The sequence below is a fragment of the Diadema antillarum genome, unplaced genomic scaffold (assembly GCF_040938485.1).
Source record: "Diadema antillarum isolate AM-2024a unplaced genomic scaffold, OU_Dant_1.0 scf00000112, whole genome shotgun sequence".
In the NCBI taxonomy this organism is placed as follows: domain Eukaryota; kingdom Metazoa; phylum Echinodermata; class Echinoidea; order Diadematoida; family Diadematidae; genus Diadema; species Diadema antillarum.
The window spans coordinates 2,515,114-2,582,499 of record NW_027271001.1 but is presented as its reverse complement, the minus strand read 5'-3'; the positions used below and the strand labels follow the sequence as shown (position 1 = coordinate 2,582,499).

Sequence of the window (67,386 nt, the reverse complement as noted above, 5' to 3'; positions counted from 1 at the left end):
CCTGTACAATCGCTTTGTCCATGCACATTAAATACATCAATATTTCGAAGCTGCTCATACCTTTGGAGTTCTTCACACTGAGTTCAATGTGCGGACTACAACAAAACAAAAACAAATAGAGCTTTTCTTCAATACTTGAAATTTTAAATGACATTTTAAACATTTCTTCATCAGATAAAGTAATATCATTTTTTCCCTTTTACATACGCCAACAGCAATTTAAATATCAGACAAGCAATTGTCAATGCAAATGACATGAGATCTGAGAGTTAAGGGGTCAAAACATGAAATTCTCTAATTACGTGAAATATTTGCCAATAAATATTCATTTTTTTTTAAAATCCTGATGAGGGCATACCAATTCACTATGGACCAAAAGCATGCAGAATTTCCTTGACATTAATAGTGATGACGCAAGAGATACAATCAATGTACTATCACAATGCTCTGAATGTGCTTTCTTCTACACGCACGCACAACTCACTCAAATGACCAGGATCAGTACAAGCTGGAGCCGTCCCATGAAAGCCAAACCAATATCACCATCCAGGTTTTATCAGATTACTGTACTTCATGTCATTGCAGAGACACTCTACAGATAGGCAATAAATACAAAAATGTTAGGTTTTTTTGGGCCAACATGCTCCAACTGATAGAACAGATCCTCTACACCAACTCATTTTCTTGTGTTCTGTATTCTTGTTCCAACTACTAGTAATTTCCTTCTTTATACCTACAATTACACACCTCTATTCTTCAGCACACCAGATGCCTGTGGACAAACAAACCCATCATTAGAAAAGAAAAATGAAAATGCAGAGGGAATTACTGATAACACCTGACAATGGAAATCAGACTTGGAAAAAATAGGCAAGACAATTTTTGATGACATAGATTAAGTCATATTAACCCATTGTATACTCGGTCAGGTGTCGATGGGAAATATGTGTTATAGCAAAATCAGCCAGTCCTAAACGGGTTAACATGACAAAGAGTGTATATACTTTTTGACACATCCAACGCTAATACATGTACATATCTTTGGATTTGGGGGGGGGGGTATAGAGGGAGTATTACACGTACACAGATCAATTTCATATGCAGTCATAGGTTCTACTTTGGTGATAGTTTGTTATTACTGTGTACAGTTCATCAATGTAAGTTCATTCATATCTTGTTCTAATTACTTGAGTGTTTATGTAATTTGCCCAACAGAAATGAAAATGTGAACAGAAGAGGGTGATATGGCTGCCAAGGGAACGGCAAAAAAGGTAGCTACAGTCACTGCTACACTATGCCTATTTTAATGTGCTGTATCAAATTTCTGTATTCTCAAGTAGCAGTGACTGCATTTCTAATTATCTGATCATGCATGGGTCAACTGAACCCCACCCCCACAAAACAACAACAACAACAAAGACCCTGTGTGCCAGTTCATGTCTACTATAGGCACACGGGAACAGTTATGAGCAGCCCCTGCTAATGCTAATTAGCAGGGGCTGCTAATTGCTAATGCTAATGTACAGGGAATTACCTAATTCATAAAACTTCATCACGTTTCTTAAATTATATGAAAAAGATTGAAGAAAATGCGAGAAACATAATTTCTGATGATTCAACAATGACTACTTACAGTCATCAAATATATGAAGATACTAACTGAGCACATTACATTCATACTTCACAGACCAAGTTCCAACAGATTGAATGAAATGCTCTTTGTAACTACTGAATATTTGGACTTTGACTTCAACCCCACCCCCATATACTCTTATCACTCATGTTTGGTTACACATGGTACATCTTGTTCTCATCACTGCTGTAATGACACATCCCACTACACAGACAACCTCATGGTCAACCAACAGGCAACCTACAGGCAACAAAATACCACACTGCCTCTGCTGTCACTATGCAGCAAGAGGCATCAAAATCCTTTTTGTGTCTGTATCAGCGCATAACAAATCAAACTTCTGGCATGGTCTTGCAAGCAAAAACACTTTGAGGTACATTGTAACCACAGAACATTCTGCAAGTCTTGTCAACATTGGCAGTCAAACTGCTGACACTTGACAGAATGTAGTCAGCTTATGAATGATGTGGTGCATTTTGAAATAGTCAAGAACAAACAAATAATGTTCCTACAATACAAATATTCAAACACATTCCAAGTTTCTCCTTACCAGATTTCAAACTTCAATCACTACTCTTGGTCATAGTCTCATACATGCAAGAACTATCAGTACACAAAATGTGTGTCACTGGACTTTATCAGGACTATCTACTTTCAGTTTAAAGTGTGCAGTGTGTCAGTATAGAAGAGAAGCACTTGGTGTGCTCATGATGAATGTAATTAGATCTGCACTTTAAAGGAATGAGAGAAATTAAAGGTCTACAGAGCACTTGAAGTATCCATTATTTATCACAAGACATTTCTATTCAAGTTGTGGTGATCTGGGGGTCAAACACATTTCATCTGTCATGAAATACATTTCCTGTGATGCTCTACTCATTCAAATTAACAATTTCCTTTCCTTTCTATTTCTCCATCAAACTCTCAATACACTACACTATCTTTCTCTAAATTTCACATTCCTTTTCATTTTTCCCCCCAGCAAGCAAAAGCTATCGCATACATACAAACTTTTTCCTGTTATTTACCAACACCAAAAGGGAGCGAGTAATACACACCAAATGCTGGTATTTCTACCAATCCAAACAGCCATCTTCCACAAAATGTATGCTACCATGACCACTTCAGAGTATGACAGTAATTACATGTCTGTACTCCCTTGGGTTGTTGCAAGCTACATCTTATCAAGTGCATTCTTCTCAATACTTGATATTCTATACGGGAAATCACTGAACAGTGTGTCTTATTCATGATGGAAGTTTGCCCCATGTACCTCAATGTACATGAACCATGGAACATCAATTCATGTCCCACAATATTTGCATTAGGCTTGGAGCATTACAAGACATGCACATCATGAAGTAAGATTTTATATGATCTGCAAAATATGCAGTAAATAAATGAATACAAAAATACCTTGTGGCTTTTGAACAATCATCACATCATTATACTGAAGATCGCTTCATCCACCTTTCATCAGTACATCACAAAAGTTACAGAATGAAAGTTCTTTTCAGCGAACTGATAGAACGAAAGAGAGATGGGTTGGATTCATTTATGCATAATCTAATATATTTGTTGCCTGAAGTTCATCACAAAAGAAATAAGGAGAGAAAAATAGACAGGAAATTAATTAACGTCTCATAGCTTCACATGTACAGCAAGTACTACCTTTTTCCTACGTCACTGACGTCTGTCTGTGAATGATTAACGATTGATGATTACATACCATGCTGAATAATATATTTAACTTTTTCAAGACACTTTAGCATGTCCAGGCAGAGCAATCAGTTTGGAATTACACACTAATCCCCCAGATAGGAGGAATATTGTGAGGAAATTATTGTGTAGATCCAACACTTATACAAGGCGTATTGAATTTCACAATTGGCGACAGGATCTAAGCGTTTCTTTTTTGCTTTGGTTACTGGAAGACATATTAAGCAGTCTGAGAACAGAGAACAATGAATGAAAGAAGAGAGAATAGGAGAAAGAAGATACGCAAGGTCATCAGTTTCCCTGTTACTGGTAATTTGCTAGAGTCCAATGATTTGATAATGCTCTGATTAATAGGGCACACTGCCATCCAAACATTAAGATTTGCATATAATACTGGGAAGAATTAAGATGTGGTCCATCAGCATAGTTATCTACAAGATTATTATAATCAGAGCAGACTTTGGGGGATTATCTCTTTTTCGTTATTGCTGCGCTCAAAGATGTATCAATAGATATATATAATTGCTCATTGAGTATGGCAATGCTTAGAAATTTTCTTGTTTTATTTGAAAGGCTTTAGTCCCATCCCCATTTGTTGTATAGGTTTGATCGGTTGTTTCAAGTTATATGACTGGACTCATAAGTAAGGTGTGAACAGCCTTTGTAAGAGTAGACACAGATCAAGGATGACAAGTATGAATGCATGCACTGTTTTTTTATTTAGCTGTCCTGTAAAGTCAAACACAATAATGTATACATGGGATGAAGAGGCCTACAATTTAGGCAATTGGGACTACTTAAAAAGAAGAAAAAAAAAAAGAAAAATCACATTCATTTTAGCCCACTGTTGTTCAAATACTTTGTCTGTTCTGGTTACAGAAGTTTCAAAAGCCTCTTTAATCACTGCTACATTTACATCTGATTCTCAAGTTGGCAATACATTTTCAAAAACTCAAAATTTCTTGTCTCTCTTTCAAATTGACAGCTTTGTTTAACTTTCTCAGATTTGATGCATTCAACCACTTCCATCTTATCCTTCTGCAATATGAGATACACACAAAAAAATTCAGGGTTACCAGTTTAATAAGCACAAGATGATAACATATGCAGAAATCTTCCCCCAGTACTTGCTGGGTCCACTGGTAGGGGGTCCAGATGATACCCCTTCGCGGAGTCAAATGCACCGCAATGGCAAAAATAATATTAGAGGTCCATTGTACAAATTTAGGGACTCTGAGAATGGCACTACAGTAAGCACACATGAAACAAGATGGAATTGCATTCCCTGTCAAACATAATCCCAACATCCTCCTCCTTGGTTTTCTACTTTCCTTTCTTGTACATTCCTACTTTGTACTTAAATCTTGTTTACAATGTTTGTCCTCGTTCTTTTTCCTTCATTCATTCTTTTTTTCTTTTACTTCTGTCAACATATTCCTTAAATTACTTATAGACATACATATCAAAATCAATCATTCTTTCTCTCACTGAAAGCTTTGCTTTCTACGACCTCACGACCATATTGCTGTCTCCTGAGGTCTAATAGTGACCTTGCATAGTCCACACACCTCATACAGCCCATTTTCTACACGAATACTCTCATCCATGCACACTACAAAAATATGCTGTTCTTTGAAACAAAGATGAAATGTTACGAGACATTATAGGATAAAGGAAGCCATGAAAAGGTGCAGCCTGTGAAGATAAATTATTCGTAGTGACACCAGCCACCAAGACTCCCGTCTCGTTTCTCAAACACACGCCATTTCGTAAGTCAATCGCATCCTGAACAAGTATTGTGCCCAGCCTCTCTGAATACCCAAGCGCACATTTTGAAAATAAATAGCATTCGCTGCTGGCATTCTACAGCAAAGTTTCATGTTTAGGCAGACTACGTACTGTGCTTGTCATTCTTCTACCTCCCGCCTCTTCTCCGAGTTTAAAGACCAGGTAGCATAGGGATTAATGGAAGGGGCCAAGATTCATTCGCTGCAAACCAGAGTACGTTAAAAAACCACAAACAGCACCAGTCAGCGAATATAAGCATTGAAGCATATGCTCATCGGTAATGGTTGACTAAAGTCAAGATTCTTCGACTGTGTGTACTTATACTCCAATTCCACAGAGATTCTTTTCATCGGTCACTCGTTGGAAGTAAAGTTTGTTGCTTCCGGCCACCAACCGAAGTGTATCGGATCGCAGTCTGATGAATCTGACTTGTGTTGGTCGACTATCAGGTCAGTGTCAGACATGTCGCGGGTGATCCTCATTGGACGATCTAGCCCCATCAGATCATTGCCCAACATGTCTGACACTGACCTGATAGTCGACCAACACAAGTCCAATTCTTCAGACTGTTATCCAATACACTTCACTTGGTGGCTGGAAGCAAATAACTTTGCTTCCGAGTGACAGATGAGAAAAATCTCTGTTGAATGGAGGTATTAGATAGAGATCAACTGTGAACAATTTGTTATGGTGATTCTCCAATATATCCAAGCTGGGCCAGTCTTACCACTCCATGATATTCCCACACTACAGCGTCTTTAAGACCTGCTTAGTGATTCGCTGTTTACAAACAGCATACAACATTTTTTTTTTCTCCTCTCTCTCAATTTGGCAAATCGCTGATGATCCATTTTAAATATTAAGTCTTTTAGCATACCACATTCCTGTACAATTGCATATGGCAGACTTGAAACATTATGAGTGGGCAATTCACGTCTTCATTACACAGTGGCGTTAATGCTTACATCAGCACACAGATTACACTGTAGGCACACATGAACTGAAGTGTAGTGAAGCCATGTACATGCCAAGGTTTGCCATTTTCAGCTATTCCAATAAGAAAAGGAAAATGGTGACACTCTTCTCGTAATCCTATTCAGACGTGGAAGTCAGCTTTTTAACAACAACAAGACAAAAAAAAAAAACAACAACCCAAAGACAAACAAACAGAGAAATAAAAATCCTGCTTATATTGTCTGAAACCTTTTTGTGTGTTGCTGTTGTTCATCTTCTTGTGACATGTGTGGCGTTGCGGCTTTAACATTTTAACATTTAAAAAATGCAAACAAGCTGAACAGTTTACTGTTCTTCAGATTGTTTGCCCTAATTCTTTTTCTAACTTTATCCATATCAAAAAAAGAGATTAATACTACATATAAATTACAACTTTGTGAGATTGCATTTAATGCATGTGACATATATGGCCTGCAAGACTTACAGAAATAAACAACTATTAAAGCTTAGCCTTCTCGGGACTACTCCTCTTAAAAATACGAGAAAAAAAAAGAAGCACTGAACATTTTAGTCAGGTCATCATTAATACTGGCCATACACAACGTACTCACTAAGACATACAGATATACAAACACATATTTAGGATGTGAACCATTCACAAATTTGCAGACTGCAAAACATGCTCTACAATCTAGCTAGACCACTGCGGTATATCAGATGATTTGTACGCTTTCCCATTCAGAAGATTTATTTCTACTGTGCTTGGATGCCACTTTGTGGCGGGGGTGGGAAGGGGGGGGGGGGGATCAGGGTGAGATGGAGCATCAATTCTGAGAGGGCAAGCAGGAAGCAACTACTCAGTTATGAGGTCATGAATGAAGCGACTATCTCTTTTTCCATGACAGAACATGGCCCTCTTTCCACTGCATAAAGTTAGACCAGAAGCTGGGTTATGAGCCTGCATTTCATAAAGCCAAGTTGAGTATGGAATGCCATTTGTGAGTATAGTGGAGCATGTTTGGAGAGTGACAAGATGTTTTTTGGCGGAATCATCATACAGCATTTTGGACTTACGATACAGTCAAGTTTCTGGAGCAAGAATTCCCATTACGCTGATTTCTTTATACAATGAGCTGCAAAAATACACAGTGAATTTTGTGACATCACAGATCACATGGCATTTCACATTATAAAGTCACCCAAAACCCAGCATCCCATCTACTTTCACAGGCATAAAAAAAAAGGGCCTATGCACTCCTCTCGCAGTGGTTATGTGGAGTTCTCCGAGATTCCCATGGACTGACTGGAGGGGCTGCTTGTGCTTGTGGCGAGGGCGGCAGCAGCTGCCGAATTCTTCTTGCTGGAGGGCATGAGGTACACGTCTTTAGCCAGTGCCAAGACGTCGGCACGGTCCTCCTTACGGTACATCAGACAGCGGCGGATGAAATCCTGTATTCGGGATGATGATGAAACCACAGGAAAAGAGTTCATTTATTTTTGTTCAACATGTATCTGTTTTTGTTTGGGGGGGGGGGGGAGGATACTACTTAACGGACATTTAACCAATAGTGATATTCTTAGCAAATCTGAGCAACAAATGGCTGTGTGAGTGTGAGTATGCAACAGTTATTCAGAAGTAATGGCAGAACGGTAATTCATTGATATAATGGTATTTTACTTCAAATATGCTCGATTAACCCATTTCATAAAAACTTATCCATTCCTACCACATCACTTCCTCCTTTTGTTCAGATCACATTCCCCCTCCCCCCCCCTCCAAAAAAAAAAAGACCAATTCATTTTTAATGCACGATCTATGTTATGGCAAAGAGAGAGAGTACTACAACAAAAAAAGAACACCAGAAAGTTAATAATTTTTGTTTTTCATTTGGGTGGGCGGTAAGGATTTTTCTCGCCTTGAGGTATCTAACATGATTTTTGACCGACTACTGGAATTATTCTGTGTATCACTTTAGGTTCAAAATAATCTGACAACATTCTCAAGTACATGGTAATACTAACCTTGGCTTCTTGGCTGACCGTAGGCTTGGGACTAAACTGGACTTGAGTGGCCCTCAAGATTGTATTCTGCTCTAAGATGGACGCTTGTGACAGGTTGTGACCAAATGGCTGCAAAGTTCACAGACAAACATAAGTAACATTGTTAGTATTGGACACGATTCCTGAAAAAACATATTACTTTGTACCAGGTACACTGTATGTCTCCTTTTCATATCAATTCATATTGAAGGGATTTTCCTTCAGTGTGAAGGAAAAAAATGCAAACTGATCTCTAACTTTTAAAATTTTTATTCAGTGACTGACACACTTCCTATGAAAGAAAGAAGAGAAGTTACATGGAGACTAGGCATTTATGGAATATGGAAATTTATAAAGTAATAAAATGACATAATTGCTGTATAATGCATTTGCACCAAGTGGTGTAAGAAAATAATCATAATCACTTTAAAGGTGTATGTGGCACAAATTGTTAAAATGAGCTCTAAATGATCAGTTAATGTCACTGATTGTTTTAGAGCACATGCAAGATACTGTCCAACTGAGGTAATGTGTATGGCATTCCACATCGATAACACTGAAATTTTCACGAATTGCCACTTGCATTCAATGCATATAGTGTGGACAAGAACTTTCACATGCATTTTCATTTCGCAAATTTTGGCTCTTTCGAAATTAAAATGCACATGAACATTTCTCATTTTACAGTAACCCTTTCTGTGCCAGGTACTCTGGACAGTGTATACAATGCTATGGGGGTTTCTTTGCCAATAAACACACAGAGCACACAAAGAGTTAAATGGAATGTACTGTTACCTTCTTGCCATATAAACACTGGTAGAAGATGATTCCTACTGACCACACATCCACCTTGGAAGAGATTTTGGGTGGCTCCTTCCCCACCACAAAACATTCTGGTGGTAGGTACCTATGAGGCATGGAGAGAAAGACATGTTGTGTCAGAGTAGGGATAAAAATCCATGGCCATATCAGTTAGAGGTCCTTCTATCTAGCCACTGGTTCACATGCTTAACCCATTGAGGGGATAGGCTGATTTTGCCATGACATGCATTTCTCACAGACACCTGCCTGAGTATACTTGGGACTCGTCTTCAAAGGGTTAAAATACAAGGTACAGCAATTCCTTTCATTATTCTCACAAATTGCTCAAAAAAGTGCAAATTGGTGCATAAATTCACATGGAATTTCACACACATCTGATGCACCCTTTTCATCTGATATTCAAGTGACCAGAAATGAGGATCATTTTTACTAGCACAGACTATCATAGCCTAGTCATATATAGTTTCTTTTCGCAAAAGCTGATTGAGATACATGACAAATGACACTATAGACAAAGATATGCAAAAAACTGCAACTCACAACATATTATTACAGGAATGAAAACCACACACATTGTAAATACAAACATGCAAAGTGAAATTTATGTAGACATGTTACCAGTTCCAAACATCAGGATTGAAGAAGAGTGAAAGAGAGAGAGAAAAAAACCAAGGGAACTAAATTAAACTGAACAATGTTATTGACATAGCAGCCTCACCATAAAAATGCAAGAGGGGGCTCCCCATAAAGAATTCATGAGCAGGAGCCTCATATATTTCAGAAATCGAGTAGTGTAATCCCATTACAATACCGTTTGCTTAACAGTTTACCTGTGTAGAATCTATGCATGCCTTCTTCTTTTGCTCTGCTTCCTTGATCTCCAAATCATGCATTCTTATAGTGAGGCTGCTATGTCATAATCCTTGTTCATTGCAGTTTGTTATAAATTTTGAAAACATTCTTATTCCTCATCCCAATCACTATAAGTTCTGGAACTCTGTACTTAGGATAACTAATTCATAGTTGTTCAAATGTAAAAGTCTGAAAATCATCCGGAGGTCTCCTTTAACTCCTGATAAGGTCTGTGAGCTGCCTGAACTCACCAGTATGTTCCAGCTCCCTGGGAGGTCAGGTCCATACCGCCCTCTTGTGAGTTGAAATGCTCCTCATCCATGACCTTTGACAGTCCAAAGTCAGTAATCTTCATGGCACCACAGGTTGAGCCGTGACATAGAAGAATGTTACCTAATAGAGGACAAAAGCATTTCTATTAGCCTATCTATTCAGGTCTATTTATTTCTGTTGTCTATAAAGGGTACCCATTTCACCAGAATAAAGCTTGTCTTCCATGAGGCCATGTCAAACATAAAAAAAAGTACAGACACAATACCTAATTTGTGATAAGTACACACAGCAGGAAATCAGATGATTAACTTTTTTTTTTTTAAAGAAGGAAAATAATTTAAGTCTACTCGTGTATCATATAAGAAATAGCGAATACCCAAACAACAAAACTGACACATTCAGCTTAGGGTTGGTTTTACAGTTAATGCATTCTAAGGCAGCCCTCTGCATACAATCTGTAAACCAATGATGAATCAAACATACCAGGCTTAAGGTCGTAGTGGATGATGGGCGGCTTTCGCTCGTTGAGGTATTTGAGGGCACTGACCACCTGCATGATGATACAGCGTGCCTCTCGCTCTGGCATTAACTTGTGTTGCTTCAGATGGAAATCCAAGTCATTGCCAGGACAGAACTCCAGCACAGTGCAGAACCTTTACAACAGTGAAGCATTGACAGTCGCATCATTATAAAAACAGCATAGGCAGGGCTCGACAGTACTTTTTTTTTCTTTGGTGGCCTGCCTAAGCCACTAGAATCTTTGCATTTGCAAATGCTTGATGGCCTGAAGTAGAAATACATTGAACGAAATAAAAGGAAATGTAAAAATCCACTTTGAATCTTAGTGGCCTAATCTTAGTGGCCATCAAAGGATAATGTTTTTTTAAGTTTGGTGGTCCGACATCAATCTTAAGTGGCCCCGAGCCACAGATAATGTCAGATCCTGGTAGGGTTACATGCCTTGTAAACATTATCAACCTTTAAGTTGTGGTTGGCATGGTGATTCTATCAGATTTCCAAAACATTGTTATGTACAGATGGCCAAATCCAAAGTACAAAAACTGATAAGATTTTAAATGGAAGCCTCCTCCTTCAAAAAAAAAAAAAAGAAAAAAAAAAAGGAATAAAGCTTTGCACTTTATAGGTCACATAGAATCAATCTTCAAAGAATTACGGCAAAACTGGGGGCTTTCCATAATCACGAAAACAAAAAACCATATTACTAGACAGGTGTGCAGTTCAATTTAGAAAAGAGTGGAAGTGTCTAAATATTTCCACATCCTCTGAGAAGATTGGCATGATCTTATCTACATGATAGAAGAGGTACAAAGGTTACAGGGCTTGCATTTCTTCTGCATTTTTATCTGCTCTTCATTTCCTCTCTCCTTGGGTTTCCACAATAACACAACCAGTGCAACTTCCTGTGCTAAAATTCCACTCATTTTCTCATGGGGTGATTTGATTCTGCCTGTCATTTGAGTACTTACATCTCTCACCATACTTTGGGAGACTTTTTATTCTAAAATTAAATTTCCATGAAGTGCATAATACACAGTTTTTCCCCAAACTGGCCAGTTTGCTGTCATGTATTCAAATACAGATATTCTTTCTCTGACAATCAATGAGTCATTCTCTATATTTGTGACCCGCTACAACAAACGGATCCTAAAGTCGCTGACGGCTGTGAGCCGAGAAAATCGAGTTTGAAGTCAGATCATCAAATTCGGTGAAAACAATCTGATTTCTGTTTTTGGCATAATTTTGTAGTCTAATGTATCGTTTATCATCTGCCAAAATTTTAAAGCTAAATGATTAAAGGAAAGGCAAGAAATTAGCGTTTTTCTGGCCTATAATTTACTGACTTTCCACTGAACAGAACGTGTCCGAAGATTTGGATTTAGCTCCGCATACAGACTCCGCCCCTAGCAACGTAGGAGTGATCTTATTGGTCAGTGAGGGGCATTGTGGTTACTGATTGGTCGTGCGTAGACCGCCAGCGCTAAGCTTGAATGAACATCGCAGAGGTTGCTAGGAGCATACATGTATCTTCTATTGTCAAGCAGTGAAAACTGTCTTGCCTTCCCTTGATCATGATAGCGTCGGAAGGAAAACTTCAAAGGCGGTTTTCTCGTAACGCTGATTTCCTCAACCACTCGAAATGCGCTAATAAAATCATCGATATCTCTGTAATCGAGTATTTTTATGACTCGTGCTATATATGAAATTAAAGTGGAAGAGTAAAGGAATAATGTCATGTCATTTTAAGAAAATTGTCTTCCCGACTTTTGGATCCTTTTGTTGTAGCTGGTCACATTTACCCTCACATTCATATCAATACATGAAATCTGCTTTGCTTGCATTAGTTGTTGCCATGTCCTGCACAGCCATGGGCAAGTTCTTTGTATTCTTTTGTTATAAAGGTATGTACAAAATTGTGTACTAGAATCGTCACAATCAGAGAAGTAAAAATGTTCTATCTCCACAGACTTTGAATTTTGTTCATGTTCTTCTTGCTCTCAAGTGACAACGCATGACACACAACATTATCTTCAAGAGAGTTTAAGAGAAACTCTTTGTAGAGGACTACTTACGAATTGGAATCAATCTCGAACACATCGTATAGTTTGACTATCCGCATGTGGTCCAGACTCTTGTGAATCTCATACTCCCTCAAGGCATGTCTGATGGCAGGAAAAATTGTGAAGATTAGATTATAGAAGTATTGATACAAGAACAATATCACAGTGTCATACATCTTTCTGCTTGGCTTACACAAGTCACTGGACTATTCATTTTCCAAGACATTGAGAAAACCATAATATAAACAGTAATTCTGTCATTAGTAATGACAAAATTGTTCTCTACATTCTCCTAAATTAACATGTTTTTGTATCAATAAGTATCTGGAAGCGAGCCCCATAATGGCCAATGACACTGCCACTGATATCAATTCAACAAAATATGCCACTCAAAAATAGTATGGCCTTCTAGCAATGACAAATAGAACATATCATTGATGAAATATTAAATTTCTACATAAATACATCCAAATATTAATAGTCATACATAGGCACATGATTTAGAAATGTCTAGATGCTACGTCCACATTATTTTCAGGAAAAAAAAGTTCAATGGTGCCAATTTCATTCAATCCCAACCAGATTGAGCTTGGTGGAACGTTCCAATTCAACATGGAACCCGTTCCAAGGCAGAAAATGGAGAACATTTCCATGAAGTAGAGATAGTGTAGACAGTATGAAGACACAAAACCACATTTATCTGCCATCCTCAACTCTCCTGGTGCCATCAATGTCAGAAGAACTGCAGTGAATGTTGAAAGGCAATGAATAACAATAAGGAGCTTTTGCAAAACAATGCAGTGAGCAGTGCGGTGCAGGAAGCAACCAACCTTGAAGGTGCAGTGCCCTTCAGTGTGTTGTGCCTTACAACCCATTTCATAAATGCATGATGCAGCAGCTCAGCCGAGTTGCAACTTTCCCAGTAGTGAATGTGCATATTACATCATCAATAGTATCGTTTCTTCAGCTGGGTAGGTGATTCTAGAATGATGCCATTATGACCTATTATACAACGCCCAGGTAGATCCTTGTAATTTGATTGGAGGATTGTTGGTGACATGATATTCAATAAGTACTCCATTCAACGCGCCGTGCAATTTTGGTTCTATTTTTGCGTGCAACTTGGTTCGATTTTTTCGTTCTATTCCACGGTTCGAGAAATTGTACGGTATACTGCATGTACTGCGTGTTGCATATTGCAGCTAGCGCGGTGAACGTATGCGGTACATCCCATGCGCGTATGTAGGCCTACTTACGTAGTGCTAGCTAGTGTACGTGTATGAGCGCTAGCTGTTACCTGTATCTAGACTGATTACACAAGCCAGAAAGAGAATCGCAGTGGATCCACATGTAAGTATGGCTATATTTTTCATATAGACTTCTAGGCCTACTTAACCTACCCAACAATCCTCCAACCAAACAGAGATCTACTTGGACGTTGTATAAAACAAATAGTGTATGGTCTTTACACGTGCAATGGAAAGAGATTTCGCACTCGGTGAAAGATGAGGCGCACTATTCAACTCGGCTTCGCCTCGTTGAATAGAGCGCCTCTATCTTTCACCTCGTGCGAAATCTCGTACCATTGCACTCGTGACCATTCACTATTTGTATACTACCATTATAAATTTAAAAGGACGTACGACTTCAAGCTTGGAACCATGCTAATGGCAGAAATTTGCACCTGACCATGCACAATTTAACATCCACTTCATAATTGTGACAGCTCCCCCTATTGACAAGTGATGGATGCGACACTGACAGAATGGTGAAAGAAAAAAGTTGATGAAAGCGACACCTTAAATCCATGCCTACATTACGAAGAGTGCCATTTCAGACACAGATCACTTTGCTCACTCACTTGATGTAGTTTGCCTTCTTGTCCTCCTTCCACTCTTTACTCAGCTGGTGAATCTTGCAAGCCACATCTCGATGCTCTCGGAGGTCGTAACCCTGGAAGGGGGAGGGGGGAGTGAAGGGGTCACTAAAGGGAACAGCTGTGTGTATACCTTTTCCAGTTCAAACATCAGCCAAATCCAATTTGTCAAAAACAAAATGACACGTACTGCATCATAATGGTTATTTTGCATTTGTCATAAAATACAGAAATGAACAAATTAGCTGAAAACAAAATGGTATTATCGTTTTCATGATAAATCTAACATTGATAAAAATTTCTTCAAGACATCACTTCTTTTTCATTAAATTACCATGTTAACTGGTCCATCAACTGCACTAGCTGCTACTGGGAAGACTTGTGAAAACGGGGGGAGCTACATGTATTTGTGAATGGTAAACACAAAATTTGTGCTTATAATGAAAGTCTATCTTTTATTTGTTTGAGATATTCCAACTAGAATGTTTTGGTAGCAGGAGTGCAAAAGGTAGTAATCTATGATGGTATATCAAACACTAAGGAGTATATCAGTGTTGCATGGAAAATAAAATACATCTAAACCATACAGGCTTGCATCATCAATTCACTTTCCAATTCTCTTCGGGCTTCCAAGCACAGAGCGGCAGTTGTGCTGATAACTTTCGGTAATTTGCTTATACGAATTACAACCACATCTATTTGAATAAAGAAAAACAAGACCTTGAGATAAGTTAGAGGTACAATGCACCACAAGCACCAACATATTTCTTAATTCATTGATTCATTTTTTTTTTTCAAAATCAATAGGCTAAAACTCTGGGGTGCAGTCAGTACACTGCTGTGATTCATATACTTGCAAATAAGACAAATGGATATCTAATAACTCCCAGCACATGAAATAATTAGCATGCACTTCTAAATTGTTCTGGATAAATATATGTACTTTTTACTGATGAAAAACTGAATGAACATAATTCGCTTTTCTGCGATGCAGACAGCCAGGCAGGTCTCACCTTGTAGACCTCGCTGAAGCCCCCTTTGCCCAGGAGCCGAAGTAATAGGTAGCGGTCGTTGAGCACGCGGTGGTCCCGAAACGCCGACTGGTCCTCATTGTGGATGCGCTTGAGTTCTCGTATGTGAAGGTTGCGCTCCCTCTCTAGCTTTTCTAGCTCCGCTTGGAGGTCTGCCTCCTCCTGAACACATTACACAACATGATGAACATTAGAGAGAAAACATAGTTCTCACATGCCTGCAGAACTGTCAATTTTTGCTCTACAATGGGTACACTGATGCATAAGAAATGTCAGACAGAATGCCACAGTAACACAATTTCAGTTGGGTAGCGATGAGAATGGAAAATATTAACAAAAAAGGTTCGCCAGAAGTACTACAGTCTCTGAGTATACACCATCGTGGCTGCTATGTAAATGTTTATTATCGATTATCAATTATTGATTATAATCTATCAATCGGGCTACAGCTGCATCCACCAATCTTTTGCGGTAGAGCAAATCATAGGCACATGTTGGAAAATATGATTGCCAGGGTACGATCGATCTTCACATAATGTTCCACCTGCCCACAATGCTGAATGGGGAGGGCTCTTCTGCAATAAAAGTCCTATGTAGGCCTATGCAATGTATAATTTTTTTTAACCTCAAACACTCCTAAACAACTCATCATCCTGGCAAATCATGTCAGCCAGGTAAGTTTCTTGGCAGACCTTTTCAATGTATTGCAAGCAACTTCCAAATGGTGGAAAATAGATTTTGAGCCCTTCTGAGAACTATGTTTTGGCTTTAATGCCAAGGCAGGCTGTGATGAAATTGAGTCATAGCAGTAGACTACCATGGAGATTTGGTTGCATGCAATTTTTGAAATCCTAGGTGAGTTTATCAATGTCACATACTTTTGTAACTGTCTGAAAGACTGGCTCTGATTCCTTGATTGCAAAGTAATGTAAATGTCAAACAATGTGTACCACATTACTACTAACATCAACATCAAGTATACTGAACAATGTATTACAAACATGCATATGTTCAACCAACAAAAAATTCTATATAAACCATCCAAACATGACAACAACAACAAAAAAAATAGTGCAGAGGATTAATATCAATATCTGCATCAGCATATACTTTTTTTTTCATATAAAATATGTTACAATATTTTCTAATAGTGGCAAGATGATGTGTTCTTTATGTTACTCACACCTACTGTTTGCAGGCATGTTTTGGGCTCATGACTGACTCAAAGCTTCTCCATTGTTTTACTGCATCATCCAGTATAATTTTGTATTATCTGATTAAACTTCCTACAGTTCACCAAGTATTGACAAATGCAAGTCCTATGTGTGGTCTAACCTTCTTCAACGCCGACTGCCTCAGTTTCAGAATCTCATCCCGCTCGTAGAACTCCACATGGTTCATGAATTCCGGCAGGGGCTTGGCAAAGGCCTCGTCGGGGCCGTTCTGCTTCGGGCGTGACTTGCCGCCGGGGTGGGGGCTGTTTGGTGGTTTGCGCTTCATCAGTGACTTCTTCTGTTGGTCTAGCTCTTCCCTCTCCTTGGCGATACCCTCTTGCCTTCTGGCAGTTGGACAGCCATGAACAATGAGAAACGAGACGATACCTTTAGTCTTTTAATTCTACTTGGGCACATCTCTTTGATGTATCTTTAGGGAGCACAGGCTTAGTTGTAAATACAGTAAAACTTGCCTCAGCGGCCACCTGTCTGTAGTGGCGACCTACTGTATAGGCCTCCCCCCTAGAAAAGCTATATGAAAGACCCTGTCTATATCAGCCACTTTTATTTTGTCTCCCCTGGGTGGCCGTTACAGACAGGTTTAGCTGTACCTGAACTAAAACTTGTGATGGCCTTTTCTCAGTGCTGGCAAGATTAGATTTGGTCTAAACATTTAAACAATAAAACCCAGAACTGTTATGTTTCACAGTGGACAAATTCTGAAGTAATAACACAGGTATACATTCATAAAAGCATATGAAATCAAGTCAGAGTAGAAAGAAATTGTATGTTTGAAGATAGCTTATTTTTGGCAAGAAGAAACTGTAATGGATTAGAGAACAAGAAATGTTATGCTACTGCCACGAAATGTAACGTGGCTGGAACTGCTAACATAAATGTGATACAGGGAACAGTGTCACAAAAGACTACAGTAGCTTGAAGAGTACACACAAGTGGGGCTTCCAACATCCACTATACATGTGTACTTGCTGTAAAAAGTCAGAACACTCATCTGAAGCGGGTATTTATATCATAAAAAACAATAAACCCCTAGAATTTCCAATGATATACCATCACGGTAAATTTGAATGAAATACTGCAAATGTGACAGGGCAGTGGCAACAAATTCAAATTATCCTCCAAAGAATTTGTCTTCCACAGATTCAATGAAATGACGAGTATACTTATACAGTCACAAATGAAAATACACACACACACACACACAAAAAACCACCCCAAAACAACTTGTGAATAAGCATAGAAAAGAATAACGTCCAGAAGCGGATCTAGAGGGGGGGTTGGGGGGTTGCAACCCCCCCCCCCCCAAAAAAAAAAAAAAAAAAAAAAAAAAAATCTGGGGACCATTTTTTTAAAAAATCTTATCTTTTTTTTTAAACTTGTAATTTTTAATTTGGCAATGACCTCTATACCAAAAATAGTGGTGTTTTAGATGCAAAAAAACACCATTTTCACACACGGATTTTCAAAAATTCTCCCTCCCCCCCTCGCTCGCTCCGCTCGCTTGGGCTCGGTCGCTTGCTCGGGCTCAGTCGCCACGCTCCCTCGCATACCGCCCCCAACCCCCCCCCTTTATAAAAAGCTAGATCCGCCCCTGACGTCTGTGTGTGTTGGGATGGGAGGGGGAAGTGGGAAGAGGGAAAGTGAGTGTTGAAAGAGGTTATGAAAACTAAAGACAAGTCAGAAAAATGTGTCTGTCCTGACTCACTTGATAAGGTCTGCGAATGCATAGCCATCATTCCATGCCTCCACAAACTTGGCGCCCTGTCGCTGGGTGGTGAACTGACCAAGTCTTAGTCGGTCCTCCATGCTCCTTGTTCTGGCATCTTTGTTTTCAACTTTGGCCTGGTTACAAGAATCAGTCGCAACACATACATTAATATGACAATCACATAGCAAAATTTTATAGAATTACATTTGCATTTTCAAATTTGAGGAATATGCATGAACCATAAAATTGTTGACTTGATAGCTTAATATTACAGAACGGGAATTCTATTTTTGATTGAAAGAATGGAATAAATGTTATTTCAGCAGCTGACAGGATGATACTTTGACAAAAACATGGTCATATATCTACAATAGTGTATACTGAATGTTTTATTGTGCAAATTCTCATATTTCGCTTCACTGATATGACTGACAATTTCAATCAAAACATCCATGTGGGAGCAAATGTTCTTCAAACCTAAATTTTGCTGATTGCAACAAAGTGGCAACTACTTTGCATTGAAGCCTCATTTAAGGCTGAGAACACAGGGTCCTACTCTCAGGTCATCCTCACTACGCGGTCATTACTACTGCAACTTTTATTTGTGACAACAAGTCCCAAGAAGACTCATTCGTACAGAGACAGTCTGAAGTTCTAAAGTAAAATTAAAAATGAAAATTTGGATAATAGAGCAACATGAGAAATGAACAGCACACTGAAAGTCACCTCAGATCCTACAGCAATACAGAGACTTGTCTACACCAAGTTCAGTAGCTACACGCATCAGCTTGTAGACTCTTCTTGTAACATCTTACTGAAAAAACGGTCTCTCACAAGAAAGAAATCATGTAAACAAACTATGATTTTTTTGGTTTCATTTATCTATTTATTTATTCATTTTATTTACTATTATTCTTTATTATTATTTTTTGCTGATGTGGATTTCTCTCATCACTGGGATAACAAAGGAGATTTGGGCCAAGATGTAGATTTTGTTCTAAAACAATCAACAGTACTTCTTTTTGCATGTGTGTGTTGATCTCACCTTTTCAATCAGCAATGACTTGATTTTTTCCGTGCTCCTCTTTGATTGTTCCTTCACTTTCTCTAGAAGCTTCTGGGCTGTTTCTAACCTCCTTGTTAATTCTTGAGTTGTCTGCATGGCCAGCACAAAGAAACATATTACAGGCTTAAAACATATCATCCTTTCAGCAAAACCTTTAAATGACTTCTCTGGTGATTTTCTAGGATGTATAGCTTTGGAAAATCAAACCAGATTTTCTACAAGTTCCTATGATATTCATGTGTGAAAAAGCCTATTATCTAAAGTGTGCATGCATTCAGTAAATTCTTGTAACTGTGTGCTATGTACAACACAGCAGACAAGATGTATGAATAGGGCAAAATCATAAAATAATGATTCACACAAGAAGACATGCTTTTCAGATAAGTACACATATAATTTCTTGTCACAAATAGAACATTTACAGTATAATACATGTAAGCACTTACAATGGAGAGTGAACATGTTTCTTGAAAGCACACAATTTGTTAATTTCCTTTGATTACATTCCTAAACATATTGTAAAAGGTAAAGAATGCAAGCTTACACTATTAAGGGTTTCTATAGTTTCCTCCTTCAATCTCAGCTCTGTTTGATGCTGCCGTTCTTTCTGCTCCAAGTCATGAAAACTCATGTCAGTCTGTGAACAATAATAAGGCATATGGATACAGAGAATTAATCAGACCACACAAACACAAAATTACATTTTTTCTTTTTATGTATACAGTGCACTCCCATCATAACAAACACAGTTATAATGAAATTCCGGTTACAATGAAACAAAAATTCATACTGCAATATTATCAGCTCTATGTCTTTTATTGTTTATCTGTTCAGTTTTACAAAATTTTGATAAAACGAAAGAAAACTGCTGGTCATGAGGACTTCATTATAATGGTAGTCCATTGTATGTGACCACGTCTCTCGAAGATTAATCAGCCTTTTCACCTTTGATTAGCCTCAACTAACTGCAAGAATGCATTCATGATTCTGGTTATTTACATTACTGTGTACTGTACTGTCAGGATTGTACATAATGCTGCCAAAACAGTTATAATGCTGTCATATTGAAAGAATTCACATACATGAATTAAATTCCCATATATGCAAAAAGGCTGAAGTTTCAGGCTAAGACATTTTCTTCACTGCACGAAGCAATCGTCTTTCAACCTACAAAATTCTGTCATCAGACTTTGGCTGGATCATTATCTTTAATAACATGCATCAACCAGGGTAGTCCATAACTTGAAATTTGAGCATGTTGCAAGCTCAAATTTTGGAAATGTTGCAGAAATTGTATGCGTGTGGAGCGCACATCAGGAGCATGCACGCAATATTTCGCCGCTTATCTCTCCTTGTGCTGCTTACGTTTAATGTCCTCTCTCATGTTTTGCACACAAATATCGAAGTACCAGGCAGTTTGATGTTTTGCAAGTTTTGCACATGTTTTTCACATATCTAAATACATTTATTTTGAGCTTGTTGCAAATTCTTGAGAATGTTGCACAGCATGTTGCTGGCTTTTGAGGATATTGCACAAGAAATTGAGCATGTTGCAGCAACATGGTGAAACCCCTCGTGGACCACCCTGCATCAACAATTTAAGCGATTACAATATTTCTGTCACTCTCACTATAGCCATTTGATACTTGCAAGTTCTAATTCTGAAATCATGACCTTTTCAGATGCAAAACTCAATGGTATGAGGGCTACCAAAAGATTGTGTTTACTTGAGTTGCTGATGAGCTAAGATCCACAGGTCTCGCTCTTTGCGTCTTTGGAGAATGCGTTGAGAGATTCGTAAAGTCGTTACTATTGCTACACGGTGATGATGACAGCTGCTGCGAAGTGGAGAAATATGGAGAGAAACAGACAGAAACAAAGAAAGAGAATTAATATTGCTATGAATTGTGATAACATGTCTTCTCAATTAGTCTGATATGGCATTTTTATCTAAAGGTGTCACTGTTCAGCAAAGTATGGTAAACGCTGTTTATTTCAATGTTAATATGCACACATAATGGGATACACATGATCATGCCTGCATTCGATTATGATGTTCCATGCCAAAATGTGACACCTAAAAGTACTGCATATCTGCTACCATTTGTCACCATCATTGTCCATTCTTCCCATCAGATGTACCACATCAATGGACAAAATGGCCACTGGCGTACAGAACATTGAACTACAGTTTCTTCCCTTAGGTTTCACTTTCACCAAGAGAAAGATAATTCTTAGTATAAGGAGCTACTGTAATACGCATTAATATACACATTCATGATGAATTCATAGCCACAACACATGTGCAAAGGCAATAGATACTTGGAATCAAAAAAATCAGACAGAAAGTAGTAGGAAATAATGGAGTGTGTCTCTTTCATCAGGCGAAGAACCTACATGTATGATTTATGTCAGAAGGGTGAAAGATCTTCATACAAGAGAGTATTGAGAGAGACTGAAATGTAGTCCTGAAAGTAGAGCATGTAATAACCAGATTCAGTGCATTCCATCAAGTCTGGAGTTACGATGGTGAAAACAGATTCTTTTGCTCTCTGAAGCAATACTTACAGAAGGAAACACACTTGCCGGAGGTGATTTGGGCACGACCCCAAGGCCAGAGTTGGCCCTACCCGGGCTGTTGGATGTAGTGGACTAAAACAAAAAAAAACACACGCACACAAAGACAAATAACATCAGTCGGGGGAGGAGCCATAGGAGGTGCTACAAAGCTGACAAGTATGATCATACGTGACCCTGCATCACAAAACCTAACAAAAAGTCGCCAGATATGGATTTTTAGGCAAGGGCAGGTTCTAAAAGAGCAGAATCTAAGCTTTAAAATGATGAATAACTTAATTCAAATGGACTCTCCTAACCTATTTAAATACTAGAAAGAAAGCACACTATGGGAAAGTGTGGACTGAGAAAAGAGGCTTTGAAGGAAAGGGTCTATTCAAGCGCTTAATCTTTACCAAGCTGTCACAAGCTGTGTGATGAATGTGACAAAAAACAGGATGTTTGTTTCATGATCCCAAAGTTGAATTTAATGTAGAAGAAGACTTGCTCTTTCAGCAAATATGAAAAACTCAAGATTGGCTAGGTTGACCCATTTCACCTATTTTGAGTCCTCACACAGAATCACTGTGTGCGACTTTTTGTTCGTTTTGTGATGCACGGTCACATATGTTGTACAATACAAACAGCAAATTTATCAATCTCACGGGAAAGTCACAAAGGAAAACAACAAGTGCATGATTCCGATAGATTCATATAATTTTCATCTCCAGTTTCTAACAAATATTGCACAGGCTGAATGAAAATTCTATCCTAGAGCATTGATTTTTTTTTTCTTTTTAGAGCAAGCAGTAACATTACAGGAGCGACAACAAGAGCAAAATTATGCAAATCAGATAAATAACATGATCGTATGACAACCTCGTAAAGTGTCTTCGCTAAGTCTAAGCATTCAGAAACAGAGTCAGATAAAACTGAAAAAAAACTACATTGATATCATATGCATGAACATATCCCTCTGCATAGAAATATCTCATGGTCTAGCTACATCTTGAGCTTAATTGCTGAGATAGTGTTTCTTTGCAAAGGAAAAGTGAAACCAGCAAAAATCATGCACAGAGACGATAATAGCTATGTGAGCAACACAAGTCGTGTCCATGGCATGGTGGCTATCTGAAAGCATCAAGACATCACATCTGCCGCTCTGATGATTGGTCATGCACATCTTGTATGACTTGAATAAACAAGTTTCTGCTTTTGTTTCGATTCTTTCATTGACGGCAAAATTCCCCTCAGACATAGTTTCTGTTTTAAGAATTATACCAACACCTTACCCTTCTTAACTTACCCTAAAGTATTCGCTGATCTTTTTTGCACCTGTGAGAGATAATGACAAGAACAAACAAAAAATAGGATTAACGTCATAGTAAATACATGTCATCATATTCCCTACACAACTTCAGTTATCAGCTTCCTTACTATGCGCATCATCAAATATCAACAGCAAACTGAATTGATGTTTACCATAGTGCAGAGGAAAAACACACACCTCTCCCACCCCCCCCCCCAAAAAAAAAGAGATCCCATAGGAAAGCAATAGCAACTGTGCACAAATAGTCTTTGAAGGGATAAAGACTATGATCATTATATCAAAGCAATATGAAACCATAAGTTCACATCATTTCTTAAACAAAGCAAAATCATGTACATGTCATATCTGGGCATCAACTTCTGTTGTGTTTCTCTATATCTCAGTACATGTCATGTCATTCATTACATTTGAATGGTTTCTGGTTGTGCAAATTGTGCAAAAAATTTCACCACCATGAAAATTGTAACTTTTACAGTATCACGACCATCCTTGCCACTGCTTCTCAAAACCTAACCACAATACATGTAGAAAGCCAAACTGCTACTGGCATGACTTGATGGTTTTTTTTTTTTCATCCCACTTATTATCATTTTGCTACAGTATTTATTGTCTAACAGAAACAGCAAAACATGGCAAACATCTTCACCAATACCATCATCACTATGGGTGGGGCAATACTATTGACTGTTACTTTGGAAAAATCTTTTGCTGTGTTTCTGACCCTTGTAGCTCTTGCATGAATGCTGTCGATGCAGCTGTCCCGAGTTGGATGTGCCATGTCATGTATTTGAAAGATTTTCCTTTATATCTGATGTTTTTGCCCATACAAACATGTTGGGCTGCAAATGTAGTAGCAGTAAATAATCTTTTGTTGCACTATGCCATTTAAGTGTAAAAAGTAACACATAATTCAGCCCTCAGCTGAGATGTTAATTGTTTTGTTTGGCATACTACACCATTAAATTACAATTACTACATAAGGAATATAAATGTGACAAACTTTGACATGGTCTGCATCTGTAAATATGATATGCCAGGAAGTTGTAATTCATTCTCACATGGGCATACAAATTGAGAAGTCTTACCTCCTTGATCGCCATCTGGTGCCCCTTTCCTTTTCCTTCTCTTCTTCTCCTTCTCTGGCGTTTCGGAAAGCACAACCTACAATTGAAATGGATGATCACACACACACATATGTAAAACCACATACTTTGACAGCACATGCTAAAATTCAGAACTCAAAACTATATCAAAGCATATATCTGATTTGGCATTTACATGTAGTACATTTAGGTGATTTGCCTAACATACTCTTGTTGATTTCACCTCTTCACACTGCATTTTCAAAACACACACTTACGGTACACCTTTGCACATTGTACAACATACACTTTACATGACAACTACACACATTGAAGATAAGGTTTCTTTAGGAGCAACTCAAGAAGTCTATCCATTCCTTTGAAGTGATAATGCCATTCCATTTTTGTGGTTGACTTTAATTAAAACAAAGCTAGCAAAGGCGTCATGATAATAGGATATACAATATGTAGATTAAAAGAAGGTTATGGAATTTCAATGATTCATGTGTTTTCAACAAATTGGCCATGATCATGTAGATATGCAAATCAGACAAAGTGATGATGTCATAGCCCTGGTTATCTCCTCTCCTACCTGTCAACAATGATTTACTTCATTTCTTTCTTTGAAGTGAAATCACAAGGAATAGAAATGTATCCTCTCATTATTAACTGAATGTAGAGCTGCAATATCTGAAACACTGATAGCTATTACAGGAAAGGAATTTGACATATTTGTTGCTGTCAACTATAAACTTGGCTCATTTATCAATGTATTTTCTTTTGTCTTTTCAATGGTAAGCATTGTGAGGCTATATAATAAACATTAGCTTATCCATTTCCTTACGAATGGTGTGTGGCTGCAACCAATTTTTATGTACGAGTGTATTATACAAGTGAAGCTCTGACATTCCATAATGCGTGTAATTCTAATCACGGCTGACTTTATGAAATTCCTACCATTCTGCTTATTTGATTTTACTGTATACAAGTCAACTAATGAACGTGAAGCAACACTAAGCTCTAATGTCTCAGTTCTTTCACTTTACCTCTCCCTCATCGTTGGAGAGAACCTCTGCTGCTCGTGCTGTGATTGGAGTCATCCGTGATCAGGATCGGCTGCTGTGATGAACGGTTTGCCCTTGATACGGGCTTCAAGCAGTTTTCTAGCTTCTGTGGGTCGATAGTGCCGGAACTCCTGCATGGCTGCGCTGTTCGGAGCTACTGGCACTGGTGGTGGGGGTGCTGTGATGTGAATGTTAGGCCAAAGCAGAACTGTGTTATCCCTCTAAGTCAAGTCAGGACCTGCAGCAAATCGTTAAAGTCAAATTTACTCAATGTTACATGGAATAAATAGTGTTAGAAATCGTATTGTAATGCTATTCATTACAATGAGTCTGTTTTGCACATGAATTCATTCCCACCCTCACCTCTCCCCCCCCCCCAAAAAAAAAAAGAAGCAAGGAAAGGGTAGACAATAGGCACTTAAATTTTTTTTTTTTCATTTCACAATGCATATTCATGCAATACATCAAAGCATTTTTTTAAAACATCTACTGGTAATTATTTGTGAGTACACATGTACTTTTTGTCAATGGCAGAGAGTACAACTCTGGAATTCTCTCACAGATATTCACAAAAATGAGGATGGAGTACGAAATTGTAAATAAAATTCTAAAACCATCAGAAGTTTGCAATTGACCAAGAGCTAGCAGGATACTCACAGTCACAAATATCTCAGATCACAGGATTTATAACCAATGACACAGAACGAAAAACTAGTCAGCGATCTTGTAAATGTTGTGAGCACCATAATTGTTACTAGACACTAGTTCTGACCGTGTAGGAATGATAGCAGGAGAATTCTTAATGATAACGAGTGTACAAGAGGGGTGTGGAATCAGCAGTGGAGACAAAGTTAAACATTAGCTGTCTGTAAAATAATGGAGAAGGTGTGTGACCATGCCTTAGTTAAGTTTAGATAAAATATACAGGAGCAGACACCAGGGAATTAGCAGATGATTAGCTCATATTTTCTCTCTAAACGGTGAGTTCTACTTCTCCTAACTGTTAGGTCTAGCTCATCATAGCCCTCATACAATATAATAGTAAATTTAGTCCAGAATAGATTTTTGTTCATATGTTTTGTTCAATGCTGAACATTATTACCCCACTTTTTTCTTTGCCGAGACGCTACGCAATGAAATCGAAATGTATCAAATGACCCAATTAGCATGGTCATTCATCGTTACAATTCCCAGTCGGCCCTCCCTATTTTATTTTTGTGCATTTTTTCTGCATATATTTCATGCACATGTCATTTTGATAAATTAAAAACCACAAACCCAGACAGTTGCATCATAATACCACAATCTTGAAGTCCCTGCTCTAGCAAGTCGAGACCTTTTCAGATAGTAATGTTATGGTAGGAACATAGTACTGTCTACAGCACAGGAATCACAAGTAAACTTAGTCAACATGGTCAATATCTCTTCAGTTTCAGTAAATCCAGTGGTTTACAGTTAGTGCAGTGTGCTGTGTGTGACTGTGAGACCAAGAGGGTTTTTCTATACCTGAAAATCTAGCTGCTAAGACAGACCTGTTTAATACAATGTATGAAGCAGCATCAACATGGTAAGAGGACTTTGACACGTATCGTATAAACCAAAACGAGCTCATGAAAAATTTGCTTCAACAGCAGTCCTTATTTGTTTCAATCCATGTTCGATATCTGGTCGCGGCTGTCAACATGACATGCACCGCTTACCGTGCTCGCTTGTCAGTTGAGCTGCGCCGTCGTGGTAGTACGGATGCGCGATGCTGTGCGAGTGCAGCTTGCGATGACCCAATTTTACCTGCACTGTGCAGAATGCATGTCAAACAGTACCGACAACATCCTTCTCACATAGGGAAAAATCACCGCACAGCAAGTTCACCATGTACAAAGCACAGAAAATTACATCACGTTGCATTCACGATACGGACAGTCCAGACTTTCTATCGAGTCCAAAAACTTCGATTTTTATAGGCAGTATAATGTTGAATTTGTATCCTAGATTATGCTCACGCTCCAGTGCTCTTCAGTGAAAACATGTTAGTCATGACGTCACACGAATTATAGACCTGATAATCGATAATCGCGGTAAGTTCGCGGGAGTAGTTCCTTGCGGACTTCTCGCTGAATACATTCTTGAGGAGGAAGTAATCACCCATCTTCTTGGAGTACAACAAAACTCCTCTGTAACATTGACATAATGTTTCCAATAAACTTGCAAAAGCGTATTGCAAATGGTATCCTTAGATAAAACGTAACGGGAAACTATTTATGAGAGGCATCTGATAAGCGGTCAAAGTTGATTTGCGTGAATGCATCGTTGCCGACCTTGACCTCAATACCTCAAAACACCCCTAAAGGCAAAGTGGACAGGTCCAAAGTCGACAGCGCGTACGCATTCCCCATAAACTCTGACTGACCTTTGACCCAATATATCGATAAACAAATCGATGCGAGGCGTGGAAACGTGAACCGTAATTTGCATACTGGTATGACCCCACTGACCTTTAAAGGTAGCGAGGAAAAGATTGGCAGCTGGGAGTGTGGCACTATTGAAAGCCGGGCCAGGAAGCAAGTGGATTTTTCGCGCGAAAGCGCGGGGAGATGCTTCTTTGTTGCTGGGACTGCGTTTCGATCAACGTTAGCTGCTGTATCTGAGGCAAGCTGAGGAGGGTGCGGCTTTTGCTCTTGCGGGGATAAGGCTTGGGCCAAGTTTTGAGAGTATGGGGCCGGGAGGGGGTAGAATGTTTGCGAGGAGTTTCAGATCGTGCTCGCTGCTTTTTCATCAGTGCAGAGAGAGTGTTGCAAGTATTTCAAAAGAACTTTAAAACTTAGCAAGTAAGTGTGAACGTCACCATGAAAACAAATAATTAACGTTCGGTGACTGTTTCCCTATATTTATGAAACATTCCTCTTTCTCTGTCTACTAGTCGGATAGAAGCCAGTTTCCATCCTTCTACTTAAACAATTAACAACAACAACAACAACAACACCAAAACTCGATAACATAATTTTACCACAACCAATGAGTGGCCGGGTGCGTGGGTTTTTAATAGTCTCCCATGAAATTTCCAAGGACCTTCAGTGGGTCTATAAATTGATTTTGTTATAACGTCTTGAATTGTGTATAAGTATAATATAAGATATTAACAGAGCTAACCGATAAGGGCATATCAGATTTTTTTTAAAAATGACAAAATTTATTTAAAAACAACAACAAATCCTCTGTATGCAAGACATGCGTAGGGCCTATGTACGTATTGTTAATTGTTTACTCTGGCATGTTTTCCTCTTTTTTTACATGACATATTTCTTTTTTTTTTTTTTTTTTTTTTTTTTTTTTTTAGTAAATAGGCCCACAGCTATAGTGTCATTCCATTAGTATCAATATTGTTGAACGAAAGTAACACACAAAATCATTATAATTACGTAAGCCGTGTATAAATAACTAAATAAATACATAATAAATTGTACATAATCATGCGTACGGTGTCATTCGATTTGGAGTTGAAACTGCAGTATCAAGTGATCAAGACTTTTTTATGTGGAAATTAAACCCTTGAAATTGTGAAGCCCTCAGTTCAAAATATGAAAATCTTGTGCATTTTATATTTCCAGTGTTCCATTAGGTTTACGTTGGATATGTCTGCATGTGTGCACTTCTTCTCTGTCTTACTCACTTCTTTTGTTTTCAAACAGTTGTTCTTGTATTGTCACTTAATTGTCATTAGATATTTTTATGAGGTGACCGCAAAACTACAAGCTCTGCTTATTAGCAGTCCCCTCCGTTTCCAACACCTGTCATTTGGTATTTGTCATGAATTTTTTTTTGTATCATAGTTCATAGTTTGTTTTTATTTACATTGCTGTGTTATCATGTGTATTCAAATGATGAAATCATTATGTTGGATATAAAATAAAACGAAATGAAATGTTGGTCATATCATCCATTTACATCTACATTGCACTGATCTATTGTAGAACGGGACATGTAAGGCCTATTCGTTTCTTTTGGTGAAAATGTTACTTTATATAGTTTGTATGCTATTTTACCTTTTCATGGCATACTTATGTGCTTTATATTATGCGTTCTAATGGATAGGTTGCAATGATGGATGGATAGATAAAAAATAAAAGTTCTCAACCACCAACTGTACAAAGAAATTTTGTAATTTGCGCAAGTGCTATTTATTTATCTTTTTTTTAAATTATAAAGTACGTAATTTAAGATATGAACAAGAAGTTTTAAATGATGACATAGAAAATAGAACGTCAAAACTGCTACAGTATCTTTTCTTTTTTCATTTCATTTCATTCATTTATTCAAGCACGGCACATACTTCAGTCCGGAGACTGTTCTTCCACAGGTCCGTGCGGATAAACTATACAACATAAATACCTGCATGCATCAGAAATGAAAAACAAAACTCATGCATAAAAAACAGCAAAACATAGAAAACAGACATGAAAGTAAATAGAAGACTGAGAATTTCGTTTGATAATTTGCAATCGGTTGGTTCTGTTTAATTGCGTAACCTCGTAATGAATGTATCTTGGTAAATTCTTTTTCAGAGCGGATTCACCTCCTGCATGGAATCAACTTCTTTTGCTAAAAGTAAGTGGTAATAAATCAAAACATCAGTAACAATAATGGGCGAAGTTTTAAAAAAGATAATTGTTGTTTTAGCATTGGCCGTCTAAGTTTTAGCTATATGATCTGACATAGCGTTGCAAGGGGCAAACATAAACTAGCATAATAAATATGAAACGTAACTTTGAAGACTTAGTATTCAGTGAACAATTCCACTACAGTGTGCAAAGAGGAGTTTAATTGTTCTCCTGAAGAATTTGCCTTAAATAAGTCGGACGTCTTCACCAAATCACTATCATAGCATGCACAACCCAAGGATAACGCTATTTTTCACTCATATTGGAACCTATAACCCAAGGAAAAATAATCCACTTTTATCGTTGTCCAGGTATATGAGAACATTATACGAATCATGTATAATGAAACTTCATACTTTTGTAAGAGCTTTCCTGAGTCTGACATAATTTCCATAAGATCTCTAACTCATTATGTTTATATATATCATTTATATCTTATTCGTGTGTGTTTTGTACTTTTTTATTACAAATGCATGTATTATACTTCTACTGAAATGGTAAAGTTGCTTTCAACAGCCTCTTCTGTTCTTTTTCGTATTGGATTTATTGGTTTGAGGGGTTGTTTGGCTTTTTTTGTTTTTGTTTAGGAGCGTACAATGGGTGTTTAACACCAATAATTGGTAGTATTTCATATAAAATGTACTTTGCGCTTATTTTTGCTTAAAATGAGGTTATATAGCATGCAAAGAGCGTCGACATAGTACTTTCTTTAAGTCTTCCCTGCATCTCGTAACGCAGTCAATTGAGTTGATTTCACGAGCAGTGTGTAACATCAACAAGAGTGTACTACCAAAATATAGAAAATTTAGCATTTCCTGACAATTTGAAGAAAATTTGTCTATTCATACTTGATCATTAGAAGTTTTTCAATTTAACATAGAACTGGCACGGGGGTAACATTTTATGACGCTGCATTTCCCTTTATAAGGAAGATGTAAATTATCTTAAACTCTATAATGATAACCATACTCATTGATAAAGAGCGAAAAACGGGCATCAACCCCATAATAAGCACATTATACATTTGTACCTGGACTAATGATGACCAACAGGACGGGATTTTTTAGTGTTCGCATACGGAAGAGAAGTATATAAATGATATTTTTTGCGTAATTAGGCCTTACGACAGAAAGATGCGTTACCAATATTCTTATTCAGCAAACTGTCCAATGTTACATTTCTGTCCCTTTGTAGTTGTTATTTATGGTGTTTTGGGGATATTTTATCATTTTATTTAGATGTCATTTATGATGTTTTGGGATATTTCCTTACTGTATTTTTATGCCTCCGCCACGAAGTGGTGCCGGAGGCATTATGTTTTCGGGTCGTCCGTCCGTCCGTCCGTCCGTACGTCCGTACGTACGTCCGTCCGCTTTCGTTTACGCGATAACTTGAGTAATATTGACTGGAATTTTACCAAACTTGGTCAAAGTATAAAGTATGATGGGGCAATTATTTGATAAGATTTTGGGTGAAATTGGCTAAAGGTCAAAGGTCAAAGGTCAAGGTCAAATCATGAAATTGTATCCGTTTACGCGATAACTCAAGGCTGGATCGAGCAAATTTCACCTAACTTTGTCGGAGGATGATGTATGATGGGGCAATTACTTGACAAGTTTTTTAGTGAAATCGGACAGAGGTCAAAGGTCAAAGATCAAGGTCAAATCCTAAAATTTATCTGTTTACGTGATAACTCAAAACTGGATGAAGCAGCGTTCACCAAACTTGGTCCAAGGATGATGTATGATGGTACAATTAGTTGAGTAGATTTTAGTGACATTGGCAAGAGGTCAAAGGTCAAAAGGTCAAGGTCAAATGCTAAAAATGTTGCTATTTCCCCCATATCTATGCAATGCCCAAAGGTATTTTCTTGAAACTTAGTGTAGACATGTACTACTGTGTAAAGATTCTCTAAAGAGAGTTTCATGTCATAAGGTCAAAGGTCAAAAGGTCAAAGGTTAGGTGAAAATGTTGCAATATCACTTTTCTCGCAAATGGTTCAATGTATCTTCATGGAACTTGGTGCATACGCATGTACTGACTGGCAGGGATTATCTAGGGAATTTAGGGGTCGTGGGTCAATAGTCACGGGGGTCAAAGGTCAAGGTCAACTCCTCAAAATTTTACTATTTCCCTCATACACTAGTATATGCAATGCTTGCATTATTAGTTTTAAAACTTGATATATACATGCATTACCTAATGGAGATTCTCCGGAAATTTTCCAGCCAGAAGGTCAAAGGTCAAAGGTTAAGGGTCAAAGGCCAGGTTTCAATGCCCCCCCCCCCAAAAAAAAAAAAAAAACAAACAAACAAACAAACAAACAAATTTTTTTGTACTGTAATTACACTCTTTCTTCATACCTTGGAAATTACTCAATGCATAGACTTATAAAAGGGTCCGTCAGAAGTCAAGTAAAAATTCTCAATTCCCTAAATATGTGTATCTGCACTCTTAGACAATAGCATATTCAGTTCAAGGAAAATGAACATTCAAGATATTTCTGACAAACCTGTCATTTCAATATTTTGCCAGTTATGTGAAACTGTCGTCACACATTGTGAAGACATTGTACTATACACCTATTGGGAGAATCATGCATTATGGCGGAGGCATCAGTCGCCATAGCGACATTTCTAGTTTAATCATAATTTCTGATGTGCACGGCTGTGGACTAAAAGTTTTGAAAATACGGTAAGGAATGAATTCTTTGGCAGTCAGTCCAATATTCTATAAAAAGGTAACTTTTTCGGTCATTTGAAATTCAATCACCAACAGTAATATGCTTTCGTGTCTCAACATAGTGTTTTCTTTCATGTCTTTTTGCCCATTTTAGAGATACGTCAATGTTATCAATGTGTAACAATGGATGGGTTGTGTTCACTCGATCTCAGCTTCGATATTTGCAGTAAAAGTTTCTTCCTAGAAATCGTACGGCGCGTTTTGAATGTTACACTGCTATCCCGCATAACTGTTTACACAACTGTTTTTAAGACATAACTCATGCGTCTTTTTATTGAAATGCCCTTCCTTGTTTTCAATGGCATGAGATGACACAAAAAAGCAAGTTATACATGGTAATGGAATGCGGTGTTAGTGAGAGAAATGAGGAAGTTCATTTGTCCCTTGTCTGTGGAAGCTTCGGAGCTTTAGCTTTGACCAATTGAAAAAAAAAGAGGGAAAGAGAGAGAAATGGGGGGGGGGGGAGGAGGGAGAAAGGAGGTAATAAACGTGCTATTGAAGAATAAATGTGCAATGGATCACCTGGGTCATATCCAAAAATCTTAAGACCTAGGCTATAGACTCACAAAAACGCATTTAAAATGAAAGTGCAATATTAGTACATTGTACTGAAACAAGAGTAACAAATCAGCAGTCTTATTTAGGGAAATCCATTCACTAATTTGTACTTTTCTTAAACAGTGTTCCATCACTCTCATTGGACTTCTCAAATGTTTTGTGCATGAATGGAATGAATTTTATTGTTTTCTACAGTACGCTTTTTCAACATCGTTGCTAAATGAAATATCACCTAAATGTCATTTTTTTCCTCACATGATCTCTGAATATAGGGTTAAGCAATCATTCACAAATCATCACATATGCATATATATATATATATTATATTATATTATATAATGAAAACTTTGAGCAAAGAAAATGGGTTAGATAATAAACCCATATTGTTTTTACTCAGTTTTCACTATTTATCATATGTTTCTGGTCAGTTTTCCATTTCTTTGTTTCAATATAATATATATATATATATATATATATATATATATATATATATATATATATATATATTATGCTAGGTGTGGTCTCTATAAGTTTGATTACTACGCAAGTTAAATTCACATGGGCAACAAATATTTTTGTTTTGTTTTGTTAGTAATGCCACTTTGACAGTAATTTGGCAGTACCATTTCTTTTCTATACCAAAAAATTTTCATACAAAATTACTCAACAATAATCTTTCCTTAGCTGGAGAAATTACCAGTGACCTTTATTTCTCTCTCTCTCTCTTTTTGCATGTATGCAGTGAGACATGAGGAAAACATGAAAGTTCTTGAAATGTCTTGATGGGATCTTCCAGAAAATGCCTAACACACTGCAGTGACAGTTAATGTATATCAAGAAATGAGGACATTTCTATAAATCACAACAGTGACATTTGATCAAAATCAGATAAAAATCAAGAAAGTTATGGAATTGTGAAGTTTTGCTCATGCATGTATTCACAAAACACTTCTTGTGGTCAATATGAATATGCAGAGAAGTGAGTTGATGATGTCATCAACACAATTTTGCATAAGTGTGAAATCATAATACCTGTATATCAGACTGATCATTATATTGAGCTTATTCAGCCAGGAAAAACCTTACATTTTACACTTTTGTAGCAAAGTGAATTTTTCTCAGTTTTTTGTACACAATTAATACAAAACTGTCAGGTGATGACTTAATTAGCTCACTCATTTGCATATTCACAACAACTTTTCAAGAACTGTGTTGCTAAGGTTAGCAAAAGTTCAACATTTCATAACTTCCCGAATTTTCATCTAATATTGATCAAATTTTAACCAGTATAAAAAAATATAAAAAAATTTAATTTCTTTTTAGACTAACGTTTAATTGGTCCAGAATTCATCTTTACGAGCAAAATTGAATTGTTTTCTATATCACAAAAATATGATTTGTTCACAACACACTCAAATGCAATATACACATACACACTTAGAATACATGTACATGTATTCTGAAACTCTGCATGAAAAGTAACCAATGATTTACGATGCCAGAGATAGTTGTCTAAGGCAATCCACATAAATTTTGTAATTCACCCTGACGCAGTGTCAAGACTTTTATTCAGAGTTCATCTTTATCATAAATGCAAAACAGACAATCAATCAATCAAAGCATACAGTGGGCTTTCTAATTTTAATCCACTTATAGAATTTCAAGTTTTAATTTGACTGGATTTTGTGGCTGAGTTATGGAGATGTCAAAAAAAAAATGTATATTACGCTTGCATTGTTAATGGTAGTTACATTGATACAACTGTATCATACTATCGTTCTATGTCTACATGATCATGTGCATGAGAAAATAGTGCTGGCTTGTCAAGAACAAGGTCTACTAGAGGTCACAGGTCATATGTGGTGAAATCTGCGGAGGTAACCCGACAGCTCATGAGCTGAAGAATGTGCAAAAAAGGAGATGACTTGCTACGTCTGGAAGCAGTTATTCCAAGAAGAGTTTCTGATTGGGGCTGGAGAGATATTAGGGACATTTCGATTTCACCTTGTGGACGTGGCCATTGAGGAAATGATGTCATTTTAAGGAATTGCTCAAGGTTCTCCAGCATGTCCACTGCCAGAATCACTAACACTTCTGAGAGGGATTTTACAGCCACCTAGATTCATGACGTGATGATGACATCATCGCATGGGGCAACCAATCGCCAGCCCGCTGGAGGGGATGGGGCCATGACATCATAGCAGTATTCAGCAAACGGCGTGCACTGAAAATCGAAATGGGTGATAACATCGTGGACGTGACGAGCGGACGAAGCTATTTAGAGCTTCTCTAAACGAGACTGACGGCCATGTCCACACAAACGAAAAGTCCTAATTGACCTGCAAAGGACTACCTTTGACAACTTAGATCCCAGTTTAGTGGAAGGACCACTGTGACTAAAGAAAGAAGATGGCCTGGAATGCAGCTTATGGAGATTCGGAAGCGACCTGCCAAAGAACGACATCAGAGCTGGTTGTCATTGATCACCAATAGAAGGTTGGGTGTATGTCGTATGAGATTCGGTCCTTCAGAAATCTGAACCATTATAGGTGGGGCAACCATCTGACATGACATGATAATGACAATAAAGAAAATTAAATTTGCTATTGTAAGCAGAGCTACACCACAAGAGGTGAGCACCAGGGCCCCATTTCATAAAAAGTTGATATGATAGCAACCCTTGCTGGAATGGCAATTGTCATGACAACGACAAGAATCCAGCTTCGTGATTGGCTGTTGCTATTGAAAGTTGGCATTCCAGCAAGAGTTGCCATCCTAACATCTTTTATGACATGGGGCCCAGATGTAGGCACCTATTGCACCTGCAGAAAGGGTAATGTCAGGTAGGTCACCATTCATCTAGACTGAAGGCATTGATTACTTTGGCCCATTAGCCCATTGAGGATGGGCTGATTTGCTACAACACGCATTTCCCATAGACCCTTGCCCTAGTATACACTGTACTTGGGACTCATCCTCAACGGGTTAACAACCATGCATGTGAGTAGCTCATAAGAGGGCTAGGTGCATCCTCACCTTGTCTGTCGCTACAGTGTTGCACTTATGCATGTGATGCTGGTAGCATTACAGGGCAAATAAATGACCAGTATCAGATGAACATACCACTTGAAGCAATCTAACTATAGTCCGACCTCGATTCTCAGGCCATCTCTTACCAGGATTTCTCTATCATCCGCACATGTTCACGCAGTGAAGACAAACAAATATATATACTTGTATAATTATACAGTGCACTCCCATTGTAATGTACACAGTTATACCGAAATTCCGGTTACAACAAAGTAAAAATTCAGGCCGCAGCATTACCTGCTCTCTGTTTTTTTATTACCTCCGCCAAGGGAGGAGGTTATGTTTTCATTCCGTTGGTTTGTTTGTTTGTTTGTCTTTGTGCAAAATAACTCAAAAAGTTGAGCACAGATTTGGATGAAACTAGCAGGAAAGGTTGAGAATGACACAAAGAACAGATGATTAAATTTTGGTAGTGATCCAGAAATTTTTATGGATTTTACGTAGGATTTTCTATATTTTGGCAGGTAGGGTAAATGAACTTGCGAGTTCAAGCTGAGCCTTTTAGAGGTTTTCATACGTGCACTAAAGTGCATGCTCTAGTTTCCGCTAGGGCGAGGCACGACATGCAGCTAAGGGTTTATGACGTAACAAAGGCTTTTATATTGGGATATCAGGCTATTTTTCGGCATGCATACGTATGGGTGAAAATCACTGATCTAAATCGAAGAGCAAGATCATTGGTGGAAAGTAGCTGCTTGGTGGAGGTCTGCACTCTCAGAGTGCTTTTCTAGTTGTTTATTTGTTCGGTCACAGCGAAATTTTGATATAATAAAAGAAGACTACCAGTCCTGAGGACTTTGTTATAACAGGAGTCCACTGTATATATATTCCAAACTCAATTACAAGTTCTCCAATACTCACATGATTTACCAATAATATTACCAACAGAAATAAATGTCTGTTATGAATTTCCATAAAAAAAGCGTACTATGATATTAAGTGGGCTAGCATAGATGATTACACCACTGCTGAGGTGTGTGCTATCTACCTTGCTACCACTGGGTTGGCTTGTACATGTACATATGTACATAAACATTGTTCCTCCCATATCTGACCAATCACTTATGGGGAGGGGCTCCGGTCCTGACATGGCCGGATAACAGAAGCCAGACTGTATCAAGTTTACAAGCACATGCTGAATTCAGAACAGAGAGCTATGATAGATATGCTCCAATATGGACACAAAGAAAGAAAGGTGACACATGGTTTTTCATTAAATAGTTAAATATCTGATAATAACAATTTTATCCAAGTCTGAAATAAGCATCGGGTATGAAATATTACTGGTATTTACTGTGAGAGGAATTATGAACTGACCCATTGTCTTGTGACAGGTGGGTATGGCAGGAAAGGGATTCAGGGCATAATTCATGCTTCAAAACTCTGAGTAAGTCATAAAAAATCAGACAAAATTGCTAGGAATCCGACTGAATTATCTTTCATATCTCTGTAATCCTCCATAAGTAGTTTATTTACGACCTCTTTGAGATTGATGATGGTGACATAATATGCAAAAATTTTCAGAGGAGATTATATCTCACTCCATCATGAATTTTGCCAAAGGTCACTAATCTCACATCAGGAAGAAAATATGTCTTGTGGAAAATGACTGAGCACGTCTCTACTGAGTAGCCTGTGTGGCAACGGTTTGTTTCATGGTGATTAACCCATGGAGGATGGGCTGATGTTGCTATAAACCGCGTTTCCCATAAGATACTTGACCGAGCATTCTCAGGACTCGTCTTCAATGGGTTAATACTTCCTGCAAACACAGAAGATACAGATCAAACAAGTGGGATATTTGCTTCCTAATGAGAGCACCATTCAAAACTCAAACATACATGCTGAGAGAGTAGGAGTACATCACAGAGTTCAGTTGCTCAAGGTGTCCATATTTTGTGCTCTGTTTACCATAAAATTAACATCTTAACAAGTAAAACACTAAATTACTAAAAAGATTTTGCATGTTTATTTTCTACCCCCAAATTATTGCTAATCATGATTTTCTGTATTTGCACTGAATCCAAACTCGGTACATGGTCAGCTGTCGTCCTCTGTTGACTTGAAGACGCTTATCTATTAGGTTTTGCTCTTCCACCAACCCTGCCTTGGTAAACAACGTCCTCAACTCTTCCTGGGTGAAAAAGTACACACGCGTGCCATCTCCTCGCACATAGAAATTCTCCGCTAGGCAGCGACCCTTCTTGAAGCGGAGCTGTGCCAAGTCATAGCGTCCATAGTCACGGAAGAGCAGCATACCACCTGGGCGCAGAAGACCACTGAGGGTATTGATGGTGGATTGGAATTTATCGGGGTTGATTGCGGACAAGACAAAGATCATGACTATAACATCTAAGCTTTCCTTGGGGAAGGGAAATGTGGCTCCCATGTCACTAACATCGCAAACAAAGGCGTGGCAGCGTTTCGGGTCATACTCAGCGTGCTGCTTGATGATGTCGACTGCCACACTCGAAAAGTCACAGCCATACACCATGAGTCCAGGATCTGCATTCGTCTGGAGGATGGGGAATATGGTGTTGCCCACACCACATCCCACTTCTAGAATTCGCCTTGTTGCAGATTCACCTGGAAAGCTGCTTAGTTCTGATGTAACAGAAGAGGCTTGTCTCCCCTGAATGTCTGCATCATCACTGGTTGGCATTCCATCCTCATCTGCCACATTCTCCTTTGGTGGTCCGGGATGGCTGCCTATCTGACAGTCTGTCCTGCTAACACCACAGGGCGACAAGGCCTCACTCTTTGTTTCAGTCCCACATGCTGCAGCCTGTGCAGTCCCTTCGTGATGCTCCCCTGATGATAACTCTGGGAATTCTGTGAAAAGCCAATGCCTGTCCTTGAAGAACTTGTTTTGGTGTTGTGAGTAGAACTCATTCCAGTATCTGTCTGCCTCTGTCTCATACTCTTCTACAAAATAGAGACACAGAGAGACAGAGTGAGACAAAGACCAACGTGGAGAGACATTTGTTAGATGGATTGGGAGAGGAGTAGAAGACAGGAATATTGACAGAAAAATCATGAACGGATGGGAAGAGGCATATGAGGAAATTTGAGAAATAAGCATGTTATATCCACACAAGAAAGAGTATGAACTTCTCTTTTTGGTCTGTCTTTTCAAAGTGAAGTCTGTATATTTATAATGAACAAGAGGATTACAGTCAGCACTAATTGTTCAAACTGTTCTACACTGGATCTTTTTCCTGGTATTGCCAATCTTTCCAAACTGCATCTGGAATCTGGATATTCTATTTAGTATCTGTGGGGCATTGTAGTATGCTTTGTTTTTGTCTCTTCTTTTAAATGCTCAAAGCTAAGTAGTTAAAATTATGCTGGCAATGCATCATTAGTTTCTCTGCAGAATGTTTACAAATTTATTAATTTAGTAATTTAGTCTACATTACATTTTACAACATTGGGGGGTGTTGTGCGGTATCGAACAGAACAGACTAGAAGCTTTAAGTATTCCTCTGCATTTCAATTAAGAAAAAATAAGAAAAAGAAACGGAATGTTTGCAAGTGAATATGGAACAAGTGTCATGAAATCTGCAAACAAGTTACCTCTCTTTTCTGAATCAACTACTTTTTCAGAATTCTCTTCCACCTTCTTCTTGGCAGCTTCAAGCTGTTCTGCATCCCAGGTTACATTATCCCTGAAAAAAAAAAAATAGATAAGCACATAAAATAAAATGAGGATTTTTTATATAGTTCGGTAAGAAGATAAAATCAAGGGAGTTGGGAAGGATAAGGATATATTATATGACAGAAGGGAATTATAAGAAAAGATCATCTGCACCTTTAGGCTAGGTTTTAACATAAACATAACATCCAACTTCTAATTACAGTACACTCCCATCATAACAAAGTCCTCGGGACTGACAGTTTTCTTTCATTACACTGAAATTTTGTTATAGCTGAACAGGAAAGTATGTAAAGATGCGTATAGATAATTCTGGGACCTTAATACGCTTATAACGAACATGGTTATAGCAAAATTTTCGTTATAACGAAGTCTTTTCTGAGCACCACTGACAAAGAAAAACAAAAGAAATATGCTCCATTATAACGAAATGCGGATCGCTTCCGAAAACACATACGTAGGGGAACAAGCATTTATAGCCTCTCTGCATGGGCGAACGCTTCACATCACTGTTTATGTGTTCGCTCCTTGTGTCCAGCACAGTTTCCAAGGGGGACTTGCATTAATGTAATACAATAATCTGAAATTACACAAGGTTCTTTTATTGTTCCGAAGGTACTTTATTACAAAACACACAGATTCTTATACACCTAAATGTCTGTTGGTTGGGAAATGAAATAGGGTTTGTTATTACGATCATTTTGGCGTTATTCAAACTATTCGTTATTACTAAAGTTCGTCAAACCGACAATGAGATATGGTTCTTATTAAGACAGTTCGTTAGTCAGAAAATGACAGGAATTCTTCGATCTTTCATTAATCGGAACATTAAAAATTTTTTTTTGTTAATCCACAGGTGAAAAAGGTGTGTCCACTAACATAACTTGGGAATTGCAAACCTCATATATAATTGTCTTAAGATAACCAAACCTTCGAAATTACTAACTTTTCTCATTTTTTTTTTATTTACAAACCCTCAGATGAATAACAAACCTTATTTCATTGTCGGATTAAGAAACCTTCGGAACAGTGAACCTTTCTCATTTTTTTCCTTTACAAACCTTTGGAATGACGAAACTCATTTCATTTTCCGATAAACGAGCCATCGGAAAACGAACAATATATTTACATCTAAATCATGAACTTTCGGACTAACGAATCGTCAGAAGAGTGAAGCTTCAAAATAATGAACAAACCTTCGGATTCCCGGGAATGGCGAAACTTCGGAACAAAGAGTCTTTCGGAGTAACAAACTTTAGTGAAAAATGAATCTTTGGAATAGCGAACTGTAACGGAATCCTAAACCATCAGTTTCTATATGACTACAAGACAACAAACAACTTTATGCTCTCTTTTAAACGTAGGACTGATATCCAAACAAAATCAAAAAGTTACCACCCCATTTCACATAGCTTTCCAGTGTATGATGAGTATTCAACAAACAGAATATGATATATGCGTGGTTTCCTTGTTTTTGTTATATATTGTATTTGTTCGGTTGCAGCAAAATTTCGTTATAACGAAAGAAAACGGCCGGTCCCGAGCATTTTGTTATAACGGGAGTGCACTGTAGTAACCTCGTTTTAACATGAATTTTGCTATAACCATTTTTATTATAACTGCAGCGCACTGTATAATTCAACCTGATATGTATACATCAATCCTCTACAAGTTGCATATTACCTACATTACAATTCTATTAAAGTCCACTCTGTGCTCTGAATCAATGGCCTGACTTGCATATTGAGCTGAATATAGGAAAATTCTTTTTTTCTTCTTTACTAGATGACTTAATGTATCAACACAAAATTGACTATTTTTGCATATTGACTGAACAATATGTTTATGTTACATTAGTCTTAATTTAAATCTTTCTTCCTCTCTATCTCTCTCTCTCGGGGGGGGGGGGGGGGGGGAGGGAGGAGCATGAACAAGGTATGGCAAACAGCAAAAGCAATGCTTTAATCCAAACAAAACCAACAACTTTATATGAAAACATCTCCCACCAAACATTGATGAATGTAATGTCTTCCCTGAATATTTGATGCAGATTCACCCATGTCATCCGAGGCAAACATGTGGTGGGATATGTGTACGCAGTCATATGATATTCCATAAAAATACACATGAGTATGTGACTAATATGGTGCAAGTACAACACATTTCCCACCAATTACAGACTCACCACGCATTATGCTGAAATACGTTTTCAGGATTTTCCAAGAAGCGGTTGCCAAACGGAGGGCGCTTTACTTGTGACTCTGCCGTCTGACTTGTCTCCTCCTCTGCAGCCATTACTCCGCCCCCTGATGTACGGAATGGAACAAAAGTCAGAAACAATTGTTTATATGTAACTGCACACTTGTTAAACCATGGAGCTAACATGGCAGGAACAAAACATGTAATCACTGCATGCGGCAATTCATGCATTTTACCTTGTGGGTCTGTTATCTGATTTCTAGCTTTGGTCAAGAGCTGCTCCCAGTGAAGACTGTTGTCACATCTAGTAAAAAAAGTAGAAAGAAAAGAAGATACGAGTCCATATTATGTATAATGTAAATGTAAAAGTTATAATTTTTGCGAGGATTTAATTTTCACAAATTTCGCGAATCACTATTGTGCCATGAATTTAACAACACACAAAAATATTGCAAATGGACAGGCACTAGTGCACTTACGTACAATAGCCGCGATGTCAAATCACAAAAACATCTTGTGAAAATGTCTGTAAGCTCCTCATTTCTAAAAATGACAGCTTTTGCAGTATACCTTACAAAGTTCCTAAAGACAACAGTGCATTGATATATCAAATACTGTAAAAGTGGAAATTTTTGCGGTGTTGAAATTTTCGCACATTTCGCGCCACCAGAAACTAGCGCAAAAATAAAAGCACGCGAATATTTTTGCTTGCCATATGTCCCTGTGCATGATGTCTTGATTCCGCGGAATTAACAACACGCGAAAATCTTCTTACCCGGCTAAGCGCGAAAAATTAGTTGTGCGAAAATAGCCACTTTTACAGTAATGAGAACCAGGCCAGTCCTCCCACTCCATTTTATCACCATACTACTGGGTTTTTAAAATGAAGTCAATCATATTGTGATGAAGGTCCTTTCCCCTTCTTCCAACACAGTACCTGGTAGATAAGCTGAATCAAATTTGCTGCACATTGAGATCACAATCCCACCCTGACTGCAGACTGTTTTCTGAATTAGCTGTCACAGACAATTTAAACCTCACCTGAAATGGTCTTTTCCCTGATGAGATGACCACTGCAAAAGTCTATAATGGTTCAGATGGCTAGCCGGGAACAAGAAGAATCCTTTGCTGAAGATCAGTTGTGCTGGCAATCTATGCCAGACTGTGTTCATCTCAGTTTTTCAGGATTTCACACTGGACCAACACTCAGTCACTCCCTTAGCTGGCCCTGCAGTTTCAACATACACACACAGCGAACAAGGTACTGTGAAACAATCTTTACAGGCCAATGAAACCAAACTACATCTACTGTGTACTTATCAATACACCTTCTTTACAAACATTGCTTATGATGTTTGGTAAAGATTAAGTTATAATATAATAAAACAACATGCAAATATAGCCTAATCAAGCCACCATTCATAAGATGTAAAGAGGTTATTTTCAATTCATGTTATTCATCTATTTAAATAATAATCAGCTTGTCTCTCCCTCATTTTGATTTTATGTTAGGCAAAGTTGAGCAAATTCCTGAAGAAACTGCACAATATAAATTGACAATTATCATCATTACAATTATAAGGAAATGAGCAGAAGGAGACCAAAGAGATAATGTGTATGAGCCTGGCTATCTGTAGAAAGAAGATTTTCATTCAGACATTATGACTGGTTGATGAGAGAATTAAGAATGGAGGAGACTTCCTCGATCTTTTTTTTTTTTAAGCTTGGAACCAGAGATTTTTTATGAGATTTTGAGAAGAGTGGGGCCTAAATGTGAAGACAGTTAAATAATATAATTCTAATTGCTTACTTAGTTCATTATAATTGCTTCATTTACTTCCATGTACAAGTGTCACTGTGTAATGATTTTTGTATGCCATAATTCACTTTTCCTACTGTGCCTTGAGCACATTAGTCATGTGGAATTAAACTGCATTAAATACCCTGTATTATAATAATAATAATATTATTATTATTATCATTATTATTATTGTTGTTATTATCATTATCATATCAATATTATTCATTGAAAAAAGACAAAATTACTCTGATTGCATTATGTATAATGCATTACTGAAATTTGTGTGATTTGAAATTCTTTACTCATGTAAGCGTTATGTATATTACCTTCTATTACTTTATATGGAAATAAAATTATTTGAACTGAATTGAACTGAAGAGCAGGACAGTGGCATAAGAGTGGGTTTGATGGCACAAAAATATCACAGAGGATGACACATACACCTCATACATGTGGAGCTCTAGGTGGTAAACTTGTAGCAATCAGCTGTCTGAGCCATTATACCACAACTACAAAGGATTCTTTTCCATAGTTCTCATGGCACTGGGTGATGCCCAATACAAATGTGCATCTTGACTGAATGTGGTGGTGGCGGCATTGGGTCCATGTCAAATGCACAAATTTTCAATGACTCAGAAATCAAGGAATGTCTAAACAATGGCAGTATTGGTTTTCCTGAGCCACACTCCCTACCTGATGAAGATCATCCAACACCATATCTTATCATCAGAGATGGTGCATTTGCACTAAGAACCTTCCCCATGAAGGTACAAACAGAGAGGGTTGGACCAACAGAAGCACATCTACAATTGAAGGATCTCTAGGGGGCGTTGTGTAGTTGAAAACGCATGACTTGGGATCATGGTTAAAAGATGGCAGGTGCTACTTTCCACCACACAGCAGGTGACAAGTTTTTTTCAGGACATCATTGAGTGTTCTGTGTGTGTCTCCACAATCTCACGAGAAAATGCTGCACTGCTCTCCAGAGTAGCCAAGTAAATCAGGAAGATGATGAACACAACATGCTCACCATAGAATAGAGACAAGAGGGAAACATGCACGATATGGTGCAGATAGTGGGTGGTAACAGAGACACAGCTGCTGGGAAAAGGCAAGGGAGTTATTCCAGTTTTACTTCAACAGCCAAGCCAGTTCAGCGCAGTGGCAGGATAGGACCCATCGATCGCCAAAATAGACATCTTGACTAAACTTTTCAGTTATTTATATTGTGTGAGACTCTCATGTCATAAAACTACATGAGACATCTCTGGGAGGAATGCAAAAAAGCAAGTTATAAGGTAATGTCGTATAGAATACACTTTGTATTGTCATTCATGTGTAAGAAGGTGTCACAGAAGTCAAACTTCTACAAAAGCTTTGAAAGTACAAACAGAGAACTACTGGGAGGTGGCAGTTGCAAGTTGACAACTTGGAATTCTGGAAAATGCAATTTTACATGTACATTAAATTTAATGAGGTTTAAATCAGTACACTGTGGATGGATATGTTATATATCATAGAGATATATTTTTATATCACAAATTTATTTCATGTGACTAGTATCATTTATTTGTAAGATGTTATTGTCAGTATGCTTCTTACATATTCATTTCTTTGCCAGTAGAAGACAATTTTTGTATGTTAGCAGACAATGAAGAATCTTCAATCTTCCTTTGTTTATATTATCTTCATATAATTAGCTAGCATATATGTCTGTGCGTGCTACAATTAAATTGTCACAGATGATTCCTAATGCATAGGGCAAGTAAATTAATGCATAATACTAACATTTATCTATCCCTGGTAGTTTTGCTAGGGCCAACACTTTCAGCCAGTAACTTTAGCTTGGAGATTCCTTTCATATAGCCATGTAACATGCTGTTATGCACATTCAGCATTATTAAAGATTTAGAAGAAAATACCATCTAAGATTATTACCTGTAAAGCATTCCAGGTGAATATTAGGATTTGATTTTGAATACATCTTCATCCACAGAAGCCTAATTGTTTTGAAGACATGATTTTCAGCTGACATAATGAACAAATTATTTCATCAATTGACCACGTTACTTTCAGAAAGCATTTAATGATGTTTTTGTTTATCAAAATATATTAAAATATGTATACTTTGTCATGATAATGGGACTGAAAATGATTTTATTATTTTATTCGGAATGTACAACTTATTTGTGTACATAAATGACTTAAAACTTCACAAAAATTCCCTGATTAAGATGTATGAACGTTTTATTCATTATTCCCTGCCATCTGGGAAGACCTTTTATATGTCACACATTTTTTTTTCTAGATTGGCAATCTATTTTAATATCAGTAAAATTAATAAAGCCAAAAGATTGATGAATTTGATAAGAAGAACATTGGATATTTACACAAGGATTACTTATCATTGTATAAGGCTTTGGACCTCAATGACCTCACTTAGAATATGCCCATGCAGTATGGAGTCCTTATTTGGAAAATAGCTTTATAAAATGTTCAAAGGAGAGCCACAAAACTGTTACATGAAATAAGAGCTCTGTCTTACGAACAGAAGTTGATTCATCTTGGACTTCCAACTTTGTCTTACCACCGGGCGATATGATCGAAGCATTCCAGCTCTAACCATTCAAATATGATCAGAAAGTAGTACCTGATCTAGTTAGGTCTGATTTTAAAGAAAAAAATGCATAAGGACATGGTAAAAAGTTGTACATTTTTAGATCATGCATCACTTCAAGAAAAAATTTGTTCTGTGTATTAGTGGAAACCCTGGAACAAGTGTCAACAGCTTTGAAATTGGTTTTGATAAGTTTTGGAATAACGAACCTATCAAGTTTAAGTTTGACGCCACCCCACCTGGCCATGTCCCAGCCTACTTCAAGCAAAACCAAATCTGGATCTGAATATACAGATGTAGATCTGGAGGCTGCATTCAGAAGCCTGCATTCAGAATCAACCACAGACATAAAGCATTGGTATCCATAGGTATATCTTATCCAGGACTCAATGGCTTTCAAAAAGTTATTAAAGAACACACAGCTTGACCATATATATGCGATTCCCTCACTGTCACTGTCCTTTAAATCAATGTTGAGCAATAGTCCTCAGAAGAAAAAAAACAACAATTGGTTGTTTCACATGGTTTCTAGGAAAGGGAAGTGGGAAATGTAGACATTACCATTCCACCTCCAGTTTCTCCCTACCACTCTGATGATGAACCAGAAACTAGAATAACCCAACTTGAATGTGTCAACTCCTTCCAGAGTTTCACCAAGGGCCGATTGGATTCTGTGGAGGCACAGGTACGTACTTGCCAGAACTGGCCAGCAGATTTAATCTGCCCTCTTCTGTCCTCTGCAAAATCAGGCTCAAAGGATGAGTATGTTTCTAGTCTCGCACAAACTCTCCTTCAGGCCAATGAAACTGCAAGGTCTAAGCTCCATGCCATACAGGAGAGGATAAAAAGAGACTATGATGTCAGAATACATCGCCATGGGTTCCAGGAAGGGGATCAAGTTCATTTGCTTCACACGGCCATCCTAAAAGGAAAGACCAAGAAATTGTGCCCTCCCTGGAAGAAGCTAGGATTCATCGCAAAGAGACTCTCCCCGTATCTTTATCGGATACCGTACTGGAACTCTATGTTCGTTGTAAATTACCATATATTAAAAAAATGTAAGGAAGGGCAATAGCCCCCTCTCCCTAACTCACCCAAGGAGCAACAATGAGGTCCTGTATTGCTTCTGTAAACAACCAGATGTCGGGACACTCATGATCCGATGTAATGGCTGCGACCAGTGTTTCCACAAACGTTGTGTCGGCATCACACTTGGTGAAGCAGTGATCATAGATAAATACTGTATTTGTTCTTTCTACAAAAGAAGGAATAGAGAAGGCCGCCCACTTTCGGACCCTATCATGGTCTGTCTCTCAGAAGAACTGACGGAATGGATTTGTTAGATGTGAACATATGCTGGAACAATATGGCATTTTGGTAAACTTGTGCACATGATTGTTTCATGTTTTTATATATAGTTGTCCCCCCCCCAAAAAAAAAAAAAAAAAGAAGAAGAAGAAAAAAAGTCTGGTGATGGAATCAGATATTTGAGAATATAATTTGTTTATTTCAGTTTTGACATTGGCAAATGGCCTGAAATATGTTCTTAGATGTTTTGATCATATCTGCCAATCTATTGCGGGGGGGGGGGGGGGGGGGGGGGGGGGGGGGGGGGTTGCATAAAGCAAATTAATATTCACCCATGCAGCATATAATGCCTGGCTCAAACCAGCAACTATATGCTGTACGGTGCTACCCATTCATGCATCGGTGCATGTAACACACGCATCCATAATGCAGCCCCGCACGCACGGCGCACCTTAATTCCGCAAGCCCAGCATGGGCAACCTGTTCCCCACTGAGGGCTACCTACAGGGCTATATAGGGGGGCACCAGAGGAACCCGAACAGGCACAGGAAATAGAAGACCGTATAAGTGAGATGAATATCACTATATTCAACCACTATATGAAAGAGTGGAATGACACAATGGGAAAACTCCCAAAGAGGTCGATTTTAGCCAAACATAAAGCCTTCATATAATCTGTACTGCAGGCGGGATGAGAATATACTTGACAGATTAAGAGTAGGAAGTTGTTTATTGAATGAAACTTTGTTCAAATCAGGCAAACATTTTGATGGTAAATGCTCTCAGCGCAGTACACCAGAAACATTTTCTCTTAGAATATCCAAGTTATAAAGAACGTAGTTACAAAGCTATCTTGGAGTGGAGTAATTAAAGGACAAGTTCACCTTCATAGACATGTGGGTTGAGTGAATGCAGCAATATTAGTAGAACACATCAGTGAGAGTTTGAGCAAAATCGAACAATCCGTTAAAAAGTTATGATTTTTTAAAGTTTTTGCTCAGTCACGGCTGGATGAAAAGACTACTATAGCTTGTGATGTCACATGAGTACAACGATATAAAGAAAGAATAAAGAAAATTCAACATATTTCCATTTTTCTTGCATAACAAAAGAACACTCGACTTCTCTCTTTCAGAAGGCAGGGGGAATAATATTACCCTTAACATACGTCAGTAGCAAGTCGAAGAAATTTGCACTTTATTCAAAAAGTAACGTTTTGTGAAATTCTCTTTTTATTTTCCTTATATAGTTGTACGCATGTGACATCATACACTGTAGTAGTCTTCTCTTCCAGCAGTGACTGCGCAGATACTTAAAATATTCGTAACTTTTGAACGGATTGTCCAATTTTCCTCAAACTTTCACTGATGTGTTCTACTAATATTGCTGCATTCTCTCAATCCTTATGTATATGAAGGTGGACTTGTCCTTTAACCTTGGTACAAGTAATATATTCAATCATTATCAACAGAAGTATATCATTTACTTTGTTAAATGTACCGGTAAATATTGGATATTAATAGTTCTTTAGACTAAATATTTCAGATCTATTTGTTAATTGGATATTATGTATCATGATAAAAGGTAAAATTAGTACAGTACTCTCCGCATAATCGGGTAGGCTCGGGCAGAGCGTTTCTTACCCGATTAAGCGGAGTACCCAATTAACAGAAGAACACGTCTCATTCACAATGACACACACAATGTGTATGTACATGCATTGTACACTGCACCAAACACCTACACTCTTTGCTTAACATGCTTGTTTGCACGGCACGTAAGTAATTGTAAGGAAATTCCTTACAGTTGCTCAGTCATGGGCAATAATTTACACTCTTTTTACGGACAAATATGTCTTCAGAAAACTTTGTCATTTGACTATACGGACTCCTCGCTAACACGCAGGCATTTTCCGAAATGAACGCGTCTCTTTGTGGGAACTAGTCACGTAGAACGTAGGGTTACTTTCGAGAAGTGACTGGGGAAAAGCAAAATTATGGAGCTGGCGAATGGCCTGATTTTCGTTGCAAACTTCTCGTATTGTGAATGTTGTTGCAGAGCAAGGGAGGAGCGCAATTGTGTTCAATTCCTGTATGTCTATACGCAGTTGTGCGTGCCAGCTATATGTTTACTGTTCGTTTACGTGTAGCAAGTCGGTAGTGGTACAAGTGTTTTCATATTTAATCACTCCCCAAGTGATCGGTCTTCTTTTCAAATCAAGCAGAGAATGCGATTAGACGTAGAAAATTTGACATTCATGATATCTTTAAGTGTTAAATCTGCCATAAAACGTGAATAGAAATTATAAGAAGAAAATTATTTACTCATTTATGCGGAGAGGGAACCCGATTATCAGGTAATTTTAGTGTGCATTGGAACTGATTTTGACATTACTACCCAATTAAACGGAGTACCCATTTAAGCGATACCCGATTACGCGGAGAGTACTGTATGTATTACATTGTCTATTGTATCTTAGGTGTATATTTTGTGTTGTTTGCAAGTTTCATTATTTGTATCTTTTAATATGCAATTTAGATTAGAGTTATAATTAAGATAATACTTTAATTTAGATTAGAGTTGTGCTCAGTGAGTATGTTTCCAAACCTCACTCTGTGATAGGTTGATGCCAAATCACACCAACCAACCACCAATCCTGAATCATCTATGTACATGTACAACAGCACAGGAAAATCACTAGCTGGGGACTGACTATTGAGACTAAAAAAGGAAACCGAGAGAGAGAGAGCGCCATCAAACGACAAAAACGAGCAAAGTGACTGCACAAGAGTATGGTAGTAAGCATTGCAGACGTGACACATGAACTGGACTTGACAAGCAAACCCATACCCGCCACAAGCTGTGATAGGATGCAAGATGTTGACTGTAATATGAGACTGTTTGCACACGATGCCAAATGCTGGCAGTCAATTACATTAGTGATCTTGTTGATACACAGTTACTGCAGGTTACCATCCACAAACTTAAGGTCTGGTCCCGGATATGGCAGCTCAAATTCAATCACGAGAAATGTCATGTCATGCACCATGGTCGTAGAAATCCTCAGTGTCAATATCAGATGCATTCAAATGACAACAATGATATTGCTGAGGTTATTGAGACAGTCAAAGAGGAAAAGGATCACGAGGTGTACTTTTCCCCTAACCTCAATTTTACTCTTCATGTACATAAAGTAGCTGCAAAGGCGAATAAAGGTCTTTGATCAAAAGGAACTTAACTCATCTGACTAAGGAAGTGTTTGTCCTACTGTATACAGTTGTAAGGCCCTTGTTACACCACTCTTGGAATATTGCTCTTGTGTATGGAATGAACTTTCAAAGAGCGATGCAAAAAAGCTTGAATCAGTTCTGAGGAGAGCAACAAAGTTGGTATCAGAAGTTAAATCATTGTCATATCCTGAGAGACTCAAGTATTTGGGGGATCCATCCCTAGAGTATCAACGTAAACATTCAGTCTCAGATATGATTCAAATGTTCAAGATTTTGCATGGTATGGAAGACTTTAATCCAGCTGTTCTCTTTGTCATCAATGATCAAGTTACACACGGTCATAAAGTTTAAGTTGTATAATAAAGGAAGGTGTCAAACTAGTAAAATGTTGAACTTTTTCAGTCAGAGTAGTAAATACTTAGTATAGCCTTTGTGCAGATGCTTTCGAGGCAACATCAGTGAATAGCTTCAAGTCCAAGCTCAATGGCGACAATGATCATGATGATCACTGGAAGCAGAAACATAACAAATTTAATCCAGATTGCATAAAGTGATAATCCCATGAATACATCACATCAGTCCGGGAAACCCGCTCATGAGGACCGCTCCCGCGTACGAGGACTGCCCCGCCTCATGAGGACTGCCCCCACGCCTCATGAGGCCCGGGGGGGGGGGGGGGGGGGAACGCCTCATGAGGCCCCCTATTCACTTCTATTCATCTCACATCTGAGGTGCGGCAGTCTTGCATTGTGCGAACACGCTGGCGCCCGTGTTTTGATGGGCGCTCTGCATCGGTTGATTAAAACTCGATTTTTGAAAAAAAAAAAAAAACAGATAGGATTTTTCTTCTTTTCATCATGGATAGTGGACATGTGTGTGTAACAAAAAATCACCGTGCAAAGTTGCGACAATTTATACGTCAGATGTGAGATGAATAAGAAGTGAATAGGGGGCCTCATGTGGCGTTCCCCCCCGGGCCTCATGAGGCGTGGGGGCGGTCCTCATGAGGCGGGGCAGTCCTCGTACGCGGGAGCGGTCCTCATGAGCGGGTTTCCCGGACTGACATGGATCTCCTCAGGCTCAGCTCAGGATTGAATCCTTTAAATGGCCCTCTAAAAGTTTTCAACTTACTGGGCGTCATCGTAGGTAAAATACAGGTAATTCAGGTAAATACACGAACAAAAGAATGTTAAAGTGTACAATTTGTTACTAAAATAGTACAGTACAAAGGCCTACCAAATGCTTTCCCAAACCAAGGCCAAATCAAATGATATTAGATCTAGGCCTGTATTGTGTGTGACCAAATTGGAAGAGGCAATGATTACTAGCTCCGTGCGCATAGTGTGGTGCACATTCCTACTATTATGCACAGCCGGCCAGGTCAGGTCGCTGGAGAGAAGCCGCCCGCCCATCCATTGATTAGGTGACCGACAAGTATGCCTGATTCCGCGAAAAACTTCTCATTTATAGTAATGGCATTTGACATTTGACATTTGCTGGGTCAGTTTTTCGCTTAAAGAAGCGAAAAACTGACCCAGCAAATGTCATTTCTATAAATGAGAAGTTTTTCGCGGAATTAAACATACTTGTCGGTCAAGCAAGTCCATACTCTGTTGCCTTCCCAAATGAAAAGTCGCAACGCAACGACGTCCAAGTTTACAAACTCCATTTTGAACGTATGGGACTATGGTACAACACTAAACGGAATTCGCGGAATGAGCAGCATGAACAAACGTGAAACGCTGGTTTTGAGACATTCTTGTGACAGAAAATGGGTCTAAAATTGTAGCCAAATGTGCCTACATATGAACTTTCATTCAAATCTTTGATAAAAACGCAAGCGACTAGTACAATTATAACTGAAACTCTTTAATACTCACGTTGCACAGCAAGATACCACCACGGTACGCACTGTTTGGGCACCCGTCCCGCTTCAGCATGAATATTCATCAGGCAGTAAGATGCTGTACCATGTACTAGTAAGTGCACAGAACGCTGGATAGGTGCCATAGAATGTAAAAACGTATCAACGGCGTAGCCAGGATTTCATCTTAGGGGGGGCGGTTAGTCTGCGAGGGAGCGAAGCGACCGAGCCCGAGCGAGCGGAGCGAGCGAGGGGGGGAGGGTGTGGGAGGGGGGTGTCCCCCCTCCCACGGTAAGAACTTTTTGCATTTGGATGTTGTAAATGGTGCAATTTGATGCATGTTTTTGCGCGTTTTATCGACGTCGAACAGTCCCACTTGTTTGTGGTAGCAGTTTATTTTGATGTAGATTATTATTGAACAATTTGCTTATAAAATGGTGTAATTTAGATACACTTCTTGTATTAATTCTGTTCACTGAATATCATGAACGCGACTGAACCCGAGCGAGTGGAGCGAGCGAGGGGGTAGGGGAGGGTGTGGTATGGGAGGGGGGTGTCCCCCCTCCCACAGTAAGAACTTTTTGGATTTTGATGTTGCAAATGGTGCAGTTTGATGCATGTTTTTGCGCGTTTTATCGACGTGAAACAGTCCCACTTGTTTAAGGTAGCAGGATATTTTAGTGTAGATTATTATTGAACAATTTGCCTATAAAATGGTATAATTTAAATACACTTCTTGTATCAATTCTGTTCACTGAATATCATGAACGCGACTGAACCCGAGCGAGCGGAGCGAGCGAGGGGCGAGGGGAGGGTGTGGGAGGGGGGTGTCCCCCTCCCACGGTAAGAACTTTTTGCATTTTGATGTTGCAAATGGTGCAATTTGATGCATGTTTTTGCGCGTTTTATCGACGTGAAACAGTCCCACTTGTTTAAGGTAGCAGTATATTTTAGTGTAGATCAAATTGTTATTGAACAATTTGCCTATAAAATGGTATAATTTCAAATACACTTCTTTTATTAATTCTGTTCACTGAATATCATGGACGCGACTGAACCCGAGCGGAGCGGAGCGAGCGAGGGGTGAGGGGAGGGTGTGGGAGGGGGTGTCCCCCTCCCACGGTAAGAACTTTTTGCATTTTGATGTTGCAAATGGTGCAATTTGATGCATGTTTTTGCGCGTTTTATCGACGTGAAACAGTCCCACTTGTTTAAGGTAGCAGTATATTTTAGTGTAGATTATTATTGAACAATTTGCCTATAAAATTGTATAATTTAAACACACTTCTTGTATTAATTCTGTTCACTGAATATCATGAACGCGACTGAACCCGAGCGAGCGGAACAAGCGAGGGGGGGGGGAGGCATTGGGGAGGGTGTGGGAGGGGGTGTCCCCCTCCCACGGTAAGAACTTTTTGCATTTTGATGTTGCAAATGGTGCAATTTGATGCATGTTTTTGCGCGTTTTATCGACGTGAAACAGTCCCACTTGTTTAAGGTAGCAGGATATTTTAGTGTAGATTATTATTGAACAATTTGCCTATAAAATGGTATCATTTAAATACACAGTTAGTCTTCTTGTATTAATTCTTGCACTGAATATCATGAACGCTGTCTGTTCAGCAATAAAACAGAAAAAGCACGAGGGTGTAGATAGGGGCATATCCCCTCCCACACGAAGGTGATTTTGCGTTTTCAGACCTGAAATTCAGCGATCTGGTGCACATTTTTGGTGCAATGCTTTTTCATCGAAGTGTTAAAAGTGTGAATTTAGCTCTTATTCCGAATGTGCACCATCTGTGCGTATGTATAAAGTCTAGAGCTTAGGGGAAGGGGGATTCCCCCTCCCGCTCGCGGAGCTTTTGCGTTTTTAGAATTGAAATAAAGCGATCTGGGTATAGCCACAGTCTACTTCTTTGCATGGTGGGGGGGGGGGGGGGAGCAGGGAGAAGGCGTGGGCGAGTGTTATCTCCACCCTTCCCTTCCGATGGAGCTTTTATCTTTTTAAGGTTGAAATTGAGATATCTCGTATACGCATATTTGATGGAATCAACATTTGGAAAATCACTAAAAAAAAAAAAAAAAAACTGATGGGGGGGGGGACTGTCTTGTGGACTCAGAATTATTCAGAATTTTTTGTAAATCTAAAAAGTGTACTTAGCTAGGGAAAGAGGCACAGAGGGGGAGGGTTTGGGAGGGGGATACCCCCTCCCAAGCACGAGAAATTTTGCATATTTTGAACTGAAATTCAACGATCTGGTGCACACTTTGAGTGAACTATTCAAAAAAATATCTTATTTGATGAAAGGTTGCAAAGGAGACCCGCTTCATGTGCATGCATACAGTATACACGCATTTTTTTTCCGCCTCCCAAATCCCGGTCCAAATCTTAGGGGGGGCGACCGCCCCCATCGCCCCCCCCCCCCCCTGGCTACGCCAGTGAAACGTATCCCCGGGAAAACGTAAAAATCTCGAAAATTGCATCAACGGGAATGTAAAAACGTCTCTCCGGGAGATGGAAAAATGTCCAGATTTGCCGGGAAGCGATTTTTTTTTTTTTTCCGTAACCCTAACGCGTCGAAATTGCCAACTGTGTCACTTGAGCAAAGACTATCAGTGTACAAGTTGGTTTTTGTACGCATGTGCGTGGACTTTGCAGTTTAGGCGTTGAGTTCGTACTGTTACACAGTATTATGGACCCATGCACAGTATATACAGAGTACCATTGGCATGGTCGTCTGCTAACCACAGAATCAGATTACAATGTGAGAATGGGACGCCGTCCTTCAAAACAGAAACATAACAGCGGGTTTGTGTGTATGGGTATGTGTATGCGCGCGTGTGTGTGTGTGTGTGTGTGTGTGTGTTTCCACTTCACATGCCATCGCCATCGCGTTCGGCTTTGCCTAAAGCCTAGCTCACACCTTTGCGTTTTGAGCTTGCGTTCAGCTGCGTATTGCCCGAACGCAGTCTAACGCAGCCCAACGCAGCACTACGCAATGAAACGAGCTAATACGAGGTTGATACGCAGACTAACGCAGAGGCTTTGCGTTCTAGCTCGCTAGTTTGAAATTTTTTCAAACATCCGCAACTGAACGCAAGATCAAAATTCACACGAGCTAAGACGAGGAACAACCAGCTAGTGCGAGCAAGGACGAGCAAGGGCGAACGACAACGAGCTGCTTAACGCAGGCCAACGCAGCTTTACTTTGAACTGCGTTTCACTGCGTATGGTTACGATACCTGCTCGCTTCACCTCGACTTACCTCGCTTTCGTTCGCGTTACCTCGCTTTACCTGGCATCACCTCACTCTACTCCTAGTACTCTGCTCGCATTAGCAAGGACCGTTGCGGATGTAACTCGCTTCATTGCGAATCTAGCTCGTCCGTCGCTCGCTCCCCCTCGTTCATCCTCGCCTTTCCTCGTTCCTCCTCGATCCTGTTCGATGCTGCTCGCTTTAGCTCGCTATGACTGCGTATACATCTGTTCATACAAAATCTAGTCAGATTTGATTAGAATTCACTTAGTTGACTAAAAAACACAATATGCTTATCAAATCATGAAGCTTTTGGAATGATTGTGTGCTTTCAGCAACATCAGATTCAAACATCAGTTTTTAAAAACACCTCAAACTGAGTTTCCCGCTGTTAATGTAGGTTTTGTGGAAAATCTTTTTTTCTCTCTCTCAGTATTGTATTACAACACAATGTATATTGCTGAAAAGTATTTTTTTTTAACACAGTAATATGCTCTGTTTAGTCCTCAACAACTGCAGGTAATGAGCAAGGTTGTCATTCCTGTTATAGTGACCGTAGGCAAGCCATTTTGAAATAACCTGTAGTGAAAATAATGTCCTGACCCAAAGCGATATTAAGGGTTACCCTATAAGGAAAAGTTGACTTCAGACCATGAAAACAACATTCAGAATCGATTTCATTGACCCAGAAAACCTATTTACAGATTTTGCAAATTATTGTGAAATGTTTACCTTTTTAAACAATGGAAGTGACTTTTGAATTTCAGATGGCGGCCATATTGGATTTGGCCGCCATCTGAAATTCAAAAGTCACTTCCATTGTTTAAAAAGGTAAACATTTCACTTCTTGGCGCCCGTCAAAAATTGAAATACACTAGTATGCTTTTGGCAACACGTGTACCAAATTTAGTGCTTTTTGAAGAATTTGAACCAAAAAGTCCTTGTGCCCCCCCCCCCCCCCCCCGTAACTGTAAAATGTCAAAATTTTTATACCAGTGAAGCTCTCTACGAGCTTATACGCAGCAGGGCGAATTGATACGCAGCGGATCGAGCCGGAACGAGTAACAGTCGAGTGGATGAGCAGTGAAACGAGGAGAAGCGAGTTCATGCGAGCTGCTACGAGCTAGTGCGAGATGCCAGCGAGCAACGAACGAGTGGCGAACGAGGTACACGCGCAACGGGGCGAGCAATCTTCGTACTGAATCGTACTGTTACGAGCAAAAGCGAGCTGGAGCGAGGTGAAAAGCAAGCTAAGGCAACCGTAGGCAACCATTTTGTACAAAATATACGAGCTACAACGCAACAATGTGACTGCTACAAAATATTTTGCCGCGGAGTGCTGCGTTAGGCTGCTTTAAGGCTGCGTTCGACTGACGCAGCTATACGCAGCTAAAACCGCAAAGGTGTGAGCTGGGCTTTAGGTGGTATTTCTGCAGATTTGTTAGCCGTCTGCTGACACTTTTCCTGCGTCTCGCGAGACTTGCGTTACCGGGCTCACACCTGTAAATAAAATGGACTGTCCCAGACCCCTTCACAAATTCGTACCAAAGATACCAAAATAAATGAAGAAAAAAATTAAATAAAAATCAATGATGTAGTTTGGCAAAAAACTGAATAGCTGTAGATATTGAGTATGAATTCCTCTACAAACTGAATTTTGGTTGGAAGATGAAAGTCAATAAAATTCACAAAATTCACAAATATTTAGGTCTGCAGCGATTGCTATTGTTAACATTGATCATGTTTATTAAGCCCCACAAAATCAGATTCGAAGAGGGCATTTGGTCTTGGGTAACATGGATGAACTCCTGGGTTAATTTGGGTTTATCCTCCAACTTCACAATGATTCAGAAAGGCGTAGTATAGGCTCCTTTTTAGTTCAGGTTCATATAATTGTATCAACGTATATGATTACATTCTCATGCAATAACATCCATGATGAAGATGGGGGAGGGAAGAGAAACTGCGGGAGGGGGGAGCTAGTAATCATCGATTTTGATCTATGAAATCTCTCTATACATATTTTAATTTAATCAGCTTTAAAAAGGCATTTTGGATCGGCATTTAAAAATCAAAAGATGTGCTATTTCCATCATAATCAATTCATTTTCCCAGTCCATACATGTGCAAAATTGCTCTAGTATCACGGTTTGAATTGCTCTATCAATAAGTTTTTGATGTTCACTTTATCATTGCCAACCCTATAGTCCGTCTCATCACTTACCATCGTCACCTCTACCATCACGACCATCATTGAAGGAAACCAAAACCCCAAAAGAAATGTGGATTGAGTGAAAGCAGCAACACTAGTAGAACACATCAGTGAAAGTTTAAGGAAAATTGGGCAATCAATGCAAAAGTTATGAATTTTGTAAGTTTATTGGGCAATCGATGCAAAAGTTATGAATTTTTAAAGTTTATTAAATTTTTAAGGCAACAACATAAAGAAAATATAAAGAGAACAAACATGTTTTCACTTTTCTTGAGTAATGGAAGAGCATTTGATTAACCACTTTCAGAAAGTAGGGGGAATGATTACTTCACTTAACATAAATTATGTTAGTGTCAATTAAGTTGATGGAATGTATAATTTTATCGATTTTTTTTTTTTTGGTGGAATTCTCTTCATATCTTCTTTACATTGTTGCCCATCATGGTCTCTGTAGTCTCTTTATTCAGTGATTACAACACAAAGAATATAAAAACGAAAAACTTTGTATCGATTGCCCGATTTTTCCTCAACTTTCACTGATGTATAATCCTAATGTTGCTGCGTTCACTCACTCCATATTGATCTTTGGGTTTTGGTTTCCTTTAATATCAACCAATCATCACTACCATCATTGTTTTTATTAGATTACCATGCACGACCATAAACATCATTACTACTTGTATCATTTCACAACTGGATATCATCTTATCACCACGATTATCACTCGTATTACCATCGTATATCACCACAAGCAATATATCTTCCACCACTATCAATACTTTTTTCCATGTCATCAATCCATCAACAACAACTTCACGAAATCTCTTTCAAAGTTTTCAGCATCATCATCATTATCATCAGTCTAAATAAGCATTGCGACTGGCAATATATTCATACTCGATCCCTCCCTCCAATGCGCACATGGCCTAGCACCTGTAATTGAAATGATAAAGAGAAACGATTGAATATTAAAACACTGATTTGTTTGTTTGTTTGTTTGTTTGTTTGTAAGAACACTAGCCGCATTCACACGTACAGAATAGCTGGTTACCGAGCGCGCTCCAAAACTCGAGAGTTCTTGTTATACTCGCAACTTTTAACTTCATGATCGATATATTATAGAAACAAACACCTGGCTTTAACTGGTGTCAGATTCCCATGTGGGTTCATGACTTAAATGTGTATAAACCATTTGTTGTCCACTGACACCCAAAAAGGGAAGCCATGCGTGATTTGTTGTCTTGAAGTCGTGCAGTATCGTACACATAAAAAATGATGAGATATTAGAGCTGTGATAGAAGTTTACCACAGTATAATATGAAGTTTATCAATATCAGCATAGCCATATGTTTACTATGTGTGAGGGAGAGAGAGAAAAAAAAAATCTAACCCACAGCTCCGATTCTCAAGTAAAACACGTTTGTAGAAGAGATTTGAAACGATCGTTTTATAGTGTGTTATTTGGCACAAAATAATTTCACTTATTTTTTTTCCATAATCTTTTATTGATTCCATATTCAATACAATTTCATAATAAATCGAATCACATGTATTACAGAATCCACGATTCAACAAAACACAATTATAATGAAATCAAACCAAGCTCTACTTTCAGCAGAAACAGTGCATTCGTAAAGAATATACAATGCACCGAAAAACAAAATAAAAACAAAACATACACTGCTTACTTACTTTCATTAAAATCAAATGGAGCTGTCCTTATAAGCATGACAGTGCATTCATAAAAAAAGAATATTTATATTAAACGGAGCTGTACTTTCAGCATAACAGTGCTTCATAAGAAAAAAAAGAATATTTAACACATCAATATACACCCAAATAAAATCGATATTTTTAATATTAATCGATAACCAAATAAAAATCAATTTGCCCGATATTAGCCAAATTTAAGATCTTTTCATTAAGTTGGAGCAATGAGCATTAGTTCAGAGTCACAGAGGCTACTTTCGAGTTTTTATGAAATACATTCATAGGAAACTTTGAACGATGATAGCACCCAAAATATCATGGTTACATTTCGTTATTGAGAAGGTTCGTTATTCAAAAGGTTCTTTATTCCGAACGTTCGTTATTCCAAATATTCGTTATTCCGAAGGTTCGTTATTCCGAAGGTTCGTTTTCCAAAGGTTCGTTATTCCGAAGGATCGTTATGGACCCTATTTCATTGTCGGATCAATGAACCTTTGGAATAACGAACCCTATGTTATTTACGGATTGGCGAACCTTCGGAATAACAAACCCTATTTCATTTTCGAATAAACGAGCCTTCAGAAAGCGAACCCTATTTTTTCGGATAACGAATCTTCGGAATAACTAACCTGCGGAATAACGCCACAAATGTTCGGATTAACATACCCTTTTTGATTTTCGGATTAACGAACCTTAGGAATAACGAATATCCGAAACACACAAATTCCCTATACTTAGAGGTTTGTTAACCCTAAATTCAAGAAAGGTTTGTTAATCCGAACATTAATTTGTGACGTTATTCCGAAGGTTCGTTAGTCCGAAAATCAAACAGGGTTCTGGAATGGGTCATAAGACTTTTTTGTTCAAAAGTTATCTGGATGTCTATAACGTCCAAACGTTTTTCTGTCGGTCCTTAAAAGATTAGAAAGGTTTCTTGTAATTTTAACGTTAAAAAAAACGTTTTTATAACGTCCAATTGAAACGTTTTGAATACGTCGAAAACCTTCCAGAAAAATTTAATGATGTTCTGAAAACGTTTTGACAAAACGTCCAAATAACGAACTTGGAACGTTTCAAGAACGTTTAGAAAAGTCCAAATGTCAGCTAGGACCCAGATTTGTATCATGGTTGTGCTTTGAGGTACTCACGTGCGCTTTATTAAACCTTGACCGCCCACGATCTAAATATGACGTCAAAATCACGTCCATTTTTCTTGTTTACATAGTTTTCGTGAAAATGGCGTGTTTCAGACGTCTTCCTTTTTTTCTTTTCCAATACACATCAAAAAGGCATGAATTAACGTGTAGATGACGTGCTCATGACGTTATTCTGACGTAAATCTTGTCTTTAGAATTGTGATTTACACGTCATTTAGACGAATCTAATGACCACTAATGACATCTTTGGGACAACTTCCATTTGAACAAAAATACGACATATTGACGTCAGTTTGAAAAATACGACATATTCACGTCAGTTTGAAACGTTTATATGATGTCCAGTATCTGTGTTTATCTTCGTCTATAAGACTTTAAATTAGTAATCTACACGTCTTTACAACGTCTTCGTATTACCAACCAGGCGTCAGAAAGACGTCACAAATATGACGTCTTTTAGATATCTTCAAACAACAATACGACTTATTGGCGTCAGTTTGAGACGTCCAAATTGCTTCTTTTTTCTTTGCTTATTTACCGCAAACAAACGACAGTTATTACGCCTTTCTAAAGTCTAGATAATGACGTCTCTCTATGTCTTCCATTTGAGCAAAAAAGAATCTTATTTTTGACAGTTGACTGACGTGAAATTGTCGTCGTTCTGACGACAGTATGTCGCAAACTGATATAACTCTATAAAGTTATAATTCGTAGGCCTTATTATATGAAGTCAAAAAGACGTCGCAAAACTGACGTAAATTTAACGTCACGTCATTAATATGACGTGGTAGATAGATTGCAAAGCAAAGTACATTTTATTTCACTAATACGTCGTAAATATGAAGTGATAAAAATACGTCTCAAAACTGACTTGAATTTTACGTCTTTACCCAGCTAACACAAAGACGTTTTCTAAACGTTCTTGAAACATTCCAAGTTCGTTTATTTGAACGTTTTGTCAAAACTTTTTCAGAACGTCTTCTTGTGGAAGGTTTTCGACGTATTTAAACGTTTCAATTGGACGTTATAGAAACGTTTTTTTTAAACGGTAAGATAACACTAAAAAAAATCTAACGTTTTAAGGACCGACAGAAAAACGTTTGGACGTTATAGACATCCAGATAACTTTTGAAAACCCTCTAGAACATTTAAAAACGTTTTAAGAACATTCAAAAAAGTCATATGACCCGTTCCAGAACCTTGCTTGATTTGGGGATTAACGAATCTCGGAATAACGAACCCTATTTCATTTTCGAATAAACGACCTTTTGGAATAGCGAACCCTGCTTTATTTTCGGACTAACGAACCTTCGGAATAACGTCACAAATGTTCGGATTAACGAACCTTTCTTGAATTTAGGGTTAACAAACCTGTAAGTATATAGGGAATTTGTGTGTTTCGGATATTCGTTATTCCGAAGGTTCGTTAATCCGAAAATCAAATAGGGTATGTTATTCCGAACATTTGTGGCGATATTCCGCAGGTTAGTTATTCCGAAGGTTCGTTTATCCGAAAAAATAGGGTTCGCTTTCTGAAGGCTCGTTTATTCGAAAATGAAATAGGGTTCGTTATTCCGAAGGTTCATTGATCCGACAATTAAATTGGGTCCGAAACGAACCTTCGGAATAACGAGCTTTGTTTCAGTTTCGGATTAACGAACCTCTGGAAAACGAAACTTCGGAATAACGAACCTTCGGAATAAAGAACCTTCTCAATAACGAACTGTAACCATCTCGTTGCTCCAACTTAATGAAAAGATCTTAAATTTGGCTGATATCGGGCAAATTGATTTTCATTTGGTTATCGATTAATATTATTGTAAATAAGTGAAATTATTTTGTGCCAAATAACACATTATAAAACGATCGTTTCAAATCTCTTCTACAAATGTGTTTTACTCTCTCACATAGTGAACATAATGGCTATGCTGATATTGATAAACTTCATATACTGTGGTAAACTTCTATCACAGCTCTAATATCTCATCACTTTTTATGTGTACGATACTGCACGACTTCGAGACAACAAATCACGCATGGCTTCCCTTTTTGGGTGACAGTCGACAATAAATGGTTTATACACATTTAAAGTCATGAACCCACCTGGGAATCTGATACCAGTAAAAGCCAGGTGTTTGTTTCTATAATATATCGATCATGAAGTTAAAAGTTGCGAGTATAACAAGCTATTTTGTACGTGTGAATGCGGCTAGTGTTCTTACAAACAAACAAACAAACAAACAAACAAACAAACAAACAAACAAACAAATCAGTGTTTTAATATTCAATCGTTTCTCTTCATCATTTCAATTACAGGTGCTAGGCCATGTGCGCATTGGAGGGAGGGATCGAGTATGAATATATTGCCAGTCGCAATGCTTATTTAGACTGATGATAATGATGATGATGCTGAAAACTTTGATAGAGATTTCGTGAAGTTGTTGTTGATGGATTGATGACATGGAAAAAAGTATTGATAGTGGTGGAAGACATATTGCTTGTGGTGATATACGATGGTAATACGAGTGATAATCGTGGTGATAAGATGATATCCAGTTGTGAAATGATACAAGTAGTTATGATGTTTATGGTCGTGCATGGTAATCTAATAAAAGCAATGATGGTAGTGATGATTGGTTGATATTAAAGGAAACCAAAACCCAAAGATCAATATGGAGTGAGTGAACGCAGCAACATTAGGATTATACATCAGTGAAAGTTGAGGAAAAATCGGGCAATCGATGCAAAGTTTTTCGTTTTTATATTCTTTGTGTTGTAATCACTGAATAAAGAGACTACAGAGACCATGATGGGCAACAATGTAAAGAAGATATGAAGAGAATTCCACCAAAAAAAAATCGATAAAATTATACATTCCATCAACTTAATCGACACTGACATAATTTATGTTAAGTGTAGTAATCATTCCCCCTACTTTCTGAAAGTGGTTAATCAAATGCTCTTCCATTACTCAAGAAAAGTGAAAACATGTTTGTTTTCTTTATATTGTCTTTATGTTGTTGCCCACACATGATGTCATGCATCCAGTGGTTCCAACATCCAAACTTTAAAAATTCATAACTTTTGCATCGATTGCCCGATTTTCCTTAAACTTTCACCGATGTGTTCTACTAATGTTGCTGCTTTCACTCAATCCACATTTCTTTTTGGGTTTTGGTTTCCTTCAATGATAGTCGTGATGGCAGAGGTGACGATGGTAAGTGATTAGACGGACTATAGATAGGGTTGGCAATGATAAAGTGAACATCAAAAACTTATTGATAGAGCAATTCAAACCGTGATACTATAGTTTGCACATGTATGGACTGGGAAAATGAATCGATTTTGATGGAAATAGCACATCTTTACTTTTGATTTTTAAATGCCGATCCAAAATGCCTTTTTAAAGCTGATTAAATCAAAATATGTATAGAGAGATTTCATCGATCAAAATCGATGATTACTAGCTCCCCCCTCCCGCAGTTTCTCTTCCCTCCCCCATCTTCATCATGGATGTTATTGCATGAAAATGTAATCATATACGTTGATACAATTATATGAACCTGAACTAAAAAGGAGCCTATACTACGCCTTTCTGAATCATTGTGAAGTTGGAGGATAAACCCAAATTAACCCAGGAGTTCATCCATGTTACCCAAGACCAAATGCCCTCTTCGAATCTGATTTTGTGGGGCTTAATAAACATGATCAATGTTAACAATTAATAGCAATCGCTCCAGACCTAAATATTTGTGAATTTTGTGAATTTTATTGACTCTTTCGACCTCCTCTCGGGGTATGAGAGTAGCAAACAAAGAGTATAAATAACAATATAACAAACCAGTGAATACAATACTCAAAGATTACACATGACACAAAAGATATACAAGATTATAGTGTATATTGGAATACAAACATGAGTAAAATGAAAAGATATACAGACGTTAATCTACATGTAAATAGCAGATTACAAATTTGACAAAGAAGGTTGCTTCACTATATAGGTACCGCTACGTGTCGCTACGTATATATGATACTTTGATTATGATTTATTCCAAGCTTCAATTAGATTTCCAATTTACGTTTTCAAGATATTGATGACGACGTCGAGTTTGCATACATCCTAGTAACGCAAGTCTCGCGAGACACAGGAAAAGTGTCAGCAGACGGCTAACAAATCTACAGAAATGCGATCTACAGAAATACCACCTAAGGCAAAGCCGAACGCGATGGCGATGGCATGTGAAGTGGAAACACACACACACACACACACACACACACACACACACAAACACTCACACACGCGCATACACATACCCATACACACAAACCCGCTGTTATGTTTCTGTTTGAAGGACGGCGTCCCATTCTCACATTGTAATCTGATTCTGTGGTTAGCAGACGACCGTGCCAATTAGTCCATGGGCCAAGACCCGAAAAATGAATTATTGGTACCACCTGAGGTGGCAAAACCTTTTTGGTGTCACTTTGTTTGTCGGACATATATACGCTTATCAAGCTATGATAGCATTTCCAAATGAGTAGCTTAGTGATAATAAATAAATTTTTAACCAATTTGGTCTCGTTTTTATATCCCTATACTTCTGAATCGAAACTAACCGCTATACAAATACGAGCACTGCATTCCGTATGTCCACAGGTGTTCTGTTGTAAACGCGGTGCGCTTAGTCTTTATTCAAGGCAGCGAAGGGAATATCCAAAGGGTTATGATGTCCACAGCTGTCACGCGGTGCGCTTAGTCTTTATCTAGAACAACGTACAGTTATCATATCTAAAGTTCCTAATAAAAGGGATTATCTATACAGTTTTTATACCACTCTCTCAACAAAATACATCAGTTTTAAACAAAGATCACTCTGTTCATTTACAGCATTATTAATTACTAGCAGCACCCGTGGAAATCCACGGGTCTGAGGGGTTTTATTTTTTTTCTCATAATACGATTTTGCACATTTTTGTTGAAGAAATAAAAAGAAAAGTCTTCTCATTCTTTCGTTAATTGTGCTGTCTTCTAAATGACCACCCTTCCCAGAAATTTAATCCATGTAATACATTTTTGTAGTATGTGCCCGGCGATCCGGTCCATTTGTATGGATAAGTCCTGCCACTACTTGTTTTTATTATAGAACTTGGGTTTCGAGGGGTTATTTGCACCCGTTGAAGTCCAACAATTGTCTTGTTGCCCCTCACCCCTCCCCCCCCCCCCCCCGTCACGCACACACACATTTCCACCTCCGCAGGCAGGCGCGCCGGAAGCATTTTTGGATTGGGGGGGGGGGGCAAACATTGGAGGGGGCTCAAGATTAGACCATGCATATGTTAGACAATATACACACACACACACACACACACGCACACACACACACACACGCGAACACACATCTATTATATATATATATATATATGTATGTATATATATGTAAAGTGGCGTACGGTGGGTCGAAACATGGGGGGAACCATAAAGTAATTTTGACGGTCTGTATGCTTGTGCGTGTGTGCGTGAGCAATAATGGGACTACAATTACGGAATATGATACATTCAACAACGCAGTCATTGAGGAACATTGTAAGTTTTCCTTACATGGCTTATGGAATGACGGTGTGAAACGATCGACAAATTGTATACTGTCAGCAACATAAGGTGAATGGCATAACAATAAAATGCGAGCGAGCGAAGCGAGCGAGCTTGAAAATTTTGATAT

At 38.3% G+C, this 67,386-nt stretch overlaps 2 protein-coding genes across 2 annotated transcripts; both read right to left on the bottom strand.

The window, feature by feature from the left end:
• Window positions 1–7,356: 7,356 nt before the first annotated feature.
• Window positions 7,357–25,644, bottom strand: LOC139719580 (serine/threonine-protein kinase tousled-like 2). Its single transcript, XM_071630992.1, has 17 exons — window positions 25,591–25,644; window positions 24,548–24,623; window positions 23,439–23,467; window positions 22,145–22,228; window positions 21,304–21,414; window positions 20,121–20,213; window positions 19,556–19,666; window positions 18,508–18,644; window positions 16,903–17,125; window positions 15,550–15,729; window positions 14,522–14,613; window positions 12,673–12,762; window positions 10,565–10,734; window positions 10,060–10,201; window positions 8,930–9,041; window positions 8,117–8,224; window positions 7,357–7,543 (listed from the first exon to the last, which is right to left on the bottom strand). Exons 1-17 carry the CDS (start codon window positions 25,642–25,644, stop codon window positions 7,364–7,366), a joined length of 1,992 nt encoding a protein of 663 aa, XP_071487093.1. The 3' UTR covers window positions 7,357–7,363.
• Window positions 25,645–37,926: 12,282 nt separating this feature from the next.
• On the bottom strand, window positions 37,927–53,358 carry LOC139719647 (tRNA N(3)-cytidine methyltransferase METTL2-like). Its single transcript, XM_071631052.1, has 6 exons — window positions 53,344–53,358; window positions 43,549–43,735; window positions 42,744–42,811; window positions 42,494–42,614; window positions 40,230–40,321; window positions 37,927–39,578 (listed from the first exon to the last, which is right to left on the bottom strand). The coding sequence occupies exons 2-6, from the start codon at window positions 43,677–43,679 to the stop codon at window positions 38,650–38,652; spliced, it is 1,341 nt and encodes a 446-aa protein (XP_071487153.1). The 5' UTR covers window positions 43,680–43,735; window positions 53,344–53,358; the 3' UTR covers window positions 37,927–38,649.
• Window positions 53,359–67,386: the final 14,028 nt, after the last annotated feature.

Bases quoted from the DNA above. Each gene is read 5' to 3' on its own strand.
- LOC139719580 (XM_071630992.1), bottom strand. From the start codon at position 25,644: ATGACTCCAATCACAGCACGAGCAGCAGAGGTTCTCTCCAACGATGAG. The intron at 23,468-24,547 runs GTAAGACTTCTC...TATCTCTCACAG, and splicing joins ACCAGATGGCGATCAAGGAG to GTGCAAAAAAGATCAGCGAA. The intron at 19,667-20,120 runs GTAAGCTTGCAT...CTGGCCATGCAG, and splicing joins CTATAGAAACCCTTAATAGT to ACAACTCAAGAATTAACAAG.
- LOC139719647 (XM_071631052.1), bottom strand. From the start codon at position 43,679: ATGAACACAGTCTGGCATAGATTGCCAGCACAACTGATCTTCAGCAAA. The intron at 42,615-42,743 runs GTAAAATGCATG...TCCGTACATCAG, and splicing joins TCAGATAACAGACCCACAAG to GGGGCGGAGTAATGGCTGCA. The intron at 40,322-42,493 runs GTGAGTCTGTAA...TTTTTTTTTCAG, and splicing joins GTATTTCAGCATAATGCGTG to GGATAATGTAACCTGGGATG.